Source organism: Aethalodelphis obliquidens, unplaced genomic scaffold (genome assembly GCF_003676395.1).
Source record: "Aethalodelphis obliquidens isolate GAN/ISIS:26980383/991018 unplaced genomic scaffold, ASM367639v1 scaffold9, whole genome shotgun sequence".
NCBI lineage: Eukaryota > Metazoa > Chordata > Mammalia > Artiodactyla > Delphinidae > Aethalodelphis > Aethalodelphis obliquidens.
In genome coordinates, this window is record NW_020837953.1 from 34768090 (window position 1) to 34840178 (window position 72089).

The window sequence follows — 72089 nt, forward strand, 5'->3', positions numbered from 1 at the left end:
TTTGCTAACTTTCTTTTTCACTTTTTTCCCCCACTTTTTCTATATTCCCTCAACAGAACCCAAGGAGAGCAGAGAATTCATTTAAAAAAGAAGGACAAAAATAATTTCAAAGTCAGAGACTACCAACTTCAGGTTTGGAAATATGAAGGCTTAAAAAGACAAAGGTTTAACTTTATTGGGTTTCATTCATCTCTTCTGGCTGTGTACCGTAATGATTATGAGACTGGAATTTGGAGTTACGTCAGAGTCTGAGTCTCAACTCTGACCTGGGAATTAGTTTCTTCACCGGCAAAAGGGAGATGATACCTTTTGGTACTTGCCTCATATATTGTGAGAATTAAATGAGATAGCATGGCAAATGCTTTAAAATGCTAACTAGTATCATGAAGTCTATGTAGGTATAATCTCCATGGGATGTTTTCTTTTCTAGCAAAGCTACCCAAACGGTTGTTGCTCCTCAATATTGAGACGTTGTGAGTCCACAGTTTTGTTCTTAGATACTGTCATTTCTCAGAACATGTTCAAACTGCATTGCAGAGCCAATTTGCAAAGCACATAAGGAAAATGTTCTCATTATCTTATATCACAGTTTGCTTTGGGCTCTAAATAGTATTTTCTAACTTATTCATCAGATTGACAATGATGGGTTTTTGACTGATAAAAATGTCTACCTCTACAAATGAAGAATCTGCCAACAATAAGACTTTAATTGAAAAGGAGCTTGATGAAGTAGCTCAAAACTCGGTTTGAGGGCTTCCCTGGTGGCGCAGTGGTTGAGAGTCAGCCTGCCGATGCAGGGGACAGGGGTTAGTGTCCCGGTCCGGGAAGATCCCACATGCCACGGAGCGTCTGGGCCCGTGAGCCATGGCCGCTGAGCCTGCGCGTCCGGAGCCTGGGCTCCGCGACAGGAGAGGCCACAACAGTGAGAGGCCCTAGTAATGCAAAACAAAAAAAAAACAACTCGGTTTGAGTCTTTGTTCAGCTGTGTGGCTTTGAGCAAATGTTTTAACCTCCCTGAGCCTTGTTTCTTCAATAAAATGGGGTAATATTACTAGCCTTTAAGATTTCATGAGAGGATCAGGAACAGCATTTGTAAAACATTGGAACATGGTAAGAGCTCCATAAATGGTAGTGATTATTGTTTAAAACGTTGTGTCACTAAGATGAAGAAACACTCTTTCCACTTTAAAACAGCTTGATGAATTTGAGAATTAGAAGGGAACTCATTGGGCCAGCTAGGATAATCTTCAAAAGAACAAATGCAAAAATGATGATAAAGCAGGCACACAAAAATGATGATAAAGCAGGCCTTGGGGTAAGTTGACTACAAGCTATTGCAAGCCACCCATACGGCAATTTATTTTTTAAAAGAAGCATAATCCTAGGAGGTAAAAATGAGAGACAGTGTTCAGCTCTGGCCAGTCTTGGTTGGAGCACTATCATTTTGGAAAATGGTAAATAAAGACATTTATTATTTATTTTATTTTTGGCTGCGTTGGGTCTTAGGTGCAGCATGTGGGATCTTCGCTGAGGCATGCAGGATCTTTCCTTGCAGCATGGGCTTCTACTTGTGGCGTGCAGGTTTCCTCTTCTCTAGTTGTGGCGCATGGGTTCCAGAGCACGTGGGCTCTGTAGTTTACCTCACGCGGGCTCTAGTTGAGGCGTGTGAGCTCAGTAGTTGTCGCATGTGGGCTTAATTGGCCCACAGCATGTGGAATCTTAGTCCCCTGACCAGGGATCGAACCCACGTCCCCTGCATTGTAAGGCGGATCCTTTACCACTGTACCACCAGGTAAGTCCCTCTATATTATCTCTTTTTTCCTTTCCCCTGTGTGTGACTTCAAACTGTGTCTTGGATGGCTTAACCTTGTTAGTAGCAAGTGAAGGCATTTTGAAGAGGCTGAATTGATGTAATCTTGTTTGGAGTCTGAGGAACAGACTGTTTCTTTTAGAATCATGAAAGGGACAAGCAAGATGAAGATTAATCTAAGGATCCAATAAAAAGGTTTGGTAATTTTAAACATTCTTTGTTATTTCAGGTTGTAAGTGGTAAAAGTCAAAGCTTCAGTTTGAATATTCTGGTGCCCTGTAATTGTTTTAAGAAGCAAAAGCATGTTGTTCATTGACATACCAGTCAGACCACAGATTTGGTCTGTCACGGGGCAGGGCTGTGGACTCGTCTCGGCCGTGCTGTGTTACCTCATCTTAAAAGGTTAGAGATAGCTACCCACCAACAGTCCCTCCCATCAGGAAACCTGCACAAGTCTCTTAGATAGCCTCATCCACCAGAGGGCAGACAGCAGAAGCAAGAAGAACTACAATCCTGCTGGCTGTGGAACAAAAACCACATTCAAAGAAAGATAGACAAGATGAAAAGGCAGAGAGCTATGTACCAGATGAAGGAACAAGATAAAACCCCAGAAAAACAACTAAATGAAGTGGAGATAGGCAACCTTCCAGAAAAAGAATTCAGAATAATGATAATGAAGATGACCCAGGACCTCGGGAAAAGAATGGAGACAAAGATCAAGAAGATGCAAGAAACGTTTAACAAACACCTAGAAGAATTAAAGAACAAACAAACAGAGATGAACAATACAATAACTGAAATGAAAACGACACTAGAAGGAATCAATAGCAGAATAACTGAGGCAGAAGAACGGATAAGTGACCTGGAAGACAGAATGGTGGAATTCACTGCTGCAGAACAGAATAAAGAAAAAAAATGAAAAGAAATGAAGACAGCCTAAGAGATCTCTGGGATAGCATTAAACAGAACAACATTCGCATTATAGGGGTCCCAGAAGGAGAAGAGAGAGAGAAAGGACCCGAGAAAATATTTGAAGAGATTATAGTTGACAACTTCCCTAACATGGGAAAGGAAATAGCCACCCAAGTCCAGGAAGTGCAGCAAGTCCCATACAGGATAAACCCAAGGAGAAACACACCGAGACACATAGTAATCAAGTCGGCAAAAATTAAAGACAAAGAAAAATTATTGAAAGCAGCAAGGGAAAAATGACAAATAACATACAAGGGAACTCCCATAAGGTTAACAGCTGATTTCTCAGCAGAAATTCTACAAACCAGAAGGGAGTGGCATGACATATTTAAAGTGATGAAAGGGAAGAACCTACAACCAAGATTACTCTACCCGGCAAGGATCTCATTCAGATTCGATGGAGAAATCAGAAGCTTTACAGACAAGCAAAAGCTAAGAGAATTCAGCACCACCAAACCTGCTCTACAACAAATGCTAAAGGAACTTCTCTAAGTGGAAACACAAGAGAAGAAAAGGACCTACAACAACAAACCCAAAACAATTAAGAAAATAATCATAGGAACATACACATCGATAACTATCTTAAACGTGAATGGATTAAATGCTCGAACAAAAAGACACAGGCTTGCTGAATGGATACAAAAACAAAACCCATATATATACTGTCTACAAGAGACCCACTTCAGACCTAGGGACACATAGAGACTGAAAGTGAGGGGATGGAAAAAGATATTCCATGCAAATGGAAATCAAAAGAAAGCTGGAGTAGCAATACTCATATCAGATAAAATAGACTTTAAAATAAAGAATGTTACAAGAGACAAGGAAGGACAGTACATAATGATCAAGGGATCAATCCAAGAAGAAGATATAACAATTATAAATATACATGCACCCAACATAGGAGCACCTCAATACGTAAGGCAACCGCTAACAGCTGTAAAAGTGGAAATCGACAGTAACACAATAATAGTGGGGGACTTTAACACCTCACTTACACCAATGGACAGATCATCCAAAATGAAAATAAATAAGGAAACAGAAGCTTTAAATGACACAATAGACCAGATAGATTTAATTGATATTTATAGGACATTCCATCCAAAAACAGCAGATTACACTTTCTTCTCACGTGAACATGGAACATTCTCCAGGATAGATCACATCTTGGGTCACAAATCAAGCCTCAGTAAATTTAAGAAAAGTGAAATCATATCAAGCATCTTTTCTGACCACAACACTATGAAATTAGAAATCAATTACAGGGAAAAAACGTAAAAAACACAAACACATGGAGGCTAAACACTACGTTGCTAAATAACCAAGAGATCACTGAAGAAATCAAAGAGGGAATCAAAAAATACCTAGAGACAAATGACAATGACAACTATAAGACACTGATGAAAGAAATTAAAGATGATACCAACAGATGGAGAGATATACCATGTTCTTGGATTGGAAGAATCAATATTGTGAAAATGACTATACTACTGAAAGCAATCTACAGATTCAATGCAATCCCTATCAAATTACCAATGGCACTTTTTACGGATCTAGAACAAAAAATCTTAAAATTTGTATGGAGACACAAAAGACCCTGAATAGCCAAAGCAGTCTTGAGGGAAAAAAAACGGAGCTGGAGGAATCAGACTCCCTGACTTCAGACTATACTACAAAGCTACAGTAATCAAGACAATATGGTACTGGCACAAAAACAGAAACATAGATCAATGGAACAAGATAGAAAGCCCAGAAGTAAACCCACGTACCTATTGTCAACTAATCTATGACAAAGGAGGCAAGGATATACAATGGAGAAAAGACAGTCTCTTCAATAAGTGGTGCTGGGAAAACTGGACAGCTACATGTAAAAGAATGAAATTAGAACACTCCCTAACACCATACACAAAAATGAACTCAAAATGGATTAGAGACCTAAATGTAAGACTGTACACTATAAAACTCTTAGAGGAAAACATAGGAAGAATGCTCTTTGACATAAATCACAGCAAGATCTTTTTTGATCCACCTCCTACAGTAGTGGAAATAAAAACAAAAATAAACAAATGGGACCTAATGAAACTTAAAACCTTTTGCACAGCAAAGGAAACCATAAACAAGACGAAAAGACAACCCTCAGAACGGGAGAAAATATTTGCAAACAAATCAACGGACAAAGGATTAATCTCCAAAATATATAAACAGCTCATGCAGCTCAATATTAAAAGAACAAACAACCCAATCCAAAAATGGGCAGAAGACCTAAATAGACATTTCTCCAAAGAAGACATACAGATGGCCAAGAAGCACATGAAAGGCTACTCAACATCACTAATTATTAGAGAACTGCAAATCAAAACTACAATGAGGTATCACCTCACACCAGTTAGAATGGGCTTCATCAGAAAATCTACAAACAACAAATGCTGGAGAGGGTGTGGAGAAAAGGGAACCCTCTTGCACTGTTGGTGGGAATGTAAACTGATACAGCCACCATGGAGAACAGTATGGAGGTTCCTTAAAAAACTAAGAATAGAATTACCAGATGATCCATCAGTCCCACTACTGGGCATATACCCAGAGAAAACCACAATTCAAAAAGACACGTGCACCCTAATGTTCACTGCAGCACTATTTACAATAGCCAGGTCATGGAAGCAACCTAAATGCCCATTGACAGACGAATGGATACAGAAGATGTGGTACATATATACAATGGAATATTACTCAGCCATAAAAAGGAATGAAATTGGGTCATTTGTTGAGACGTGGATGGATCTAGAGACTGTCATACAGAGTGAAGTAAGTCAGAAGGAGAAAAACAAATATCGTATATTAATGCATATATGTGGAACCTAGAAAAATGGTACAGATGAACCGGTTTGCAGGGCAGAAATTGAGACACAGATGTAGAGAACAAATATATGGACACCAAGGGGGGAAAGCTGCGGGGGGGTGGGGGTGGGGGTGTGATGAATTGGGCAATTGGGATTTACATGTATACACTTATGTGTATAAAATTGATGACTAATAAGAACCTGCTGTATAAAAAAAAAGAAGAAATAAGGAAAGAAAGAATGGCCAAAAAAATCCCCAAATTAATAGAAAACACTAATCTACACATCTGAGAAGCTCAAAAACAAATTGGATACAAGATTTGTTTAAAATCCAAAATCATTTACTGTACTGATAAAGGACAAAAACCACATGATCAATAGAGAAAAAACATTTGGGAAAATCCAACATCCATTCTAAAAAACTCTCAACAAATTAGGAATAAAACGAAACTTCTTCAAAGTAATAAAGAACATCTACTGGGACTTCCCTGGTGGTCCAGTGGCTAGAACTGCGCTCCCAATGCAGGGGGCCTGGGTTCAATCCCTGGTCAGGGAACTAGATCCCACATGTTGCAACTAAGACCCAGCACAGACAAATAAAATAAAATAAAAGAACATCTACTAAAAAAATACAGCTAGTTTTAAAAAGAAAAAGGTTAAAAGGTTAAAAGGTTAAAAAAAGGTTAGCTGGAGCTCTCCCTAGCAACTCATTTTTATTATATCTATTTGTATACTTGTCCTGACTTGTCAGCTAGAATGTAAGCTCTCAGAGGACAGATTGTTTTATTCATTTTATATTTCCTACTTTCAGCACAGTGATTTATATGTAGAGGGCGTACAACAAATATCTGTATAATACTGCATTCACGAATGCACACACACACACAGTTGTTTTTGAAATGCAAAGCTCAGATGACCATACTTTCCAATTCAAAAAAATCAAGATATATGGTCTGAAAAGGTGGAGTATACTTGTAAGGCCAACTGGCCCGAGGCAGGGGAACGCAATTAGACTCACAGGTTGCATCAGACCGAAACTTTCCGGACCACCCAGTTCCAGAAACTGACCTGGAGACTTTCCGGACCACCCAGTTCCAGGAACTGACCTGGGGGCTTTCCACCCGGCCCAGCCTTCCCGCCTTTCGAGGGGCGGGACTAACGGTCCCAAGACTGATGCGACCGGCACCAGATATTGCCACGATACCCGAAAAGACCACCAAATAAGGAATACCCTGCGCCCTCCCAGATTCACCACACCCCTTTCCCTTCTTCCCCTATAAATTCTGCCCAAACCCTCGCCCGGGCGCGACTTCTCTGGCCCCTTTCACTCGGACCAGTGAACCTCGCCCGGGAGCGTTCCCAAATAAAGCTTGTTTAAGCTCTCCTCCATTTATTTCTTGGTGCCGTTCCTTACAATACTTAGGAGGACCATATGGGTGAATATTTGAAATATTATCTCAGAAAATATTGGATGATAGAATCACTTTAATTACAGTATCCAGTCCAGCGGTTCTTATCCTGTGTTAAATGGACTTAAAAGAATCTCTGAATGGAATTCACTGGCCCTTCAACTTGGAAGGGAATGAAATAACAACTTTATTCTCACTAATATGCTGCCAAAATTAAGCATTTTTCCCCATTGTGAATGTAGGCAACAAACCAGAGAATTAGCAGTACTTTTCACTCAGTCACCAATAGGAATCACAGATATTTTCATACACATTATAGTTGTGGGATTTCTTGAAATACCTCCTCATTGCTTACATTTCAGTAGTTGTTTGACCTGCTTCACGATCTTGATATTTAATATTTAAAGAAAAAGATTACTATGTCACAAGAGTTTTAAAAATGTATTACCGGGCTTTCCTGGTGGCGCAGTGGTTGAGAGTCCGCCTAACGAGGCAGGGGACACGGGTTCGTGCCCCAGTCCAGGAAGATCCCTCCATGCCGCGGAGCGGCTGGGCCTGTGAGCCATGGCCGCTGAGCCTGCGCGTCCGGAGCCTGTGCTCCGCAACGGGAGAGGCCACAACAGTGAGAAGCCCGCGTACCACCAAAAAAAAAAAAAAGTATTTCCTGATTGTATTTCAACATTTGTAATGCTATGTATTTTACTTTATTTTACGCATTTAAAAACCTAAAAGATCCATAGCTTTTACCAGACTGTCGAATGGCACAAAATAGGTTAAGAACCCTCGAGCTAGACGCAGACTTATGTGAAGCTAATAAGGGTTAAGCTTCAAAGTCCCTTTACCATGCCCTTCCAAGACTCTTCCTAAATTTGCACTCATCATTTTATATTATTTTTCTAAAGGATCCCAGCATTTGTATAAGTTTCACACCCCATAATACAAAAGTTGGATTCACCGTGACGTTTAGCCCAGTACCGGGCACATAGGTTTTCCATAATTAATTTTTGGTTGATAGCTTCTGGGAAATTTAAACGATCCTCGAAGTTATCTGGAAATCTTGCAGACCACCGCTTGGCTTCCTCCACTTCCCGAGAGGGATGGGGCAGTGGAGATGGGGTCGGGAAGGGAGGGCCGTGGGATGAGATAGGTTTGGACTAAGGCAAGACAGGGAACAAACCAGTAGGGGGTGGAAGGTGAGAAATGTTTAGGAATAACGGGATTAGTCTCCTTTGGGAATGAGCCCTTTTCCTTGCACGATTCCTTTGGTTTCGTAGATGCATACATCTGCCCTATCTACCTTGTGAATATTCATTAGCTCCAAACCCCGTGAAGAAAGGTCTCTGCTCTGTCATTTGTAGGTAACATTGCTCTTGAGAAACGCCCACTTTAGCGATTTCCCTCACATTCTGAGCTGCTCCCAACGATGTGTGGAAGGGAGCCCGGGAGTCAGCTTTCCGAGCGTTCCATGGAATGATTTTCTACACGAAGAAATTCTCCAACAAAACAGACGAGCCAAAACCTTACACCGTGTTCTAACTAGCGCCCAAAAGACGACCAAGAGGGAGGCCGGACCGCGTGGCGGTGGGCGTGTCTGGGGCGAACGCCGGCGGCGGCGGCTCCCGGGGGGATTACAGGCGCTGTGGCGCCAGCCAAGGGGCGGGAGGGCCGCGGCCGAACAAGCCGGTGCGGACGGTAGGGGGCGGGGCTCCAGAGGCGGCCTACTTTTTCGGCCTCGCGCCGGCTGCAGACGAAGAGGGAGGAGCCTCGGCACCCTGGGCCTGGAGCACCGCTGCTTCGCCTCCACCCGGGGCTTCGCCACAGACCCCTTTGTGTTCCTGCCCCCGCCCCGGAGGCTCCCCAGCCGGCGGCGCTGAGTTCCCTCATTGGCTCAGCCGACGGCTTCATCGATTGGCTCCCAAGTCGTCCGGCGTGGTGCGCCTCTTCTCGCTACTATTGGTCTTCTGAGCTGCTCCTCAGGCCGCCGCGCGCGGTGATTGCCCGGCCTCTCGGAGTCCCTGGAAGCAGTTCCGGGAAACCCCGCGTGCTGCCGGGATCGCGTCTCTGTCCATGAGGGGGGGAGGGGGTGGCGCGCGCGCCATTTCTAGTCGTTTTCAAAGCGCCTCGCGCTGATTCTCACGGGCCCGGCCGTCGGCCCCAGCTCTGCCCCGGTGAGTCTCGCGCCGGCCCGCGGGGGGAGGGGCCGGGAGCCCCGATCTGACCCTACTGGGCCCGGCCGGGGCACGGCGCCTTGTCCCCAGTTTCGTTTTCGCTCCGAGGCCCCGGGGTGGGGGTGGGGATGGGCTGGTGGCGGTTTCAGCCTCGTCCGGCCGCTCAGTTGAGGGCCTGACCCAGCCGAGGCGTCTCCTCGCCCTCGCTCATCCTCCCCCCGCCCCTCCAACTCCCGGCTCGCGGTCCGGCCGGCCCGGCGCCCTCCGCGCAGGCTGCCGGGCCGGGCGCGCTTTTCCCGCCTCCGCCCGCTGCTCCACGCGGCCGGGCCGGGCCGGCGGCCTGGGGCGCCCGCGGCCCCATTGCTTCTCCCCGCCGGAGCCGTCTCGCTCCCGTCTCTTCCGGCCTAGCCACGAGTGGGATGTGTTGGTGATCCGGACCGGCATGGGGAGCGGGTGGGCAGAGGGCGGGATGCAAACCCCGGGTGACCTGAGCCGGGAGAAAACTTTTGTGTGAAGCAGAGGCCAAAAGGCTGGTTTGTGTAGGAAGCCTCCCTCCCCTCCTCCATTCTGCATGCTTCGAGTCGAGATTTGAAGGAAAAAATGACTACTAGAGGCCATGAAACTTAGCCTTCGAGCGGCGCCTGAGATACCTAATTCTAAGACTGTCGTAGGCGCACTAAATTGGAAAGGCGATTCTTTTTCTTCTGCGGTAAAAACCGTAATTGCCAAAATTTAAAACTTGAAGCCACGGGGCTCTTGAAGGGTTCAGTCCTTTCACACTACCTGTTTCAGATTTTTGCTGTCCTCCGGAGGCTGAATTTATGTCTCATGAGTCAGTCGTAGGTTGAGGGCTTGACACTTCCTAAGCCATGAGATAACCGTTAGTCTTCATTTCGTTGGTTCTTTTAAAGCCGGTCTCTTAAATGTGAAGAATTTTCACGAGATGTTCAGAAAAAATCAGGGAGGGGCTAGTGCCAGACTTCCCAAATCTCCCAGGAGTCCTTATTTAAATTTCTACTTTTCGCAAAAAAGTTTAGATCAAATGACTTAAGTCACATTAGTGTATTTGCTGCATCCAGAAATATGGTTTGGCTGTGTGGCATCGTATTGAATACACACAAGAGTTTTAAATGGTCTCATATGACATGAAAGTCTTTTTTAAAATGAGCACATTGTATTTGGCTTGAAGAGAGCTTTTTCCTTGATCCGAAAGGTTTTATTTTCTGGACTCTAATAGTTGTACGTTTTTGTTGTTGTTAAAGTTTACAGACTTTTTTTGTAAATTTCAAACAATTTCAGAATCAACTTGTAGAGAGCCTTTGCAATGGATGGTAGTCATAAATATTTCTGTCTTGTGCTTGATATGCAACTTGTCTTTTTGCTTTACACATACTTAAAAAATACCACCTTAACAGATGTTCGTTGAACTTTTCTGTTAAAATTTGCTTTCTTTCCGTAACTAATAGTATTCCAAGGTGCAATACTGCAAGGGTCTTGTGATACGGAGAACTTCTGAGTTCTGATGATCTTATGGTCGTATTTGGGGGTGGGGGAGCATGGAAAACTCAATGTTCACAAAGATGTTTTGGACTTTAGGATGCATCTTTATAGAAGTAGGTGTATTAATCAGTAAACTATTCATCTTAAACTGTAAGTAGTTTCTTGATCAAAAGTGCCAGTTTTGAATGTTTTTGTTTTTGCCAGTTCATCAGAATTTGAGGCTTGCCTTGAGAAACATTTATCCACCCAGCGATTAACCATGGAGTCTGCGTCTGTGTAGACATTAGAGGGTTACTAAGTCTTAATAATGTTTTGTAATCATAAGAAGTCATGATATTGTTTATCCCATTTTCAAAGTAACCCTTTCTGCATTTTCCTCTCTTCCTACCCTGTATTACCTCCTTCTCAGTCTTCCTCCCGTTTTCATTAACTTCAACTAAGTATCGGTGGACTTTGAAATGAAGTTGTTTTAAGTCGGAAAACTGCACCTGGTGCATTTGCACAGTGTTTTGATAAGCAGTCTGGAGGTGTGGTTATCTTACGTATGGGTTTTAGTGCTTTTTAGGAAACTTGTATTTTCTTTATAGCTGACTAGGTATCTTGAGTTTCATCAAGAAAAGTAGGCTTTTCCTTGAAATCCATCTTCATGTCTATTTCAGTATTCGTTGCAATGTCTTTATTCTGGTGCTTATTACCTTCATCACATTATAATTTCACCACAGACAAATGCACTTTAACTTTAATTCCGTCTTTTGAGGAGGTAGTATAGAGACTGGCCTTGTATGGTTTTATTATTTAATCTCTTTCTTCAGGGAGTTGATCCACTTCAGCATTACGTACAGGTTGAACACCCAAAATGATTTGGGTAGGTTAATCTGAGACATCTGACCTAAGTTTATCCTAATTAGGTAATGTTTGTTGAAACTATTTGGAAGAAATTAGTTATCCGTTCTAAAATATGTTTTTTAGGTTTATTTTACTGATATGAAAAATTCAGTATACACTCATGATTTTTTTTTTTTGAGAAGCAACCTTAACTGTAGCTCACTTTTTATTTTATGTGGACTTAAAACAATCATTTAGCTTTTAAACCTGGTCATTTTTTCTTTTAAATCTGTGAATGGGAATAGCAAATTAATTTTAGAACAAAAATTAATGTCAAGTTGTGTTTTTTGTTTTGTTTTAAGTGAGGCGGAGAAAACCCAAATCACCAGAATGTTGAACTAGAGACAACAGGGCATTTATTTCACACCTATCTTGGATTTGAAGCAGAGCTAGGAAAATTTGAAAGTCCTTGAACCTTAAGTTGTCTGTGGGTGTTCATTCTGTTTTTAAACGAAACTTTTTAAAACTGTGTAAGAATTGAGAGCTTGAGGGGCTTTTTAGGATTTTGTGGTGATTTGTTGATAAGCTCATCAGGACACAACAGCTGCTTTTGTTAATCAGTGATTCTACCTTAAGTAAATTCAAGCCTTTATTTAACCTAGTGTACATGAAGTTCCTTAAATAACACTTCCATGTACATTTTCCATGGTTTTACAGAATTATTATGCAAATTTAGGTCAGATACATCAGAAAAGGCATCATAAAATAATATTTTGATAGAAGTTATTAGCAGCATGTATACAAATTAGTTTAGATAAATCATGCATTGTCCTACAAACTAGTTATTTCTGGCTTAATGTAATATAGCTCCTGAATTTTTTCCAGCAGCATAATAAAATGGCTAATCAGGTGAATGGTAATGCGGTACAGTTAAAAGAAGAGGAAGAACCAATGGATACTTCCAGTGTAACTCACACAGAACACTACAAGACACTGATAGAGGCAGGCCTCCCACAGAAGGTGGCAGAAAGACTTGATGAAATATTTCAGACAGGTATAATATACATTTCTTGTTTCTGACTGGTTATGAAAGTGAGGGCAAACCACTTTGAATTTTATAGACTTTTTTTAAGGTTAAATATTATTGTTTCTGATCTATATAGAGCTGAATGTTACTTTCCCTTCATTGAGGGCATATTGGGTTTGACTTTGATATTCTTATTTCATTATTTCAAAGCCTTCTTAGTGTTGAATATGCAGTCTTAGTTGTTTCAGAACAGTACATCAATTTGTCTTAGATTTACCATCAATTAATATATATGTTTCAGCATATCAAATTTTACATTTTTTCTTAATCTAAATCAGTCATCATTTTGCTTTTACTTTTCTACTTTAGCTTCTTAAAGTGATTGTTAAAACAGCTTAGGTCTGATTAGGTGGCATAATAAGAGGACTAGTTAGACTGTATTGTCTGAAATGATAATAAATGTCCGACTCCTTGAGAGTTTGTGGCCTGTCTAGTTTCTAACGGACAGAAATCCACAACTCTCAGTAATTTGGAAGTGTTTGGTTTGTAACAGCTGCTTTTTTTTTCTTTCTTTGTTTTTTTTTAAATCTAGGAGTCCCATGGTTAAGTGCTTAAGGAAATTTGAACATTTTAATATGGTGGTTGTAAGTGGTTTGAAGTTCTAAAGAGGGAGAGAAATGTATCCCCTTAGGAAGTGTTGTTCATAAATAAATGTGTCCTCCCCCTTTGGGGCCATAGATGGAAACTTTCTTCCTCTGTGTTTTGTGTGCCTATCCAGATTCTGGGAGAGAGAATTGAACTGTCTCACAAACATGTCTTAAGTACCGTAGTAACAAATATCTGGGGGTTTTTTGTCCTTAAAACATTTTCTTTTTTTTTTAATCTGAGAAGCTCAGGATAATTTTAGACATTAAAATGACTTCTCAAAATGACTCCTGGGTGATGGTCCCATTTGAAAATCAGTCCTCAGGAACTTTCTGTGACATTCTGCCATAGAGAATTGGCAGTGATCTGCTTCGAGATACTCTCTTGTAGAGTGTTCTGTTACTGATAAGAGGCTGATGGTTTGGGTGTAGGGTTGGATTGACAGAACGGACTGATGGGTATCCTGAGTTGTGTCTTTGGGTGGTGATATGGAATATTCAAGTAAGGAAACTCCAGTTATTTAGGCATGCTCATTTTGAGCTCTTAAAACAAATCATGGCAACAGTTTTTTAAAAGTAACCTCGCAAGTGACAGTATTTATTATGGAGTAAAGTTCTTTTTGGCTTTACCAAAATGGAGTCACTTTTGATGTTAGTTCATATGGATTTGGGGGTTTTAATCTGCCAAATATTTCCATTTTACTTTGGATCAATTCTGAAATATATTGAGAAATATAAAATTTAACAGACTTAAGAAATTAAACTTAGTAAATGTTCTGTGTGCAGTTAAATATACTGTATATATATAGAATGCAGTGCATATATTTTCTGTATAGTTTGCTCGTTAAGTCTACAGTAAAGTCCTTTTAATGCCATTTGCAAAAATTGTCATTGACAGTGTTGTGAATGCCACAGCATCTTTTAAAATCTCATTGTGACACTTATGAAGAACAAAAATGCCTTAAAATATGACTTTCAGAATTGATTAATCAAGCTGCACTGGCATTTATAGAAAAGTTTAAAATTATGCCTTTCCACATTCTGACTGCAGCAAAGTAGATGTTCAGATAAATAGATGAATTTCATTTTATCTTAGGTGTTAAGGAGGGAAAGCCTGTGACACTTTTTGGAGAGTGGAAAGAATTATTTAGTAAAAAAGGTTCTCTTATTTTTTTCCCCACTTCTTGTGTGGTTAGCAATAACTCCAACAGTGCATGTAATTTGAAGGTTGCTCCTTGGGAAATACAGTGTGTTCTTATCACCCTAACATGTTATATTAATGCTTAATCTGTAGTACAATGTGTACATCAGATTTAACTTCCGGAACTTAAACGTTTTGGGGAGTGGGAAATGGGGTTAGGATTTTTTTGGTTTTTGTGGGGATATGGGGATTGAAATTTATGTTTATAGGTGTTGACATTTTATCTTTTGTTTTCATATTTGTACTCTTGACCTTTCTGTATAGTATTTGTATAGCTGCCTATATGCATATAGTTAAATGAAAATGTAGTTAGTGATAGTATTAAATATAACAATTCTTGATTAAACACTGATAGCACAGTTTAGATTATCCCCTTTGTTGCAATAATGTTACCCCTTTTCAATTTAATTTTTAGGCTTGGTAGCTTATGTCGATCTTGATGAAAGAGCCATTGATGCTCTCAGGGAATTTAATGAAGAAGGAGCTCTGTCTGTACTACAGCAGTTCAAGGAAAGTGACTTATCACATGTTCAGGTAAGGTCATTATTCAGAAATGTCTTTGAACAACTAATGATCTGAAATTATTTTACTGTGACTTTTTTTCCTGTGGAGGAGTGGTATTTTTGTTTCTGACTACCTCTGCTTCTTTTAAAAAATAAGCTTAAAGAAAAAATGATCTACATGGCAGAGAGTTTTCAGAAACACAAGCATAAAGTAAAAGTCTCCCACTCCTTTGTAATATTTTTGGATTATGTGGTCCTGTTTTATTATCTTGGAGGGAAATAATGTTGGTGGGAGGAATAAATTCAGGACACCTGGCAAAATAGCCCAGATACATTTAAATATCAACCAATGGAAGACTGTTTTGCCAGTGTAGCAGGTAAGCTCCCCGGAGGTCTTGTGTGTCTTAACTGCTGTCTGTTCCAGTCTGGCATGTAACAACCACTCTGCAAATATTTGTTGAGTGAATAAATGAGTAAATATTTTGTTAAAATTCTGGTCTTCTGAAATTTAAATATGTATTTGACCCTTCATCAATTCCTGGTGATTCTTTTTCATTGAATTACTTGGCTGTTCTAGAACAAAAGTGCATTTTTATGTGGAGTTATGAAGACCTACAGGCAAAGGGAGAAACAGGGGAGCAAGGTGCAAGAGTCTACAAAGGGACCCGATGAAGCAAAGATCAAGGTAAAGCTTGACTTGGATAGTTGCAATGAAATTAAATTTAATTGTGAGATCAAATGCTTCTTTTCATGTTTCCTAGAAGCAGTTTTTTTTCTTTTGCGGTACGCGAGCCTCTCACTGTTGTGGCCTCTCCCCTTGCGGAGCACAGGCTCCGGACGCGGAGGCTCAGTGGCCATGGCTCACAGGCCTAGCCGCTCCGTGGCATGTGGGATCTTCCCGGACCGGGACACGAACCCGTGTCCCCTGCATCGGCAGGCGGACTCTCAACCACTGCGCCACCAGGGAAGCCCTAGAAACAGTTTTTACTGCACGTAAAAAAAAAAAAGAAAAAGAAAAACTAGCGTTTGGAAATGAGATGATTTAGGGAAAATTACATAAGAAGAATTTTAGGGGCAGACATTTAATTGTATGTTTGGTGAAAATTCCTAAACATACTCTCCCTTATTCCTTGTTCTTTTGGCTATGAATGACATATTTATTGATACTTCCAATAATAGTTTTCTAGATTGATTCAATCATGTCTCTTCAGTTTCTTTCCAAGTATTTTGTCTTTTCTCTTGCTGAAGAGGTGGTTTTTTGGTTTTTTTTTTACCGGTACGCGGGCCTCTCCCTGCTGTGGCCTCTCCCGTTGCGGAGTACAGGCTCCGGATGCGCAGGCCCAGCAGCCATGGCTCACGGGCCCAGCCGCTCTGCGGCATGTGGGGTCTTCCCGGACTGGGGCACCAACCCGTGTCCCCTGCATTGGCAGGCGGACTCTCAACCACTGCGCCATCAGGGAAGCCCTGAAGAGGTGTTTTAATAACTGCTTTCCTCCTTCTCAGTTTTTATTTACTTCAGTTTCTTTGTTTGTAAACTGGGAACAGTAATAGTACCTACCTCATGAAGTGTGAAGGTTAAAGGAATTAAGATACTCAAAGTGCTTAGAGTAATGCCTGGAATGTAGCGAGAACAGTGTAACTATGAGCCATTATTATTATTACTATTAGTCTTTTGATAAACTGAAAGGTGAATATAGGGCTTTTAGTAAAAGAATTAAATGGCTATTGATGTTTTGCTGCAGTGATAGACTTTTGAGTTTGAAATAGTTAATTTATTTAATGTTGAAGTTTGTCCAATTTTACGTTTTAGACAAGAAATATAGTTTTTATCATGTAACTAGCTTATATAAAGCTCCTTTGTACCTTTTTTCCCTCATCTGTAAAATGGCACAATCCCATTCTTTTTTTTTTTGCGGTATGTGGGCCTCTCACTGTTGTGGCCTCTCCCGTTGCGGAGCACAGGCTCCGGATGCGCAGGCTTAGTGGCCATGGCTCACGGGCCCAGCCGCTCCGCGGCATGTGGGATCTTCCCGGACCGGGTCACGAACCCGTGTCCCCTGCATCGGCAGGCGGACTCTCAATCACTGCGCCACCAGGGAAGCCCCACAATCCCATTCTTATATCTTTTAACTAATAGATGAAAACTCTATTTGCTGTAATGGTTGTTTTTTAAAAACTTATTGCTGTTCACTGGATAGATCTGTATGATTTCCCTAAAGCTGGCTATTTGCTCTTGAGAAGGTGCATATTATATATGTAATATGTGTATATTACATATTATACAAGTAATGTATAATATGTAATATGTTTTGTGTGTATTCTATATTACATGTATTTCTGTGGTTAAAATAGTCAAAGGTAGAAGAATGGAGAGTCTAAGGTAACTGGAATCCCGGGGTTCCTCCAGAGATATTTTTGAAAACTATTGAACTTGGTGATGTCTGAAGTCTCTTGCTGCTCTGACATGCTGTGATTTTAAAAACCTGAAGTGTAAAATTCTCCTTTCTAGGTAGATTCCATTTCTTTTTTTCCATGTGTCTTTGTTCTGTAGGCCTTTCATATGAACACAAACCCTTAAGGGCAAGGACATTATCTTCTTTTCTATGATTCCTCTTAATACCTAATATAATGTTGTGAGGAAGGTTGGAAATCAGGAAACATAGTTTGTTTTTTGAAACCTGAGAGTATATTCATTTGGTAATTGCCAGATGTTTTGAGTCTGTGCTGTATGAGAAATGGTCTGGTTTTTATGGAGCTTATGGTATAGTAGGAGTACAAAACAACAGGATTAAACAAAATAAAGGTTAAATTATTTGAGTACAGTAGAAAGAGTAGGATGATGTGAGAAATAGTAAATTAGAGAAGTTGCATAAAAGAGCTAGGACTTCTGCTTTTTTTAAGGATAGAGAACTTTGTTAGTTGTATTATGAATTTATTATTGTCAGTATGATACGGACTCTCAAATCACTTTGATATCCTTTAATGCCAGCATCCTCACTGGAATTAATACAACCTTTCCACAATGTTCTTGAAAGGGGATAGAGAACATTTCATTTGAAAAGAGTCACTGGATGTAAGTATGCTACGTAAAGGGAGCAAATAAGGAAAAATTCTGGTTGACATAGAGGGGGTGCAAAATGAGGAATACTGTGGTACATAAGTATGAATAGGTAGCCTGGGGTCAGCTTATGTCGAAGTTTTAGTAATCCTTTCCCCTTTTTTCTGTTCTCATAACAAAAAAGTGATGTGTGCTTGGCGACTTAACTTGCCTGCAACTCTTTCCATTAAATGTATGGAAAGGAGAAGTAAAGGTCAACACGTGTGAGAGGAACCAGTGTGAACTTCGTGATTTTTTTCCCCTAACTGAAATACATAACCTAAGATGTTAGGGTACCTTTTGGAAAAGATTTATATTTTGATTTGTGTGTGTATGATATTTAATATTCAACTATAAATAATTATGTATAATTATCTTTAGGCCTTGCTTGAGAGGACTGGTTATACCCTGGATGTAACCACAGGACAGAGGAAGTATGGTGGTCCTCCACCAGACAGTGTGTACTCTGGCATGCAACCTGGAATTGGAACAGAAGTAAGTGTTCTTCAGCTGTTCGCTGAAATCTTTCCAGTTTGTAAATAATTCTACCTATTGTATGATGGGGGAAAAATTGATTTTTTTCAAAGAGCTATTATTATTTTTTTGGATATCCATCTGTATTTTGCTGCCATCATAAGTAGGGATAATCATGTGACTGGTATATACCCAAACACTTTGTAAAGGAATGTAGAGTTTTTGGAACTGGCTACTAAAACTATGCAACTAACAACACACCATTTTAGGTCCTTGGGGTGAGGTTATTAAGGAGAAACAGTTGCTTTATTCTGCTTTATGTCAGGAATTTTGAATGGTGCTTGTCCTCCCTCCTTGACCCTCCCCTTCATCACATAGAAGATACGCAGTGTTCACAGAGAGATTTATTGAAGGGAGTGGGTTGCACAAGGGAAGGGATGTAGAATCAGATAAAAGGTTGAGCACATTGGTCTATACTTGAACAAAGAAGGAATCCGTCCTCCATCTGTGTTTTCATGAAGGTCTCTTCATATACCTTTGTGCTATAGCCTATTCTAATCCTTTAAAGGGAAAAAACTGTGTGCCAGAAGGTAAGCCCTGTTACTGCACGGACCTTTTCTGTTTGGTGCCTAGCGTAGTGCCAGGAGTATAGTAGGCACACAGTATTTGACAAATAATTGGTTATGCTTTTTTTCTTTGAGTACTGTAATCCAGACTTCGTAACTTAAAATTTAAACTAGGTTAAATGATAATCTTACAGGATTTTCTTTAAAACAAAGTGATGGCAGTAGCTTCCTTAGGTGACGATGTCAGTTAAAATATTTAGGTGGTATTGTTATGTATCTCCTACTTATATTAGAATTCTAAGAAATCTTAAAACTTTACTTAAACGTTGTCAATGGCACCCTTCTAAAAGCTGAAACTTAACTTTTCAGGTAGCCAGAAGCAAAGATTATTATTTCTGGTTTGTGAATCGATAAATAAAGACATCACCATTTAACATAACACTTTAGATGTATATCAGAGCTAATTCTAATTATGTTCTCTGTATGTAGGATGTTCTCTGTATGTAAATGTTTACAGTTATTGGTCTTTGTTCCCTGAACTTCTTTTATACGTTATTACAATTAATGTTCTGTTTCTTAATATTTAACATTATTAAAAGGGCTCTAAGCATTTTTGTTTTTTGTGATACCTGTATCAGCTACATATGTTTGTTTTGAGTCTCAAAAAATTACTTAATGCTATATAATTATTGATAGAGTTGGGATTGGGACTCTAAACCATCTACATTCCTTACAGAAGAAAGTGTCATTGAAACAATATACAAGTGAATGATATCTTTAGCCTTTCACTCACTCTTGTCCTCTCATGAATTCCCCTCCACCATCCTTTATCTTTAATGTTCTATTTATGTTGTGACCCTTTAAAATCTACATTTATATTTTATTTTTAAGCAGTATGGAAATATAGTTCAGCTTTCTTACAGGGACTCCTACACCATATGTATTTTTTTCTAATGGTTTTAAATTTTGTTCCTGGCATCAGGATTTTTTTTTCCCTTACCTTAAGCCCTCATACAAAATGAATAAAAATGGAATTGATGCTTTGCCCTTTTTCTTGTTCTTGAGGCAGCTTGAAACACTTCCAAGAGGAGAATACATTTTGAAAAAGTTATCTGTAGTATACCATGTGATATCCTTATCAATTATTGCTACATTTTCTTAGTTTTGTTTCTTTGACTAATTATAAAATCCTTAGGAGTAAAAATTGTATCATATGGTTCTGTTCTTCACAATGTCGAATATAGCCTGGTGTAAAATTAGTTGGTTGTATCTATCTCATAATTATAGAAATAAACTTTTTTTATTAGATTGGTTTCATTAATGAGCTCTTTAATGGAAACTTGTTTTATCTTTGCTTTATGTAGATAAAGAAAGAGTTTGCTAGTACTTTAAGATTTCACTGGAAGTATTTGAACAATTTAATAGAGTAAACTTTTGAGTATCCAATTAGAAACAAATAGTATGCTAATTGTAAAATATGTATACATTCTCTTATATTGCACTCTCTCTTTAGCAGAAAGGTGCGTTTTTCTCTATGTTAGATATCATTACATACAGCAGATATGGTTGCAGCAAAAATCCCTATATGAGATCACCAGCCTAAGCCACTCTTGTCAAGCAGTTTGTTGCAATAAGAGTGCAGTGTAAAAGTTTGGATTTCTCCCTTAAGTTTAGATTTCATGAGATTTGGCCTATATGTTTTGAAAATTAAATTTTTTAACATACTGGGTTGATGATAGGTTTGGTACATAATTGGTTTTAATTGGTGTCATATTGATGCTCTAAGGTTTGGGGTTTTGTTCTTTTATGGTTCATTACAGTTACTAAAAATTATTATTAGCTCTTTCTTTTAATGTTTTATTTTATTTATTTATTTTTATTTTTGGCTGCGTCGGGTCTTCGTTGTGGCACTCGGGCTCTTCGTTGCAGTGTGCGGGCTTCTCTCTAGTTGTGGCATGTGGGTTTTCTGTCTCTAGTTGTGGTGAGAGGGCTCCAGAGTGTGTGGACTCTGTAGTTTGCGGCACTTGGGCTCTCTAGTTGACGTGTGCGGGCTTAGTTGCTCCACAGCATGTGAGATCTTAGTTTCCCGACCAGGTATCTAACCCACGTCCCCTGCATTGGAAGGTGGATTCTTAACTACCGGACCACCAGGGAAGTCTCCCAAAATTATTATTAGCTCTTGACTGAGGAAGTTGAAATTAGGGTCAGTACATGAGACTGACATTATTGAAATTAAGCTATGAGAAGACTACGAGGTTTTATCTTTGGATAAAATCTACTGTAAAGGGCTTCCCTGGTGGTTCATTGGTTAAGAATCTGCCTGCTAGTGCAGGGGACACAGGTTCAAGCCCTGGTCCGGGAAGATTCCACATGCCGTGGAGCAACTCTAGAGCCCAAGAGCCACAACTACGGAAGCCCGCGTGCCTAGAGCCCGTGTTCCGCAACAAGAGAAGCCACCACAATAAGCCCGCACACTGCAATGAAGAGTAGCCCCTGCTCACCACAACTAAAGAAAGCCCAAGCACAGCAACGAAGACCCAATGCAGCCATAAATAAATAAATAAAAATCTACTGTAAATTAACCCTATAAGTGAGTACTCATTAATGGACATAGTTGCTAAGCATTGACCTTGAGATGAGAAATACACAAGAATGTTAAGTATCAATTTTTTTTTTTTTGATAAGTATCAATTTTGAAATGCGTTTTTTTGTGTGTGTGTGCCTTGGCTCTCAGACTTAGTCTGGTTATAGTATCTTTGTATCCTTTTTTTTCCCTTTTTCTTCCAGTTTTATTGAGAAATACTTGACATACAGCCCTATATAAACTTAAGGTGTACAGCATAATGGTTTCACTTACATACATCATGAAATGATGACCACACTAAGTTTAGTGGGTGTCCATCATTTCATAAAATTAAAGAAATAGAAAAAAATAATGATTTTTCCTTGTGATGAGAAGTCTTAGGATTTACTCTCTTAGCAACTTTCTTATATAACATACAGCCGTGCTAATTATATTATGTTGTACATTGTACACCTAGTACTTTTGTACCTTTTGACTACCTTCATCTAGTTCATCCTCTCCTCAACCCTGCCTCTGGTAGCCACAGATTAATCTCTTTTTCTATGAGTTTGTTTTTGAAGTACAGTTGACTTTCAACACTATGTTAGTTCCAGGTGCACAACACAGTAATTTGATATTTCTGTAGTTTCAAAATGGTTACCATGATAAGTCTAGTTACCATGTGTCACAGTATCTTTGTATTCTTCAGCTGGTATTGTAAAACTGTTTTAATTTGTTTCCATTGACAAATGTAATCTCTGTGGAGATCATATCTATGTAATAAACTCTTGTTTAAAGAGCATAGCACTGATGATCTGTGGAGGAATTCAAAGGAAATGGTAGATTGGGATCTAACTCTTTGGTGTATTAGCTAGTTGAAGTGTTAAAGAACCAGTGTATTTAACAGACCTGTAAGTATATGACTTTGTAGCATCTGACTTGAATTACATATAAAGAAAAGCTGCTGTGTTTGCAAAATAGTGAATAGGAGCTGGATAAGGGAACAACCCTAGTAGATAATCAAAAGACACTGTTGAGGGACTTCTCTGGTGGTCCAGTTATAAAGAATCCGCCTTCCAATGCAGGGGACGCGGGTTCGATCCCTTTTTGGGGAACTAAGATCCCACATTCAGTGGGGCAGCTAAGCCCGCACGCCTCAGCTACAGAGCACGAGTGCCGCAAACTACAGAGTCCACGTACCCTGGAGCCTGTGTGCCACAACAAAGAGCCCGCGCTGCAACGAAAGATCCCATACCCCTCAACGAAGACTCCCCGCGTGCTACAACTAGGACCCTACGCAGCTCCCCGCCCCCCAAAAAAAAAAGACACTGTTGAGCTGTCTGGTTACTTCTGTTGATTCCTTCTAGAGTCTCAGAGGGCTTCCTCTATTACTGTTGAAGTAATGAGTGGATAGATAATAGACAGCCAAAACTTTCAAAGCCTTAATGCCTAGTGAGTAAAGGAAGAACTGTTGTTAGGGTATTCGCTAGATTCTGTTGGTCCTGGAGGGGGAGGATTAACCTGCACATGATTGAGTGGTTACTCTGAACAGCTCATATGGAGCCAGAATGGCTCAACAAGTTAATAAAAGGAAAACATTTATGTTACATTTTAGTTAATTAAAAATTGAGCTTAAAAACTTTAAAAAGAGTGATCTTAGTTTTTGAATACTATTTATTTTCAGCCTTTTTAAGTTCTTTTAATGTCCTAAGTTAAATTGATCTTGAAATGAGACCATCTCCTATTTCTCAAACAAATCAGTATTTTTGGCATGTTTCTTCATGGACCTCAGTGATTATAATATTGGGCACTTAGTTAACCATAGGTTTGTGGATGTTTCTTTTATTTACTTATATTTTTAATTTTAATTTTTTGTTTTGTTTTGGCCGTGCCACGGGGCATGTGGGATCTTAGTTCCCCAACCAGGGATCAAACCCATGCCCCCTGCAGTAAAAGCATGGAGTCCTAACCACTGGACCACCAGGGGATTCCCTGATGTTTCTTTTAAAATAGAGCAGTATTCTTATGGAAAAGCTATAAGTTGGACTTCTAACATTCAAATGATAATTTAGAGTATGAGGAGCTTGCTGTTACGAATTCTTTCTGTAAGGTAATCATTAAATTGCTTTTCCTGAAAATACAGATTTTTTTCATTTTAGATATGCTTAATGAAGCAAACCTGAATGGTTCTAAAAATATAGACGTGTTATGAAAGAAGTATAACAATCTGACACTTAGCTTCCTCACTTAGGTGTGTTCAACTATTTTTTTTTTTAATTTATTTTTGGCTGCGTTGGGTCTTTGTTGCTGCCCACAGGCTTTCCCTAGTTGGGGTGAGCGGGGGCTAATCTTTGTTGCGGTGTGTGGGCTTCTTATTGCGGTGGCTTCTCTTGTTGCGGAGCGTGGACTCTAGGCACGCGGGCTTCAGTAGTTGTGGCTCACGGGATCTAGAGCGCAGGCTCAGTAGTTGTGGCGCACTGGCTTAGTTGCTCCGCGGCACGTGGGATCTTCCTGGACCAGGGCTCGAACCCATGTCTCCTGCATCGGGAGGTGGATTCTTAACCACTGCGCCACCAGGGAAGCCCCTCAACTGTATTTTCATAGTGCCACTGCATGTGCTTTCTTTGCTTTTGCCTGTATTTGTAATGGGTAGGGAGAAAATATGGATGGTGGATGATGTAATAATGAGGCACAACTGCATTATGTTAATAGAAACAATATAAAGCAAAATTTTCTTCCCAGAACAGTTTTAAAATACTCAAATACAGATATTCTCAAATTTAAAAATATTCAAACCAGGCTAGGCCTAGTGTGGCCAGAGAACCTAGCCACACCAAAAAATACATTTCAGAATTAATACCAATTACTCTTGTGTATTTTTTGTTTCAGGATACCTTTTATCAGTAGCTTTCTTTTTTTTTTTAAAGTGCTGTGCCCTGTTAATGCTGATTTATAGAGTTGATAATGTTGTAGGGTGATATGGCTGAAGCTAGTGAGAAGTGGTCAGATTCTGGATAATTTGAAAGCATATCTAACAGGATTTATTGATGAGTTGGATATGGAGATATGAGAGAAAGGAACCAAAGATGACTTTAAGACTCATGACCTGAGCGGCTGGAAGGATGGAATTGCCATTTGTTGAAATGAGGAAGGCTATAGAGAAGAGCAAATTAGCGGGATTGAAAGATAGTAGTTCAGTTCTGGACATGTTATGAGTTAGATGTCTCTTAGACATCCAGATGGAGCTGTTGAGTGAGCAGTTGCTTATATCATGGAGTTCATAGGAGAATTTTGGCTGGAGATTATAAATGTGGGAGGCATAAGCATCTAGATGGGTTTTTAAATATATATATATTTATTTATTTATTTATTTTTGGCTGCCTTGGGTCTTAGTTGTGGCGTGCAGGCTTCTCTCTAGTTGTGGCGTGCAGGCGCCAGACTGTGTGGGCTCTGTAATTCTGGCACGCAGGCTCTCTAGTTATGGCACACAGGCTCTAGAGCGTGCGGGCTCAGTAGTTGCAGCATGGGCTTAGTTGCCCTGCGGCATGTGGAATCTTAGTTCCCCAACCAGGGATCGAGCCTGCATCCCCTGCATTGGAAGGCGGATTCTTAACCACTGGACCACCAGGGAAGTCTCTAGATGGTATTTTAAAACCGTGAGTTTGGGTGTGTCACCAAGGAAGTGTGTGTAGCTAGAGAAAAGGTCTAAGATCTGATTCCTGCAGTCCTTCAACATTTAGAGTTTGGGGAGACAAGGAGGAACTAGCAAAGGGGACTGAGAAGAAAGAGCCAATGAGGTAAGAAAAACCAGGAGTGGGGTGTCCCAGAAGTCAAGTGAAGAAAGTTTTCACAGAAGAAAGAATGGTTAATTATATCAAACTTCCCAAGTAAGATGAAGACTAAGAATTGACATTTGATTGTGACAGCATTGATGGCATTAATGACTTTGACTGGAATGGTGGTAAAAGCCAGATTTGCAGAAGATTCAAGAGACTAAGGAGATGAGAAATTTGAGGCAGCAAGTATATATGGCTCTTTTGAGCAATTTTGCTACAAAGGGTAGCAGAGAAACGGGGCAATAGCTAGAAGGTGTTATAATCAAGGTATATTCTTTATTTTTTATTTATTTATTTTTTTTGCGGTACGCGGGCCTCTCACTGTTGTGGCCTCTCCTGTTGCGGAGCACAGGCTCCGGACGCATAGGCTCAGCGGCCATGGCTCACAGGCCCAGCCACTCCGCGGCATGTGGGAACTTCCCGGACCGGGGCACGAACCCGTGTCCCCTGCATCGGCAGGCGGACTCTCAACCACTGCACCACCAGGGAAGCCCCTATTTTTTATTTTAATTTAAATTTTAAGGGAGAAATTATAACATACTATGTGCTGATAGGAATGATCCATGTATAAAGGGAGAAATTGATGATAAAATTGTTGCCGGACCAAGTGTCCTTGAGTAAGAAAGAAAGGATGGGATCTAGTGCGTAAGTTACAGTATGAGGTAGATGTTCATTTGTATATTCATTCAAAGATGAGCAGCTGTTATGTCCCTGGCAGTGTTCAGTGCTGGGAATAAAATGAGGATCAAGATGTGGGCTCTCTGCTCACATGGAAATTGAACCCTCTTGCTGATGTTATGCCCAGATAAGGATCTTGAGACTCGCTGATTGAGAAACTTGCTCAAGGTAAATAAAATGTAGATTTGAATCCCACATAACTAAAAACTCACTGTTTCTCAAATTCTCCCTACCTTTAAGCTATCACCCTACTACACCAAGCCACCATCATCCCTTGCCGTATTAAGCTGACTGGTCAGCCTGTTTTTCCATACAGTCCACTTTCTATCCAGCTGCCAGAATATTCCTTTTCTTTCTTTTTCTTTTTTTAAAATTAATTAATTTTATTTTTGGCTGCGTTGGGTCTTGGTTGCTGTGCGTGGGCTTTTCTCTGGTTGTGGCGAACGGGGGCTACTCTTCGTTGCAGTGCGTGGGCTTCTCATTGCGGTGGCTTCTCTTGCTGTGGAGCACGGGCTCTAGGTGTGCGGGCTTCAGTAGTTGTGGCTCGTGGGCTCTAGAGCGCAGGCTCAGTAGTTGTGGTGCACAGGCTTTGTTGCTCCTCGGCATGTGGGATCTTCCCCGATCAGGGCTCGAACCCATGTCCCCTGCATTAGCAGGCGAGTTCTTAACCACTGCGCCACCAGGGAGGCCCCAGAATATTCCTTTTAGAACATAAGTAATACCTAGTTATTTGTCTGCTCAAATCCTCTGTCTTCCTAAGAAATAAAACTCAAACGTCTAACCATGGTTTAACTTAATCTGGCTCCTGTTCTCTCTTTCCCATCACTGTCTCCTGTGTGGACATTTTATTTTAATTTTTTAAAATAAATATTTATTTATTTGGTTGCACCAGGTCTTAGTTGCAGCTGGTGGGCTCCGTAGGTGTGGCATGCAAACTCTTAGTTGTGGCATGCATGTGGGATCTAGTTCCCTGACCAGGGGTCAAACCTGGACCCCCTGCATTGGGAGCGCAGAGTCTTACCCAGTGCGCCACCAGGGAAGTCCCAGATCTTTTATTTTAATCACTGACCTATTTGTTGTTCTTCAGATAATATCAGTTGTACTCCCCATCTTTTTGTACTTGTTCCATCACCTTGGAATGCTCTTTCCTCAGATTTTTACTTAATTTTCTCTCTTAGGTCTCAGTTCAAATTCACCTTTTCAGGGAGGCCCTTCTATTAAAATACAGCCTCTTCTTCCTTTATCCCTTTTCTTTGCTTTTTAAAAAAAATATTTATTTGTTTATTTGGCTGCGCCAGGTCTTAGTTGGGGCTCGCAGGACTTTTTTTTTTTTTTAGTTGCGGCATGTGGGATCTTTTAGTTGTGGCATGCAAACTCTTAGTTGCTACATGCATGTGAGATCTAGTTCCCTGACCAGGGATTGAACCCGGGCCCCCTGCATTGGGAATATGGAGTCTTAGCCACTGGGCCATCAGGGAAGTCCCCCTTTTCTTTGCTTTTATTTTTTTAATTTTTTAAAAATAAATTTATTTTATTTATTTTTGGCTGCGTTGGGCCTTCATTGCTGTGTGTGGGCTTTCTCTAGTTTTGGCGGGTGGGGGCTACTCTTCATTGCGGTGTGCAGGCTTCTCATTGCGGTGGCTTCTCTTGTAGTGGAGCGTGGGCCCAAGGCGCGTGGGCTTCAATAGTTGTGGCATGCGGGCTCAGTAGTTGTGGTGCACGGGCTTAGTTGCTCTGTGGCATATGGGATCTTCCCAGACCAGGGCTCGAGCCCATGTCCCCTGCATTGGCAGGCAGATTCTTAACCACTGCACCACCAGGGAAGTCCCTTTGCTTTTATTTTACTTAGCCTTTAACATCTCCTGAAATCATATTGTTTATCTTTAAAAATTTTTCTTGTCAGTAGCATATAAGCTTCATTAATGCCTAGACCTGTCTGGTGTTCACTCTTATCTCTAGAATGTAGAAAAATGCATGACTTATGAGTCCATGTCTCGTGAAAGGTCTGGACAAGTTCTCTGAATAAGAAGGGAGCCAGTTATCTGTATAGGGTAGCATTATACATTGGAGCAACTTCAGCTTATATTTAAAAAATAAATTGGATATGGATGGGAATGGGAGGGATTAAAAATATCTGAGGTTTTTATGAGAGTATTATTTCCTCAGTCATCTTGGGGTGGAGGGGGAGAGCAGAAATTACGTTCTCCCAAGAGAAATGTGGGGAAAATCAGAGGAGCCAACTGACAAGGGTGGGTTTTAGTCATTTTGATTTTCGGATAAAGGAAACGTTTGTTATAAATATATTATACCTTTATTGTAAAATATTTAGAAAATATAATAAGGAGAATAAAATTAGAGTAGTTTTTTTCATACATTGATAACAACTTTTAATATTCTGATACATAGTCATTCTTATCTATACATACATTTATAATCGAAAACCAGAAATTGGCGTTGCTGAACTTACTGATGATTTGGGGTAAAATCAGGACTATCAGAGGAAATGTTTAATAGGTAGTTGGAGATATAGAATTAGGTCTCAGGATGTATGGGATGTATTGGGAGATGACTGTAGAGTTGTAGCCTTTGGGAATGGATATGATCCTTATGAGTGAAGAAAATACAGTGAATTATGGGAAATAGGGCCATAACTTTGGGAAACATGCAGATTATTATTAGATGGATAGACAAATCACCATGGAAAGGATAGAGGAGTAGTTAAAGATTAAGACCAGGTTAGTGGAGGATTCTGAAAGCTTAAGGGAAGAGAATTTTCAGAAGATAACATCACCAGTGTTAATGCTTGTTGAGAAGGCAAGGATGATGAGACTGAGGAAGGAAAGACTTCTGAATTTGGTCCTTAGAAGTCAATTAGTGACGTTAGGGCATACAGTTTAGTGATAGAAGAAGCAGCCAATTTTTAGAGAGTTAAAGAGAGCGTAGATGCAAGTACTTTTCAGAGTGAGCTTTTATTAGAAAGATGGTTCTGTAGGGATGTCACTCAGATGATGCCTGATGTCTTATTTATACTTCTCGTAGCTGCACAGTACTAAGCATACAGTAGATGTGTTGAAAAGAATAACTGCATGAGTGAAATAAAACAGATAGGGGCCATGTGTTCAAAGCATTTAAAAGTGAAAGGAAAGATACAGGCTAAAAAAGGGTTTTTTTGTTTGTATTTTGTTTTGTTATGGGAGATTTGGCATGTTTGAAGACGGAGGAACCACTGGGAAGGAGAGAATGCACTGAGCAAAATAGGACAGTTGAAGAGATGAAGATTTGCGATTATTTCCAGAAGAAGGTAGTGAGAAGAAATGGGCTTATTTATTAGGGTTAAGGAGCTAACCTTTTTTTGGAAAGGAGGTAAATTTCTGAGGTATAAAGGAAAGAAGTGAAAATAGATGTTGAGAAAGGTTTTTAAGACTGAGAGGAAAGAATGTTAGGAAACCAATGGCTTTTCAGGTGATCTCCTTAGAATGAGGTTTAGTGAACGGGGATTGGAGACTTCAAGGAAGTAGACAAATGAGAATAGCTGTCGTGTGAGAATTGTGCTAGAGATTTAGAAGAAGACGTCAAGTTTTACCAGGTAGCAGTGAAGGTGAATCTGATTATTTTGAAAAGGATTGTCTTAAGATAGCACAACTGTAGTAGAGCTTAATACTAGAAACTTAATCTCCAGTAATAATATTGGCATCTTTTGGATTGCTGTTATTATTACTTCATTCATCAGGTCATTTCAGAATATGAAATGCTGATGTCGATGAGTTTCACTAAAAAATTCGTCTCATGCAAACACTAATATACTCTTTAAGACTTTGTGTGTGGATTGCAAATGTTTTAACATAAAAGATTATTTTCAATGTTGCTGACATGGTGGAAATTTGAAGAAAATTGTAGTCTGATATTAAATACTGAGAGGGTTTCTGATTGTTTGATTCTAATTTATCATTCTTATATAACTTAATCCTACTTACTATTTAATTCTAACTGAGCACACAAAATCTTCAAATGTTGAAAATTTTTTTCATACTTACTTAAAATGTAATATCCTGATAGAGAAAGGGATAGATTGAAGCACTGGAGTTTTTTTTTTTAAGCCACACAGCATGTGGGATCTTAGTTCCCTGACCAGGGATTGAACCCGCGCCCCCTGCATTGGAAGGGCCGAGTCTTAACCACTGGACCACCAGGGAAGTACCAGCACTGGAGTTCTAAGTAGTAAAGAATTTGGAGTTGAGGAGAAAATATGAGGAAGACCTCATCAATCTTTTTGTTCAATTATTGTTTTTATAAAAATGCAGAGGTATTTCCATGAAGATTTACACATGCCTTTCTGTTTTTTGTGAGAAAAAAACAAATTATAAAAATTCAGAATTTAGAGTTACTACAAATTTTGCACACTTTTATTAATCATTTTCCATTTTTCAATATAGAATATTGTTCTTTGTTGATGCCCTGAAAGTCATTATAATAAAAACTAAGGTTAGCTTTGCAAGATTCAAATTGTCCCCATTTTTCCTTAACCATCTTTCTGTCCCCACCCCTTAAAAAAAAGGCAGCTGGGCTTTGTGGCTCTAAAATCAAATGCTTACATTGGGATTCTAACACAGAGGTTTTATTTCAGGTCTTTGTAGGTAAAATACCAAGAGATTTATATGAGGATGAGTTGGTGCCCCTTTTTGAAAAGGCTGGTCCCATTTGGGATCTACGTCTTATGATGGATCCACTGTCTGGTCAGAACAGAGGGTATGCATTTATCACCTTCTGTGGAAAGGAAGCTGCACAGGAAGCTGTTAAACTGGTATGTGATAAGCAAATGCCCACTGTCTAGCAAGTCATTTGAGAGAAATACCTCAATTAAAAACATTTGCAGTTAACATTGTTTCACTTTCTTTAGTTTTTGCTTTGAAAGTTTTTATATTGACTGAGTTGGTATGTGACCGTTGGCTATTTTTTTCTGATTATAAAAGTAAAAAAGAAATGAAAGTACCCAAGAAATAAGGTGTTAGAGAAAGTCTCCCGTAATTCTAAGAAGTTATTTATTAGAGTGATTAGTATCTAAAGTTTCATTGAATATTTGGCTTCTGCAGGTCTCTCTTTTGATCTTAGACAAAAATGTCAGTTCTTGCTGTTAAACTTTAGGGTAGGATTCTTAAAGTGTGATGAAGTCTGGGATGGGTTCTCGGGAACATAACTGGGCAACAGTGACTTTTAGGACACAATTCAGGAAATGGCTATGAATCTCTTTTGTTTTTGTCATAGCCTAATCATACAGTTTATTTTCTAAGTATATTCTTGTTCTTTCCTATCTCTTTGTTTCCAAGCCCTCCAGTTCTCTCTGTCTTTAATCTTTCTCTCTTTTTCCACTGTTTTATAACCAATCTAGTAATTTCCTTTGTGTAGGGCCTTTTACCCTTTGTACTTATTCCAGAGTAGTAGTAGTAGTATTAACAGTTATGCCAATTAAGTATATCTTTACTCCTATTCTGTTAAGATACAACCCTCTCAGTAACCCAAAATAGCAATATCGTTGTTCCTTGGCATATTCTTTTGCCAGACAGCTAAAGGCCTCACTTAGTCTAGTTCTAGTTCTTCTAGAATAGTAACTTCTTTCACCAAGGCTTTTGGTTTTATTAGTTGCCTCAAAATTAGTTTTACTTGTAGCTTGACCCAGATTTTCGTTTTTATTACGGACTTTTCCTTCCAGTTTGTTTATTCAGTACCGAGAAGTTTCAAAGCTTTATTTCCTTGTTTCTGACAACATATGGATGATTTTTTTAAAAAATTACATATCTTTTAGTAAACTAATAGGTAAGTAATGTTAAGCCATTAAAAAGCTAAAGTTTATCAAGGAAATCATCACCATAGCCATTTAAATGAAACATTTTTTATTCCTATCATTTCATATAATTTTATAAGTATTGTGTTCGACATGTAGTTTCAGATGTTGGAATTCTATGTTTTATGTAAAATGTGAAATTCTTCTAAATTTCTTTACATTGATTAAACATAGCTGGTATTCCTTATATATTGTTATTTTGCCTGTGGCTTATCTATATCTGATTTCATCTCCAAGGGCAGATGAATGATCAGTCTCAGGTATTTTTTCTGAAATTCTCTGGGAGAAAATCTTCAGATAGATAATACTGAAATATGAGATCAGATCTTTTTAAAGATAAAGTGAATAGCAGTGAAGGTTAAAACTAAAACGAGAGGCTGTAACAGGTTTAAAAATACACATTTTATGTTACGGCAAGCATGAGGGAACTCCGTGAGTTCATGAGGCAGGGAGTATTTGACCTTAAATTGTTCAGTTTTTTAGCTTGAGATCAGTTGTTCTGAGTTTGGGGTGGTTGTGGGGTGTCTGGTTCTTTTCTTCCTTTCAGTGTGACAGCTATGAAATTCGCCCTGGTAAACACCTTGGAGTGTGCATTTCTGTGGCAAACAACAGGCTTTTTGTTGGATCAATTCCGAAGAATAAGACTAAAGAAAACATTCTGGAAGAATTCAGTAAAGTCACAGGTAAAACAAAAATGTATTTAGAAATTAGTTTTGGGAAATCTGTGGTACTATTTATAGCTGCAGAAAAACGAGGTGTATCTTAATCTAAGAATTCACATGTCTATTCAGTGTCTAAATTGCCTCCTTCTTCTTTTTAGTGGTTTGGACTAAGCAGCTTCCCTCGTAGCCTCAATTTCTTGGAATGTCCTCTTTACTTTGCCTTAATTGAACCCTAGCTTTTGACACAGTCTTTGCCCTATAGCTCAAGTGAAGGAAGGCTTTTTTCCCCCTTGACATTCAATGTGCTTTAGGGCTAAGGGGATGAGAGTTCTTAATCCTCCTTCTTCCTCTTACGTTGTCTAGATCAGATTTTTCCAAATTTCCAATTTTAAATCCATGGAAGTGATTGAAAAGAACATTTTATATCACAGATTTATATACACTTATATATAACTGAAACAAAATTTAACAAAATTATATTTTTGCTTACTGCATATGATTTAGTCTGACATTTCCTATTCCATTTCATTGTTTTAAATGCTAATGGAGATCCACTAATGCTAGCTGCATTTAAAAAAACACTTTTAGACGATTACTTCTCCATCTCTCATAAAAACCATTATTTCTTCACATTTTTGTCATCCAGACATATACTACAGATAAACAATCCTTTCTCCCTCCTTCAAACTGTCACCTGTTGCTCTTCTGGTTTCAGTCTTGCATTAATTGAAGATTTTTTCTGGTTCACAGTCTTTCTTTTCTGCCCGAAATTGACTTATTGTTAGTACTTTTAACATCTATGTGGATGAACCATCCAGTGCTGTAACCTCCTAGTTTTATGACTGCTTCATCTCTGGTCCTTCACTTCAGCTCTCCCACATCCAAGTCACATTCTGGATCTTGCTGCTGGGAGTAAAATCTAAGCACTCTTAAGGATATTTAAAAGTAGGGACCACCTAGAAAGAACATATATGGAAAGATGAGGGTACAGGACTAAGACCAGAGGTACACTGGTTTTAAGCAATTACTTTTATTCTTGGTAAAAATAGTAACTTTTAAAAAGTTAGATTCAAGGATGATTTTTGGTCATGATTAGTTGTTGAATGTTCTCTTGGATTTATATTATAATTTTGTTTTTAATTTCCTTGGTAGTATTTTCATAAATTTTAAGCTCACGTTATGTCAAACACTCTAAAACATTCTTGTATGTCAGAATACAGTAGTTGGACTTGTTTATGGCTGTACCTTCAGGATCCCTAAAATTAAAAGGGAACATAAAATACTGTCCCTAGCTCCATATCTAATAACGCTGATTTAATTGTCTACTAGGTAATTAGCAAATCATTTTGAGGCTTCTTCAGTTATGTTTTGCTCTTCGGCAAGTGGATTTAGGTCTGCCTAATCGCTAAATGTGTGGTGGATGCTTTTGGCTTATATATCTGGCTGTTGGTTTAACAGAGGGTTTGGTGGACGTTATTCTCTATCATCAACCCGATGACAAAAAGAAGAATCGGGGGTTCTGCTTCCTTGAGTATGAGGATCACAAGTCAGCAGCACAAGCCAGACGCCGGCTGATGAGTGGAAAAGTAAAAGTATGGGGAAATGTAGTTACGGTTGAATGGGCTGACCCTGTGGAAGAACCAGATCCAGAAGTCATGGCTAAGGTAAATGCAATTGCTTGGGTTGGGGGTGCGGTTGTCATTTAAATTTTGTACTCAGAATAATGCTTGAATATTTCAAATTTTACAGTAAATACAAATTGTAGCCCTTGATCTTAACTATTTAGACACCAAATTTAACAGTCTGTCTTGGTATCCAGCAATTTCCATTAACCATTCCTTTTTCTGCTGATTAAATGTGTAAAAGGAACTGAAATGAAATCCCTTCAATTAAGTGTTTAGTGCTAGGCACTATGAGAGATACAAAGGTAAAAAAGTTAAGAAAAGAAAAAAGACAAGGTCTTACTGAATAAAGAGAGAAGTAATGTTCTGGTGATTATGAGTTATAATCTTCATTGACCATACTGTGACTTTTATTACGTGGCCATGAATTATATTTTATTGAGATTTATAGTTTACTTTCCTTTTTCTTTTTAAACTGCCTTCATTTTTAATTTTTTTATTTATTATTTATTTATTTATGGCTGTGTTGGGTGTTCATTTCTGTGCGAGGGCTTTCTCCAGTTGTGGCAAGCGGGGGCCACTCTTCATCGTGGTGCGCGGGTCTCTCACTATCGCAGCCTCTCTTGTTGTGGAGCACAGACTCCAGACGCACAGGCTCAGTAGTTGTGGCTCACGGGCCTAGTTGCTCTGCGGCACGTGGGATCCTCCCAGACCAGGGCTCGAACCCATGTCCCTCGCATTAGCAGGCAGATTCTCAACCACTGCGCTACCAGGGAAGCCCCATGTTTCTTTTTTTAAAGCTTTTCTTCTCTTTTTTCTTTCTTTTTTTTTTTTTTTGCGGTACGCGGGCCTCTCATTGTTGTGGCCTTTCCCGTTGCGGAGCACAGGCTCCGGATGCGCAGGCTCTGCGGCCATGGCTCACGGGCCCAGCCGCTCCGCAGCATGTGGGATCTTCCCGGACCGGGGCACGAACCCGTGTCCCCTGCATCGGCAGGCGGACTCTCAAACACTGCGCCACCAGGGAAGCCCCGTTTTTCTTTTTTTAAAGCTTTTCTTTTTTAATGATCAAGCTCCCTTAGAGTATTGTCTCCATGAAGACAGGCAAAGGGTTATCACGTTTGCTGTTATACCGTAGTGGCAAAATATGCATGACAAGTCCTGTAGCGGGCCCTCACTTTCCTCCTAAGTCCTGTACTTGAATTGCCAGGATCTCTGCCTGGTAAAGGATGGTTCCAAGGGTTCTGGTTCTTAGACTTTCCTCTGGGAGACTCCTGGGGTTGAAGGGACACATCTGAAGTTGCATCTCTGCTGCTTTTAGTGAGTTTTCGAGTATTTTGGTGTATGTCTCTTTCCTTTTCGGAGGCAGCAACTCTATGGATGGTGATAAATGAGTGGTTGGATTATTCTGGACTGAGAAGTCTTTTCCTCAAGCTTTTTATTCCAGATTCTGAGGAGACAGTCCTCACTCTTGATTAGTTTGGAGGAGAGCCCTGGTTTATACTAGCATGGTAAAAGTTTTTGTAAGCAAAAGCATTTTTGGATTAAGCAAGGAAGATTCATTGAGAATGAACTGGAGAGACTCAGATGTGTCACTCACTCTTTTTCTCGTATTCTGTGAGTAGATAGGTGTCAAGGAAAGGAACTGGGAATCTAAAGAGCCCTGATTTTTTATTTTTATTTATTACTAGCTTGATTTTAGTTCCACTTGTTTCTTCACAAAGTCACAATTGTGACTTTGAGCAAACTTACTGAATTTGGATGTTATCTATTTTATTGGAGTTGGATAAATCTCTTTACAAGATCTCTTACAACTTTGAATCTACCTTGTGGAAACTGTAGCCTGTATTGCATTTCGTATAAAAACATTTTAAAAATAACTTACAGATTGAGAGGGGAATAACATCCCCCAGAATATCTAAAGTGTAGCTAGTAATTTGCTTATTCGACCCCTTTTCACATACCTCTGGTAACCTTTCAGATTGAAATTCATCTTAAATCTTTTTATAAGATTAGAAAAACCTCATGATTTTATTCTAGTAACTATTCTTCCTGGATCAAAAACAAGTTTCAGAATGAAAAGGAAGCCTCTATAAACTTGAACAATACCGATTTGAATAAACTTGATTGAATAATGCTCCTTTATTGTTTTCTGTTCCAGGGTTGGGCAAGGGGGAGTATACCCAATAGTGTAAAGCTTCTGCTGTTGATTCACTGTATCAGTGTTATCATTCATTGAAGATTTTTTTGCCAAGTTGGGTCATTTTTATAATCAACCAGAACCAAAGAGCCTAAATGTATCTTTCTTTTTTTTTAATTTTAATATTGGATTATAGTTTGATTTACAGTGTTATGTTAGTTTCAGGTGTACATAAATATATCTTTCTTAAAGGGACCTTTTTCCTACTGAATGTTTTAAACACAGTTTTAACTAGTAATTTTTATATGGGATGCTTTGGTTTCATCTCAGAAAAGAATAAAAGGTCCATGTTGAGTTTTAAAAAAAAAGGTAAATAAACCAATTGGAGGCCTGTCTAATGTAGAAATCAGACTTCAGTATGACAACATTGAGAAAGACAAAGGGTGTAATGATAGAGGTGGAAAACTTTCCTCCCTTGAATTAATGTCTTCTCCCAAAATCCTTTTTACTCAGATAGCCGTTTATCTGAGGCGACTTGTTCGGTAGGTGTGTTAATTATTTTTTTTTTTGAATGAGTAATGTATTTCCTTAGTTCACAAATCAAAATTATACACAGAAATTCATCCTAAATCCTAAGTAGGAAGTCCTACTTCCACCTCTAGCCCCATCTACCATGTCCTCCTTGTCCCTTGTAGACATCCAGTGTTAATGGTCTCTGGTTTGTCCTTTTAGTGCTTCCTTGGACAAACACAGGCAAATATTAGTATATATTCTTTCTTTCCCTACTTTTTACACAAATGGTTACTGGTAGCTGTATTAATGATCTATGTTTGCTTTATTCACTGTCATATTTCATCTCATCTCATATATTTCAGCTCTAAGGAAATATACCGTTATTTTATGTACCACTAAGAAATTATAAAATGCTGCCAATTAAACTATGACAAGTGCTTATCTGTCACATTGACTGTAAATTGGATCCGTATTTGGAGGTATAAAAATGGGGAAAAAAATCTTAGCAACAGTGTATCCTCGCATTTTTTTCAAAGTAGCTCTTAGAGCTCTTCTTAATTTTTTGACTACACAATTTTCCGTTTTGTAGATGTACCATATACCATAGTATATTCAACCAGCTGGGCATTGGATGTTTCTAATCTTTTGTTATTATAGTACTCCAGTGAGTAAGCTTATATTGTTTCAGTTAATTCAAGTGCAAATATGTCTGTAGGATAGATTCTTGAGGGTAGAATTGTGGGCCAAAGGGTAAATGCATCTGTAATTATTAAGATACTGACCATATTCTCTGTAGGAGGTGTACTTGTATTCTGCTCCCCACCAGCAGAATATAACAGGCTGATGTTCCTCATCCTTGTCAAAAGAGGATAGGACCAAACTTCTGGGTTTTGCCAAATCTCATAACAAATGGTACCTCAAAGCTGTTATGATTTGCTTCTCTTTACTATGCATGCGTGAGTTTACGTTTTTTATACATTTAAGGACCATTTGTGTTTCTTTGTATGAACCATGTATTCATGAATTTTGCCTATCTTTCCATTCATTTTGTTTTTCTGTTGATCTTTTTCTTATTTTCTGGAGCTCTGATATGAAAGAGATTAACTCTATGATATAAGTTGTTTTTTGACTTTGCTTATGGTATTTTTCTACTGTGTAGAAGTCATTTCTTTTCAGTAGTTGAATTTTTCAGTCCTTCGTAGTTTATAGATTTTAAGTCACAAAGCCTTCTCCAAGGTCAGTGTTACATAAAGGAATTGCCTTTATTTTCTTCTAATGCTTTCAACATCCCCCCCCTTTAAAATTTTTTATCTATTTGGACTTTATCCTGGTGTATAGTGTGAGGTATGGATCCAATTTTCATCTTTATTCAGATTAACACTACACTGATTAAATGATTTAAGCATTGAATTGATAGAATTTGTTATGTCTAGTAGGGCTAGTCTCTAAATTTTATTCTTATTTTTTTCCTGGCTCTTCCTGCTTGTTTATTTTTTCATATGAACTTTAGAATCAACACATCCAGTTCTGGGGGGTAAAAACAAAAATTTGTTGTTTTAGGGGGTCTTAGGGACCATATTAAATTTGTAAATTAACGTAGTAATAAATATATTTTGGTTCCTTGAAGGTCCTGTTCACAGTATTAGTTACTTTTAACGACATGGCAGGAGAAGGAACTGATAATTTATATAAATTGGTAACTAACAGAATCATTTTCTTGGTACTTTTCATACTTTCTATCATAGCACTTTTTTTTTTAATTGAAGTATAGTTGATTTACAATGTTTTGCCAGTCTGCTGTACAGCAGAGTGACTTGGTTATACACATATATACAATTTTTTGAATATTCTTTTGTATTATGGTTTATCACAGGGTATTGAATATAGTTCCCTGTGCTATACAGTAGGACCTTGTTTATCCATTCTAAATATAATAGTTTGCATCCACCGACCCCAAACTCCCAGTCCATCCCTCCCCCCGCCCCGCCCCCCGTCCCCAGCCCTTGGCAACCACAAGTCTGTTCTTCACGTCTGTATCACAGCACTTTTTTTTTTAACACTTCCATAAATTGCCATTTATTTTCTTTATAATCTTAACATTTTAGTAGATTTACAATACCATATTTAGTAGATTTACAATACCATATTTTGGTATTTACAATACCATATTTACAATACCATATTTACAATACCATATACTTTTTTTTAGCATTAATCTGTATACCATTTATCTTACTAAAAATAGTGTACAGAAATACAGTAGCACAGTATCATTAGCATCCAAGTTACAATATACTTCTTTTTTTTTTTTTTACACACACACACTGTATTTTATTTTTACAAGAGATAAATAAACTGACACCAAGCATTGTAAATGGATGACCACAACAAAAGCAGCAATGATTGCAATCACCAAACATGAAACACACTCATACTATGTCATAATATTGACATTCAGTCCAGGAATCCTCCACTGTAACAGCTCCTTTACTTTGCAGTGAAAATTGATTTGTGTATTTTCTGCCTCTGAGTCCTTGTGGGATTTTTTTTTTTTATTCAAACAGAAAGTCACAGAAATTATAATCATTGCTCATCAGTTTGCTCAGTCCCATGTAATTAATTTTTTTATCTTGATCTTTTGTTAGCACTTTTATGAATTCATCAGTTTTCCATTAGAGTTCTGAAAATGCTTATTTATTCAGTTCAGCAGTATAGTCAGTTACCAGATCACAGCACTTTTAATACTTAATGTTTTAGAGAAGAAAAGCCTATGCCATGAAGATAAGAAGAAATACTTTAATATAGGACTTCAGCTAAAATTAAGTAGCCAATGCCAATTTGTATATTTGTTATATTAGGTGAAAGTTTTATTTGTGAGAAACTTGGCTACTACAGTGACAGAAGAAATACTGGAAAAGTCGTTTTCTGAATTCGGAAAACTTGAAAGAGTGAAGAAGTTGAAAGATTATGCATTTGTTCATTTCGAAGACAGAGGAGCAGCTGTTAAGGTAGAAAATTTTTAATTTTGTTTTTTGATACTTGAATTTTGTTGAAACTTGCTAAACACATAAAGTGACTTTAAAAGCAAATAAAATTGTTTTCAGCTTTTACCGAACTCTGGAACTTTCTTTTAATAATCTCTGTGAAGTGGTAGTAGTATAACAGGTAAGACTCCATATTTCAAAGCCTAATTATTACTAACTGGGTTTGTGATCTCAGGCAAGTTATTTTTAATCTCTCTGTTATTTTTATAAGCCTAAGGTTTGATAGCATGATACCTTGAAAATGTTACAAGGAATAGTAATTAGCCGGTATAAATACTAAAATGGTAATGAGTGTATCGTAACTACTTTGTTTACCTTGGTTTGTGGACCTGTGAATGGAACTGAGCAGTGTACATGGCTTTATACCTAGTACAACACATTTAATTCAGTAGCTGTGCTCTGAGGGAATGGTTAGTTCTTCATAGTTTTGCCTTTCTTTAGTCATTTTAGAATCCTCATAGTATTGACTGTGTTTTGCCAGTTTCAGTAGTTGTTAGAAATATTTCTTGCATGGAATAGTTAATTTATTTGTTGATGATAGTATTGGAAAGTGTGAAACAAGTCTTTTCATAAGGTGTCTAGAACATATAACCCGAATACTCTGCTGCTTTCTGATGATAATGGATCAGTACCATCCTTAGTGGGTGAAATTTCAGGTTTCTTCTTCCTCTTGTTCCTCTCTCCTTTTTGGCGGAAGGCGGGGGAGGGGTGGAGGGGAGGGGGGTGACAAGACAAAATAAAAGCTTTTTTATGTAATTGGGGAGATAGATCCGAAGTCCTTGATGACTCAGGCCTGGTTCTTTTTCTACATGTTCTGTCGGTTAAAGTGATGCCACCTCTAATATGAGCAGTTTTTGTTTCCTGCTCAGGGTACTGCTTTAAAATGTGCCTTGTAGAATCTTTGACTAGTTAGAATTTATTGGTTTGCTTTTTGATGGAAGCTAATTAGTGAGACAATATTGCTTATAAAATTCACAGCTTAATACAGAATTTAATGTGTGGCTTTTGAATTGCCAGTGGTACGAAGGACAGATAACTAATACATGTATACCTTCTAAATACTCCTTTTGAATCAGTTGGTATTAAATAACTGGTTGTTCGTAATTTAAAATAATTTTCAAGGGTGGTTTGCCAAAGAAGTCTCTGAAATTACAAGATTTCTAGCTCAGTAACTGGAAATCAGGATGGCCAGAGGGGAGAGTAGACAGATGCTCCATTCTTTTGTTTATACCAGGAAGCTTTTATAGACTCATTTAGTTGCTTTAGTTGAAGCAGCCAAAAGCTAAGGTGGTAAAGGGGAAAAACTAGTTAGAGGAAGATACTGATTTAATCTTTGTCTAGATACTTGTAAAGCACTAAATATTCTTTATGGATAGAGCATTTTATTATGTATATCCAGAGAGGAAAAGGTTGTATAGGGAACAGAAAAGCTGTGGTGAGGAGGTGATACTTTGTTACTGAGTTACCTGAACCCTGAACCCTATGGCAGAGCCTATTAGGTGGAACTACATAAATAAAAAACTAGAGCCTAGAATACTTTTGATTACTGCTTTCCAGGTGAGTACTTGAATCTTCATTAGTTCAGGCCTTTGCTAGGCTTTGTGCTTTTAACTATTCAGGCAAAGTGTGTTCCAGGTTAAGCATTGTGGGGGGGACCTAGGCTTTTTTTGGTCAGTATCTTATTGAATTTCACTGATAGCCTCATTTATGTTTCAAATCCTTAAAATTTTTATAGATCAACAGTTTAAGACTTACATGTTGAATGCCACATGTTTAAAAATTTGAATTCTGAAAAGTTTGTTACTACTGGCAGTTTTTCCAGTTGTGAATTTACTGCTTTGGTTTGGCTAAGCTTGGAAGTTATTTAGAATTAAGTTTTTGGATTTAAGTAGCAGCAACAGGCAGCTCTCTGGCAATCTTTTATCTTTTTTTATTTTTATTTATTTTTATTATTTATTTATTCATTTATTTAATTTTTGGCTGCATTGGGTCTTCACTGCATGCGGGTTTTCTCTGGTTGCTGAGAGTGGGGGCTACTCTTCGTTGTGGTGCACAGGCTTCTCATTGCGGTGGCTTCTCGTTGCGGAGCACAGGCTCTAGGCGCGTGGGCTTCAGTAGTTGTGGCACACAGGCTTCAGTAGTTGTGGCTCGCGGGCTCTAGAGTGCAGGCTCAGTAGTTGTGGCGCCCGGGCTTAGTTGCTCCGCGGCATGTGGGATCTTCCCTGACCAGGGCTCGAACATGTGTCCCCTGCATTGGCAGGCGGATTATTAACCACTGTGCCACCAGGGAATCCCCAATCTTTTTATCGGTTTTTTTTTGCGGTATGTGGGCCTCTTACTGTTGTGGCCTCTCCTGTTGCGGAGCGCAGGCTCCGGATGCACAGGCTCAGCGGCCATGGCTTACGGGCCCAACCGCTCCACGGCATGTGGGATCTTCCCAGACCGGAGCACGAACCCGTGTCCCCTGCATCGGCAGGTGGACTCTCAACCACTGTGCCACCAGGGAAGCCCTATCTTTTTAAATATAATGGTAGGACATCAGTTTTGTTCTCAACATAATTTACACATAAGAAAGTAAGATTGAGGGGAACAAGTACTTTCTTTGTGTATTTTTTTTAACTTGGTGGGTATATTCATTTTGCAAATTAAAATAGTTGTGAAGTAAATTGCTTATCAAGTGTGTTAATGGCACAGATATGTTTGTTATGTTTAAAGTACTGTTATGTGTAAAGTAAATTTATTTCCTAATTTTGTATAGGCCATGGATGAAATGAATGGCAAAGAAATAGAAGGGGAAGAAATTGAAATAGTCTTAGCCAAGCCACCAGACAAGAAAAGGAAAGAGCGCCAAGCTGCTAGACAGGCCTCCAGAAGCACTGCGTGAGTCTACATTTTAGTAAATACATCTTTGAACAGAGAATAACTTGGTAACAGAGATCAGGTAATTTAAAAAGTCAGGAAGAGTCTTGAAGCAAACTAATTTGTTTTTTCTTTTCTCCCTTCCCTCCATTGCTAGGTATGAAGATTATTACTATCACCCTCCTCCTCGTATGCCACCTCCAATTAGAGGTCGGGGTCGTGGTGGGGGGAGAGGTGGATATGGCTACCCTCCAGATTACTATGGCTATGAAGATTACTATGATGATTACTATGGTTATGATTATCATGACTATCGTGGAGGCTATGAAGATCCCTACTACGGCTATGATGATGGCTATGCAGTAAGAGGAAGAGGAGGAGGAAGGGGAGGGCGAGGTGCTCCACCACCACCAAGGGGGCGGGGAGCACCACCTCCAAGAGGTAGAGCTGGCTATTCACAAAGGGGGGCACCTTTGGGACCACCAAGAGGCTCTAGGGGTGGCAGAGGGGGTCCTGCACAACAGCAGAGAGGCCGTGGTTCCCGTGGATCTCGGGGCAACCGTGGGGGCAATGTAGGAGGCAAGAGAAAGGCAGATGGGTACAACCAACCTGATTCCAAGCGCCGTCAGACCAACAACCAACAGAACTGGGGTTCCCAGCCCATCGCTCAACAGCCGCTTCAGCAAGGTGGTGACTATTCTGGTAACTATGGTTACAATAATGACAACCAGGAATTTTATCAGGATACTTATGGGCAACAGTGGAAATAGACAAGTGAGGGCTTGAAAATGATACTGGCAAGATACGATTGGCTCTAGATCTACATCCTTCAAAAAAAAAATTGGCTTATCTGTTTCATCTTTAAGTAGCAATTTGCTGCCATTTGTATTGGGCTGAAGAAATCACTATTGTGTATATACTCAAGTCTTTTTATTTTTTCCTCTTTTCATAAATGCTCTTGGACATTATTGGGCTTGCAGAGTTCCCTTATTCTGGGAGTTACAATGCTTTTATCCTTTCAGGCTTCATTTTAGCTTCAAAACAAGCTGAGCACACTGTTAAATCATGATTTTGCAGAACCTTTGGTTTTGGACAGCTTCATTTTTTGGATTTGGGATAGATTACCTAGCAGTATGGAGTATGCTGTAAATAAAAATACAAGCTAGTGCTTTGTCTTAGTAGTTTTAAGAAATTAAAGCAAACAAATTTAAGTTTTCTTGTATTGAAAATAACCTATGATTGTATGTTTTGCATTCCTAGAAGTAGGTCAACTGTGTTTTTAAATTGTTATAACTTCACACCTTTTTGAAATCTGCCCTACAAAATTTGTTTGGCTTAAACGTCAAAGCCGTGACAATTTGTTCTTTGATGTGATTGTATTTCCAATTTCTTGTTCATGTAAGATTTCAATAAAACTCAAAAATCTATTCAAAACATTACCTATTTCAAATTCAATTGTGTCCTAAAACATTATTTTATTCGTAATCCTTGCAAGGAATATTGTTTTCCAACTATAACTGCCTATGTGAGTGATCAAATTCATGCAAAATTTGTCTATTCCAGTATGTATCGTGGATATCAGACTGAGAATTAGACTAAATTCTAGTATTTATTCCAAATAGCACTGCACTGATTGATGTTCTCTCATAGTCTTTCCTAATTTGGCAATTTTATCCTTTATTTTTATTAAAAACAGGTTCAAAGGCTTTTGAACATTCTTGCAGGCATTGGATAATTTGCGTTAAATAAAATGGGGTTGGGGAAGCAGACTGCAATTTATTTTGACCCACATTCTTTCTATAAAGGATAATTTGTTGTCTGAAGACCTTATTTGCTGGAGTGAATGTACATAACAGGAAAAAATGTTAGTACTGTGGCGTCAATTGCTCTGCGGACTAAACTTCATGTAAACTTTTAGTATACATGATTGTGACTACCACTTCAGTTACTGGTTTAGGAATATAATTTCCTATTGCTATGTAAATTTACTCTGAGAAGCACTCATGCCTTATTAAGAGAGGCTTAAAAATATCCAGTAGTCCTACTTCTGACTTTCTGTTAATACCTCTTTATTTCAATTTTTTTTACTACTCGAATGGCTAAAGTTTTGTTGGCCAAGTCATAGCATCTATTTCCATTTCCTTGAGAAATTCTGATTTAACTACTTTTTTTTGCTTGAGAATAAAAGGAACAAAAGAATCTGACCCTAACAGTGCAGAAAACTCTATCATTTTCAAATTACCAATAAAATTTTCCCTTCTATTCTTAGGTGAATCTAAAATGTTTTTAAATTATAAAAATAAGCCATTGGAGAATAATTAAAATGGGCACACCTTTATTTTGTGTTTTGTTCTTGTTTGGTGTCTTTTATGACAGGAGTGGAGTATTAGATTTCAAAATTATAAGCCACTTAATTCCTTGTGAGCTCAGGTAGATATTTTGGGTTTCATGGCTTCTTTTTTGACTTTGAGGAGGAAAATGAATATTTGCTGATGAAAGTCAATATATCTGATTTCTCTTTAAAAGTACACTTATTACATAGTATAGTAAGTTAACAGACCTTGTTAATATTCCTTTTATGTTGGAAGCTAATAAAGGAATTATAGATAATTGCTGTGTATAATAGGGTCAAGTTAACATGGGTATCTATTTGATGAAGCTTAGATCTGGTGGTTTTTCTCATGCCCATGTATGCAAGTAAAGACACCAAACATTCTTTAAATTCTGCCTTTAAACTTTGAAAATACAATTTGAAGCTATAACTATAAATCTAAATTAGACTTAAGTAAAACCTTGATTTTTCTTGGAAAGAAGAGAAGATCTAGAAATAAAATTTGAATTGTTTGTATTTCTTACAACTTAGATGTTACCAGCTACAAAGTTCTTAGGAACAAAATTAGGAATGGGAATAGAAGTGATTCTGAAAAAGTAATTTATGTGCTTTCCCCGCCCATCCTAAAATATAAACCCTAGTAAGAACATAAGAATCAAACCTAGGTTCCATGTCAAAATCCTTTTCTTTAATTACAAATTACATTTCGCTCTCACCAATTAAAAATATATCTATAGAGGTGTCCCTCTAATATTGCCTTACAGGTTTTTTAACAGACAGACAAAACTTTATAAGCATTAAATCTCACTCTAGAGCTTTTCCCTTGTTGATGTCTTATTATAAGCTATTCCGAGAAAATAGCTTCAGAGCTTAAATTTTCACAGAAGTAATAAATTTAACAATCTAAATAATATACAAACCTGAAAAATGTCAGTTGAGGAGATTTTTATTCTAGATTTGCATGAGATTTTTTCTTAAATAGGCACAAATTATGAGTTCTGGGAAATCTGATTTCTGACTCTCCTGCCATCTTTTTTGTTCCCCAACCTAATTCATTTGGTTTTACTTCTGAGCCTGCTACAGTAACGTTTGTGTTGGGAAAGATTTTTACTTTATATTGAGGATGACCTCTTCTTTGTAGGTACCCTCCTGAGATTGACATATATATGCCCCCTCCCCATAATGAAATACTAATTTTTATTTGATCACTCATTTATAGCAGTTGCTTAAATGTATGTATTTATATGATGGTGTTTTAATTTTTTTAAAGCAAAAAAGTTCTAATAAGTAGCCAGATTTTTAATAATTCCAAGTTTATTTGATCAATTGATGTGGAAATTGAGTTACTATGGTTCTGTAGGTAGTTTTTTTAAACAAAAGAGTTCAGCATAATTGTTTTTCAGTTATTCTAGTTACTGGGGTTATTCTGCATAAGAAAGCCCAATGCTTTCTGTTAGTAGATAATTTTTCTCTCATTTGACTTTGAAATGTGATTTAGGAGTTGAACCCTCTTTTTAAAAAGGTCAGCATGCATCGAAATAAATTATATATATTAAATTCCAGAAGAGAAGGGACGTAAAATTCCATTCCTAGCATAAAGCCATATAATATTCTTGAAACTCATTGCATCATTTGCCTCCTGCCCATTTGGATAATCATACCTACGTTTTATTAATTGTGTATTATTTGTAAAACCAAACCCTTCCAGTAAATACTTGCTATAAGGCTATCACTTGTCAATTAAAAAGACTTCTGAAGATGTTAAAATTTACCATTTTGATTTTTCCAAAGAGAAGTTTATTATATTGAACTATCCAGTATTCTTAAAGCCAACCAAAGTATATAGAAGAATTGTTATTGTTGTTCTTTATTATGTGAAGCCACTTAAGTGAGCAGCTAAGAAAAAGCCTTATAGAAAGAGTGCACTGGATTTATAAGTGTGTTTATGTTTCTCTGAGAATGGGAGCTTCTGTTAACTTAGTTGTTCTAAGACAGTGGATTGGGTGACTGACTAGAGAATCCAGAATGACAAATCCATTGACAAGGCATGTTTACTTTTGCATTAGAAGTTTGTTGATTAGTTTTTATTTTTGAAATGCAAACACTAAACTTTAAAAATATTGCATATTTAATGTATTGGTCAGTAATTTAATATAAATATTTAATTGGAAGTGATCATTATTAATCTTTCTAGGAAAGTTTTTTTCCTTTTAAATATATATACATATATACTTTTTATTTAGAGGTTACCAGAAGCTCTGGGTTTTTTGTTTTGTTTCTGTTTTTTAATCATTTTCAGATGTTATCCAGAAATCTGCAAGTGTACTTTTCCTGTTTTAACTCCTTCCTTTTATCACCTGACTATCAGGGAAGCGAGGTTGAGGCTGCCCTGACCTGACATGTCATGATGTCGACTTGCTAGGTGGGGTTCGCTGGGGACGATAACCAGTGGAATTATTGGTAAGAACTTTTTTTTTCCTATTTTTTTTTTTTTTGTCAGTAGTGGGTCATTAAGTTTGGGAGAATGCCCATATTCTGTAAGTGGGCATTTATGGCAGACTTGTAGAAAAATAAGACTTTAATATTAGGTAATACGGTTCTTAATAGGAACATATAATAAGTACTTCATACTCTTTATTCTCAAATTCGTATATAAGCAGGAAAGGCCTGCAAGTATGAAGTAATGAAATATGCAGGGTATATTTTAAGTGGTCAAGATAGACTCTAAATCTCTTGGAGAAACAGTAAATTTACTTTATTTTATGTGATTTCAATCCCTCTAATATTTTCCTTATATTTACATTTTTATGGGGTAGATGAGCTTATAATGCATCTTTAAAAATATTTATTGCACACGAATGTTAGTAAAAAAAAAAAAAGGAAGGTGGGGCTTCCCTGGTGGTGCAGTGGTTGAGAGTCCGCCTGCCGATGCAGGGGACGCGGGTTCGTGCCCCGGTCCGGGAGGATCCCACGTGCCACGGAGCGGCTGGGCCCGTGAGCCATGGCCGCTGGGCCTGCACGTCCGGAGCCTGTGCTCCGCAATGGGAGAGGCCACGATAGTGAGAGGCCCGCATACCGCAAAAAAAAATAAAAAATAAAATAGGAAGGTGTTAATAGAATGGAAGGTTTAAACACTAGGATAAATTATTTTTTAAAGTCCTCCAAAAGAGATACTAACGTTATAAAATGAAACTTAAAAGTTTTAGCAATTTGACAAACAAGAGTGGGCTCAGTTTAAAAGTACATTTGATATGATGACTTTAGGTCAAGAGGAAATTACATAACTGAAATATTAGGACCTTGAATATAGCAGTACCACAAATCTATCAACTTGTGTTTCGTCTGAAACCCATGACAGCTGATGGGATTAGTAGATATTGATAGAATTAGAGTACATTTTTAGGTCATTACTGAAGAGCAAAAGCTCATACTCAGGGGATTCTATGATGATAAAGTATAAATTGAGGAAATTAAATGTAATAATTAGGCATTTCTGACTATTTACCACATAAAAAGTAATTGTAGTATAACATAAGCACTGGTTAAAAGTAATTATGAATTTTCATGCCTAGAACCTCCTCAATATTCTTATGCCTTCTTTGTTGGTTGGGCGTATCAGTCTAGGGAGAATCTCCTAGGTATTAATGGGCTAGTCAGTGTCATGAATGTAAACCTTTATCTGTAAGCTTGCTATAGAGTAGCTGTATATTACTACAGTGAAATTATACTTTAAGAACTGCAGTGATTGTATCATTGTGTTAAAGTACTTGTTTCTCTTCTGACACGTTTTATGCATGTATCAGTGATAGAAATGATTGGGGTGTCGAACTTTTAGATTGCACTTAATACCGTGTTATCCTAGGGAAGTTTTATAATTAGCAATAGGATCACTCAAGTAGTGCTGAGGGGTTCATATAACTTAAGGAAAATGCAGTGCAAACTTACTGGCTTTTATACACTAACAATAAAATACATTTCATGGGACCAAAAAAGAAGGAAGCATTATGGGGGAAAACTTGAATTCCTCAAATATAAAAAAGGGCTTTCATTTTCTGTAGTAACTTTGTCAGGATCCCATGAACATTGCGTATCTTGATGTCTCATTTATGATGGTTGGACAAAGGGGACTTCTCTAGCCTGTTGAGTAACACAGATAGAATTGTACTTTAATGAGTCTTATTATGATGTCTAGTACTGTTATAAGGCTATTTCTATAATTGAGCTGAAAGCTCCTGCAAACATTACATTGCTGATACGCATACAGTAACATGAGAATATTAAAATAGGAACATTTGCAAGACCATTTAATCAGCAGTTTAATAAAAATTAATGCTTTTGGTACAGTGTTCAGGTACCATAACTGTGTTGGAATATTTGTACAATGTTAAATATTTTTAATAAAATCTAACATGTTCAAAGTGTTGTGTTGGTGATTTTGGGTGGGGTGTGATGGGTTCAACTGTGCAAAAAAGATTCAATAGTACTATAATTGAGACTTTTGTAGTCAAATGGAGTTCTGTTCCTCAAATTTAGTACTAGATATTGGGCACCTGTTCAAGTGAAGGTAGTGAAGGAGTGGGATAGTGAAAATAAAAGTACCGAATGAACTCTAGTGGGTTTATTAGAGTATCAGGAAGTAGCTTTACTGGGGTTAGAATTGGGTCTACAGGTGTCAGATGGGATTGTTGTCTTTGGCATAATAGGCTACTTATAAAGCTTCTCTGGTGAAATTGTGGCATATCCACATTGGAAATGATCCTAGAAAACATAGAGTTGGGCAAAGGGAAACACTTGTACAGTGCTTTTAGTAGGCATTTTATTCTCCCAGTGTCCTTTACCCCTTGACATGACATTTCAGCAAGTGAAAGAGAAGTGAGGGAATATTTGAGAAAGGCTATGTTGGAGGATTTAGGTGCATCACTGGGAAATATCTCCAGTGTGTAAGAAATACCATATAGAAGGCTCTCTGTTTCATACTGATCCCATTGTCTTAAAGATAGCCCTAATCTAGTAGTATTTCTTGTGACTTCTTTTCCTTGAAGGTGTACTTAGTTCCTTACCAGTCAAAAAGGTAGAAGCTCTGCAACTCAGAATGGAAATTTACTGGAAGTACTGTGCTCATTCCTCTGAATACTGTACCATTAATAACAATAAGGATTTAGGAGGAAGGTGACCTAATGATTTGTAAATAAATCGAGTAAGAAACCATTCAGAAGGAGTAGTAATACATTCTGTCTTGTCTCTTTTAAATGAAGACTGTTAAGAAAACATGAGCTATGGGGAAGAAAAAGTGTACCCTATTGTTTAAGAAAGAGTAGACAAAATTCTTTGGTCAATATTTTCCAGAAAGAGTTTACTGTTTTTATTTTCCTTTTCTCCCAAATCAAGAGGTCACTCACTGAGACAGTAAGGAATGTTCTGACAGCAAAAATATCTAAAGTTGGACACCTTTAGGAGTTGGCAGAGCTGGGGATCGGGGCGGATTGGGGCAGGGGTGGTGCAGCTCACTGCTTTATGGTGTATGTTTTCCAAAAATAGAAGGAGGTTGATTTTTGATGATCATTTTAGGCTTAGGCTCTATTGGTGTCTTTTGGCTCTACCTAAAGCCCTAAATTTATTTATTTTTAGAAATAAGATTTTATTAAGTATTTTCCCTACGGAGTATATTTTATTCACATAGGGGAATATCTTCCTATTGCTATGAAAGAAATCACATTTCTGTTTATTTAGACTTGAAATCTGTGACTGAAATCACAATCATGTATAGACATTTCCTCAAAAAACTAATAAGCAAGAGTAGTGTTTTATTCACCTATTTACTTAAAATTCCCTAAGGGTGACTTTAGGCCTAGCTGTCCATTTATTAAGAGGACAGGAGGTTAAATTAGTCATAAAATTGTACAACTTAGTCATACCTTTTAAAATAATGTGAGGTTTGGTCACTTAAAAGTTTTTTCCCACAGGGTTAAAGGTGAGGACCAATATTGTTAAGTACAGTAACATTGGTGAAAAAGGAGCTCAGCCTCAGTTTTCAAACATGTAAAGGGGAAGATATTTCCTTAAATATGAAAATATTGCATAATTAGAGATCTCATGTACTATATTGAGCACTTTTTAATAGAATCTGGAGACAGAGACATCTACACAGGTGGTTCTCGGGGTGTTAATTTCAAGCTTCCGCCAGGAATCCTTTAAATCTGCAAATTTCAGTTGCCTAGGTTTTTAAGTAGATTAAGCAGAGGTTAATATATTCTAAAAGGCCATTACTGTTTATCAGCTAAATCACTATTTTGAAATTTTGTGGGAAAAAAAGTGAAAAATATCATCAAGACAAATCTTGTTTTTATTTGAACCCATTGATTATAATGGTATGTGTTTATATATTTCGTTATTGTTCAAGTACCTCAATTGCTTTGGTCAGAACGACTTGGGCATACTTCTGGCAAGTTAGGTATAACTAAATATTTTGGTTAGATGGTACATGTTTAGCATTGGCTTATCATATTGAAACTTTCTTTCCACGCTTCCTGTTAAGAAGTATAACCTTATCAGATTAATAATATTTAAATATCATCTATGTAGAGTTGGTGTGGAAAACAATTTGATCTATTTAAATATAACCAACAATAAATATTGTTATTGAAATGTCTTTTTAAATCCTGAAGAGTAATGTAAGTATGCTTGTTAGTTGTAATGTCATTTTTATTTGACTTTTCAAAGGTGGGAAAAAGATAAATGAGACCGTTTGTTGCATTTATCAAAATAATTTTGCAAGAACGTCTGGTGATTATTTTAACTTTTTAGTTAAACTGTTTAGGTCACAGTTCACCATTCAACAGTGTTTCTCAAACTTTAATGTGGATGGGAATCCCTGGGGATTTTTTAAAAATGCAGATTCTGATTCAATAATTTGAGATGGAGCAAGAATCTTCACTTCTAACGTACTCATAGGTGATGTCAATGTCCCTAATTACACTTTGAATAAATAGCATGGTCATAGATTATATCACATTTGGGGGGTTTTTAGAGAGTAGACCTTAGTAGAAAAGATACCAACAACAGATGTTCACAGTGGTTTGTAGGATGGTTGGTCTAGGTGGATCTAGTCGGAGATTAAAAACTTTAGTAATGGCCACCACAAATGTTTATTGTGTTTAGATCCCAAGGAAAGGTTAAGAGCATAATCTGCAAGAAAATGAAATGAGTTTTGAAAATCAGGCATTAATAGTTTTAGGGAACTGATGGAAAATAAGAAGGAAAAAGCAAAAAAGACTAGGTGGCTGAGGAAGTGTCATGGCATGTTTATTTAGGAATTACATCAGAAAACAGATACAAAAAGTCATGGAAGATAAAATAAAAATAACTTCTGACAGCTCAGAAAGGGAAGGCTAATAGGTAACAAAAAATAGCCATGTGGTATTATTTTTCTTGAAATCTCTGACTTAAAAAAAAAAAAGTTAACATTCATTAATCAGGTCAAAGTAAGCCTTTGGTGGTGAAAAATTGAAGCAGATTAAGGAAGAAAATCATTAAAGATGACTTTAAAAATAATTTATATGGATTAAGGTCAACAGATGGGAAATGTAAAGAATAGAAATGGCAGGTATCCATACCAAAAACGGTATCCATTTTTATATAAAGAAGGACTAGGATGTAGTCCCTGGGAACTGATAAAATATCTTACTTTCAACTCTAAAACTTTATTTTGAAAAATAAAAAAATATTATAGATGAAGTATGGAAAAGAAATATTCTGCTGTTTCCTTATGCCAAGCATTTTTTTAATGGTAGGTTAATAATACTAACTATTGTGTGAGTATTGTGTTACCAGGCACTGTGCTAAAGGAATCACTTTATATTTTGTGTATCATGTAATCAACAACCCTTTAAGGTAGGTGGTATTGTCCCTACTTTAAATATGAGGAACTCAGAGATTGAGATTTAAGTAATATTTTTTGCATAGCTAGTGGTTCTATAAAGTGGCGAAGCCAGGATTCAAACCCTGTTCTGCCTGAGTATACACTCATAACTACTAGTTTAGGAATAGGCCTAATAAGTCAGGTTAGACTTAAATGTTTAATTTTATGTTTACTTTAACTTATGCCTAAAATAAAGTAAAACTAATTTGAATTTAGAGTAGCTTTGATCCTTGAACAATACAGGGTTTACAGGGACCAGCCCTCCTTGTAGTGGGAAATTCACATGTAGCTTACAGTTGGCCCTCCTTATGCACGGTTCCTCTGTGTATGCCATTCCACGTTCTCGGATTCAACCAACCACAGATCATATAGTACTATATAGTATTTACTATTGAAAAAAATTCACATGTAAGTGGACCAATACAGTTCAAACCTGTGTCGTTCAAGGGTCAACTGTAAAGTCCTAGATTAAAATGGATTGCTAAAAGGAATGTGTGTGTGTGTGTGTGTGTGTGTGTGTGGTGATGATAGTTCAGTTGCCATTTGTTTTGTTTTTCTTCCGTTATTCATTTATAAAAGTTTAGGCCAAAATATACTGGATTTTGGTCTCCAGAAAAGCCATTTTTAACTAAGCAAACTAAAGTTGATTTGGAAAGGGAATGCCACTTTCTGATTGACTTTAAAAAAAATATTTTTTTACTTAAAATTTTAAAATTTCACTTATTCACAAAATCCAAATTAATCTTCATCCCTGAGTTTGGTCTATACTAGCGTTTAAAGTATTGGGGTTTTTTTAATTGAATTTTTTTAATTTAAAAAAATTTTTTGGCTGTGTTGGGTCTTCATTGCTGTGCATGTGGGCTTTTTTTCTCTAGTTGCGGCGAGCGGGGGCTACTCTTTGTTGTGGTGCGTGGGCTTCTCATTGTGGTGGCTCTCTTGTTGCAGAGCACGGGCTCTAGGCGCAGGCTTCAGTAGTTGTGGCTCAGGGGCTCAGTAGTTGTGGCTCGTGGGCTCTGGAGCGCAGGCTCAGTAGTTGTGGCACACGGGCGTAGTTGCTCCAGCGGCATGTGGGATCTTCCCGGACCAGGGCTTGAACCCATGTCCCCTGCATTGGCAGGCGGATTCTTAACCACTGCTCCAGGAGGGAAGTCCTGAGTATTTTTTAAAATGTTGTTGTATTAAGCCATCCCCATCTATCTAACATTTGGTTTCAGTTCTTCTACATTTTTCAAGGACATGGTAGAAAAGTTTGTTAAAGGCCTTCACTTAAACGAAACCTCAGTGTGTGTGTGCGCGCGTGCACAAGATACAGAATTAACACATAAAAGGAGCCAGTATAGTCAGCCGTAAAATTGGTCATGTAGAGAACCTATTTTCCTTCCCTGATGCAGAAAGAAAGGTGGTCTGTAAAAAAAATTTTTTTAATAAAAAAAATTATGGCTTTAGATCATTCAGGGTTTTCTCTACTGTTCTATTTCATGAAAATCTGAGCTATATAAAAATGGTATATAGGTAACCAGATATCAATATTTTTGTTAAAAGCCTATTAATTCTTAAGGACTGTAATGTCTTGCTTCTAGAATTCTATGTAATTTGGTCCATTGCTTAAAATAATTGAGTATTTCAGAATAGATTCAGGGATTCCCAGTACTCAGCAGTCCTGAATTTAAGTCACCATGATGGTAACGTGATGCTATAAGGGATTAGCTGAAGACTTTTTATTTATGATACCTGAACTTAAGTCATTTCTTTGAGTTTATAACTGATCAGTTGATCTGGCTCTAAGAAAACTAGCTCTCTCCTTAACGGAACTTTTACATGATTAGTTTTGTTTGGTGTAGACTAAATGTTTCCCAGAAGGAGATTATTAATGATTTGAAATATTACATTAATAAAGGATCTGACCAATATTTTCTGAAAAGTCACTATCATTGCTGTTTTAAAAGTAATATTTTTATATCAGCTTTAGTGTTGCTTTATATTTAAATCTGCAAAGTAGGTCAACGCAATGATGACTGCTTCTTAAAATTTACCCAAAGATTCTGTCTGGGGCAGAATATTTAAGTCTATAGATGTATAGTATAGTAGTCTTGAAGAAAGAAGTTTGACTAACTGTATTCCAGCAGCTGAACACTGACATGAATTCTCAGCATATAATTTATGTGATCTTGCTTACCAATAAATATTTGGGAAAAATGTTTAAATAGTTGTAATAAATAGCAAAGTCAAATTGAGGCTTCATCATGACATGTGGTGTTGAAAATTATTAACTTTACTCTTATTTTTATTAATGTAACATGTTTTTCACCTTAACAAGATTGCAAAATATACAGCTGCTTTCTCCATAGTGTGGGCTTTCAGTATGACAGTAAGAACTACCAAAAGTTCCCCATACTGGATTTTGTCCTTGAGAAGTATTATAACAGTAATTAACTTTTCTTTTTCTTTTCAGAAAGTACAGTAACATCTTGATCAACCTGTTAATGTGTAGGAAGGGATATAATCAAATAGATTCATCTTGTACATTATCAACCAAATCTAGATAATCAACTAAAAGTCAGTTATTTATTGAAAAGGTTAATAAGTCTAGTCTGTACCTAACGTTGATAATTGATATGTTGTCCTTCATTTTACAATCATTGAGTGTTTTACATTTCAGGAGTTAGAAATACAAATAGTAAGTCATCATTATCCTCAAAGAATTTAGAAAAGATTCCAGGAGGCAGTAATAGATTTATAAATAGTAGGGATCATCAAACCAAATCTTCCAGAAAAAACACCATTGGAAATTTGAAAGGGGTTCTGTGCTCATAATAAAATATTCAGCTTATAATTGGAATACATGAATAATGTGTATGATTTGGATTACTCCTAGAGAGAAGAGCTTGTAAAATGTATATATCATGAATTTTTTAACTAAAATTGTTTAGTATCCACTGGATATGATCAGAGTAACTTGATTTTAGGAATTTTCACTGTACAGTTCAAATTTTAAAATGTAAAGATGGAGTGACCATATGAATTTGAAAGAACAAATGTGAAGGTAGGTTTCCTTATATTTGTATCTATTTTTCCCTTACTGAAAACTGAGCCTTTAAGTGAGAAATCCCTGGTCAGGGTTGAAATAATGGGCAGTTCTTTGAAATATTTCTTACCTCCCTGAAGATAAACAGACATACAGATGTTGCTTTGTTCAAATGGAGTAGATTTACTAAAAATATTTTTTTTCTCCATTCCCTGTAATTCATAAGGCCCCTCATGAGGTCAAGCTGTTTCAAACTCCATGATGTCGTAACAAAACTGGTTAGTGTCTAATAATACACACTGTTATTTCTGTTTTTCACCTATGAACATTTTCTCTTTTAAGAAGTTTTAAGACCTATAATTGCTAGCCGGAACTTTTAATCACTAAGAGAGAACTGAGGTTAACACGTTGAAGTGGTTATAATTTCAGTCAAAAACAAACTTGGCAGAAGAACTAATACTGAATGCTTCCAATGGGCTGTCATTGTCTTAAGTAAGTGTAAATGTGAAAACTGAGACAGAGACATTTTGGTCCAAGGTCCTCCTGACTAGAAGTGGCCAATCCTGAATTGACCCCGGTTGGTCTGATACCAGAGCTCACATTTTAACCACCACTCTGTACTGCCTTCTGGGTTTTACTTGCTGTGTGCAGTCTTATCTGGTAAATGTCATTAGGCTTCTTTGAAATATTGAATAACTGGGGTATTACTAACTAGTTGGTTAGACTATTAGTTTCCCCAGCTCAGAACTATAGGTGGGGCCAAAGACTAGTTTCATAGAAATGACAGCATAAGAATTATTTTGTGTTGTGATGGTAAGACTAATGGTAGCCTCTGAATAGCTGAGAAGCTTCCGTTTTGTAAATAAATATTGCTATCAGTGTAGCCTTCATTAATTGAACCTTCTTAAACCTATTTATGGTTAACTACTCTCTTTTTAAAAATTTTTTTGTATTTGTGGCTTTTGTCACAAGTTTACTAATCATCTTGTGATTTGAGATTTCTTTTTACCAATTTTAAAACATTTCCTAGTTAGTGTTTCAGGATTTGTTTTAAATTACTTGGAATAAAATGGAGCCAGACTGTGGTATCTTATCTGCAACCACTATGATTTTACATGGAATTCAATTTTATCATCTTAATTTTCTTTCCAGATCGGAGTTCTTACTCTTTGAAGGTAAAAGCTACTTTATTTTTGTAAACACTTCTTAGCTGCCCTGTTTTGTATGTTCCCTGGCTTTCTTTCTTGTCTTTGAAGTGGCTGCTGGAAGGTCATGAAGTATGGGTGCATATATAACCCGGCTTTGTGTAGTGTTGATTAGCTTTTTTTTTTTTTAACATCTTTCTGATTACCTGCAATCGTTATCTTTCTGTTTGTTTGTGTGTGTTTTAGAAGTAGGGCATTATTGTTTAACTCATGGTTTGCCTAGGCTAGGGTCATAGACTAAAGATAGAGCAGAACCAGAACTTATTGCCTTATTGTTTTCCACTCACTTTGATTCCTGGAGAAAGAAGCCTATATGTAGTATGCATAAGCAAAGTTGAATGGCATCCTGATTGCCTGTGAACTTAAGGAAAATCAGTTCTCAGTAGCTGATATGTATATGTATATACATATATGTATATGTGGCTGGTGAATAAACAGTTTTGCAATATCAGAGTTGGGACTTGTGACCTGGAAGGTATTAATCAAAGTCAGGCTGGCTCTAGTTATACTTAGCACCAAGACCAGGTTCAGAATTCCAAATAGGTATCTGACAAACCAAGGTGCCCTGGGTTGCTCTGAGGTTCCATCCAGCTGTGTCCTGTCTAGGAGATTCATAATTACAGATCATTTTAATTGCTGCTCAGTTAAAGCCAGCATTGCTAATGACAGCAGTGATCTTCAGGCCATTTCAGTTGCCCTTTTTCCCAGTCATTATCCTTGATCGTCTTGTTATTTTTGACACAATTGAGTAAACCTTCAAAGCTTTTCTGGCTTTTGCTGGCTGTGGTCCACAATATGTGTATTTTCTTGTCCCTTGTAATGCCCTCTTCCTGTGTCTTTTGTCCCTCTTTAGGGACTTCAGCCACTATTAAGGCTACTGAATTTTTCAGTCTCTAATCTCATATGTACCTCCAGATCACATGAGACTTGATAATGCGGAAAAATAGTTACCAGTCATTTAACAAACGTTTAGTGAGTACATGTGTTCCTGGCACTGGGGATACAAGGAGCAGCATGTAGCAAAGGGAACAAAACCTCACAGACATAGGCATGAAAGAATTACGTGTTTTGGGAGCACATTTTGATCCTGTGGGTTGCAATCTTAATAATTCTCCTGTTGGATTTTCTGCTAAGTCATACTGATTCTTCTACGTCTTTTCCTTACTTTCTCTAGTTAATCTACTATCCTAGGGTGGGAGTTCTTAACCTTGCAGGAAAATGACTTGGAACCAGTGTAGGAAAAAATATCAGACCAACCATAAGAACTGACAGTTGTGGGACTTCCCTGGCTGTCCAGTGGTTAAGACTCCACGCTTCCAGTGCAGGGTGCGCGGGTTGGATCCCTGGTTGGGAAACTAAGATCTCACATGCTGCACTCCACACGATGCGGCTGAAAAAAGAACTAACAGTTGTACTTCACTACTTCTGTTGATTGGAAATTTTGTATTAAAAGATTCTAGGAATTCAGCAATACTTTTTAAGTGAATTATTTTATTAATTACAACAACATTTACATTCAGATTTAGACTATACTTTTAGAGAGCCACTTTTATGCTAAATAATGTACTAGGGTCTGAAAATACACTGTGGGTATAAGGCAGTCTTCTCCCATTATGGAGCTAATGTTCTATTAAGGGAGAAAATTCACATTAAGTTGGCTTGATGTACCCCCAAATCTAAGACTTACAGGTTAGGAGGCATTGCTGTGTGTCTTACAAGTCAATTTCTAAATTATTACAACTCTTCTCCTTATTTTCCTACGTGATGTCTCTCACTATTCTGTTTGTTCTATACAGTTGCCATAATGATTGTCACACAAATACCAATATTCCCATCACATCATGGTGTCAGATCTGAATTCTTGAAATTTCAGACCTTTTATGTACTTCCCAGGTATCCTTCCTTTCCAACCTTTTATTCCTTTCCCATTCTGATATTCTAGTTAAACCTTTACTGTTAACCTTAGGGAAGTTAGACTGCCTTTGTCCACCTTGCTTTAACTCATTACTTCCTAGCAATTACTTTGGCGATTATTCCGTTTTCTAAAGAGACATGGATTGGAATGTGATATCATTCATGAAATAACAGGAATATATGGTTGTACTATGAAAATTGCTATATACAAAATGATTTCTAGACTCCAACTAGTGGCCCACTTCCGGGAGCTCTTGGAATCAAGTGGCAATTTGACAACAAAATTGTACTGAAACTTATCTAGATGCAGTGGGTAACAAAATCTAAGTAGAAAATGCAGAAGGGTTAGATTTAGTCAATATGGATATGAGAGTTTGCATCAGGTTTTGAGGATGAACCTAGTGACTCACAGAGAACTTAAAATTCTCTTGACAGTTAAAGAGTAATCTTTTACTTTACAGTTTTCAGAATTCCACTTCTTAAAAGTACACAGACCAGGGCTTCTCTGGTGGCGCAGTGGTTGAGAGTCCGCCTGCCGATGCAGGGGACACGGGTTCGTGCCCCGGTCCAGGAAGATCCCACATGCCGCAGAGCGGCTGGGCCCGTGAGCCATGGCCGCAGAGCCTGCGCATCCGGAGCCTGCTCTCCGCAACGGGAGAGGCCACAACAGTGAGAGGCCCACGTACCGCAAAAAAAAAAAAAAAAAGTACACAGACCAAACAGAGAAAAGGCCTAGTTGGCCATTCCTGGCCTAAAAATTACATAGGTGGGTACATAGAATTTCACATGCTGTTGTATTTTCTGAAAGCAAAGGTTCTGTTATATTATTGCAGTACACGTCCATATTGCGGTAGTCATCCATACTGTGAGTGAGACTGTTTAAATCTGTACTTTAATCATGGTGATAGACTCCCTTAGACGAAGCCTGTTAGACCTGCTTCCTATGTTCGATGCTCTAGCTGTTTCTTCCTGGGGAAATTAAAGTACAAAAAGAAAGGCTTCTTGATATTTTTGACTTGATATCCACCCCTTCTCACAGTAGTCAAGCAATAGCTCCCATTCATTGAATTCCTAATGTGTGCCAGTCACATGCAGCTAGGCGCTTTATAGTATCTATAGTATTCACAGTAACTCCCGTGTTAGGCACTAGTATCCCTATTTCCAGTGGGAGAACAGGCCCAGAGGGATTGAATGACATCGCCAGGGTTGTACAGCTAATTTGTAATAAAGCAAGTATTAGAACTAAAAACTTTCACTTTTATCTTTCTCTGGAAATATATTTTGCTTTTTAGAGCTAGAGACAAAGCAGTTCCTTAGGTTAGATTTATTGTGGCGAGTTTTGAATTACAAGCTAAAAACAGAAGGTTTATTCTAGAATATAAGGTTTAAATTTGTAAAATTGAATTTGCTATTGTATGCTTCTATTGCCCTGCTCTTAGACTCATAGAATATTTTCTTTTCCACATTTTGTGATTGATATATGTTTGCTGCTTTATATATATATATACACAAAAGCTTTAGTTTTGTAGGGGAAAGGGATAAAAGAGGTTAAGTTGGTTTTATACTTGCAAGTAGAGTCTGACCACTTTGATTATCCTCACAGCAAACTTGAACATTTAATTCACCACATTTAACATACATATAACACTATATATATATAAGGGCATACTGCCTTCCATCTCCTACTATCAATAATGCCAGGCAAGAAGAGTGTTACCTCATATTTGGATCAGCTATTTCTATGTAAAGAACGTTTGAAAGAATTTGCCTGAAGCTGTTCTGAAAGTTAAGTATCATGAGATACATTGGCAAGACCTGGACTCAAATTCCAGCCATTAAGGGAGCCCATCAGGGAGATCCCTGCTTTTGCCCTTGGAAAAATAAAAATAATAGTTGATAAGGAAATAAAATTTAGGTGAATCTGTGCTCTGTTTAATGCTGATGGCTAGCATTTGTTAAGTGCTTACTATGTGTCACGTACTGTTCAAAGTGCTTTTCAGGTGTTCTCTTCACAGCTTCACTTTTACAGACGAGGACATTAAGAGGCAGGAATGTTTGTAGTAGAGCCATGGTTCAAATACTAAATAACTGATCTGATCAGAAATAGAGCCCTGCGTCTCAGTAAACTAGAAGAAAAAAAGAAAATAGAGCTCCATCATGTTGTAGAGAAAGGTTTTTATTTTATTTTTAATTTTGGTGTTTTCTCTCTTCCTTTCCTCCCTGCACTTAACTCTACCCCCATGTTCTGTGTAAATTCCCCCCCCCCCCACATTTAAGTTTTACTTGTTTTTCCCTCCCTTTTCAACCTATTTCAGCATCATCAGGAGCAGTAAACTGGAAGTTTATTCATAAGTTTAGAAATTTTATAAAAGACATCAAAATAATTATACTTCATTGACCTATGTCTTGTCTTGAAATTTTTCATTTTGAACTATGTTGTTTAGGGGGAGAGCTATTAAAGTGTTTTCTCTGCATGTTTATGATACATTTTAGATCTCCCACATTTTTTCCCTGGATATTTATCAGGAGATGGTGTAGAGGTTTGGTAAGTAATACAGTTTGATTTTGTATGTCTCAAGAGTTTCTCATTAAGTCACATAATTGAGTTTTCTTTATTCTGACTTTTTTCTCCTGGTGATTCTGTTTGTAGTATTGACTGAAAATCCTTACACTAATGCTAATTTTGATCTTTTTTTTCACTAGCATGTATTGGAGCCCTCAGACTTGAAGAAGGACATAGGTAAAAAGTATAATATGGAACATTTTCTACATTAGGGTTATGAAGTCTTTTTCCTTTAGTTGCATACTTGTGTTCAATCTGAAAAATATTTACATAACAATTTAAGTGGTATAGGGTCTGCCAAAACAATTACGGGTATTTTGATTCTCTTTTATTTTTATAAACATATATCAGTTCTCAATCCTTCAGGTCAAAACAGGTGGTCTAATGTTATATTAGGAAGTACTTAGAAATTTATTTCCCCTCTGTGTGAAATTTTATGCAGTACTTGAGTTACTTAATTGTAAAGTGAATAGCAAATACTAATCTAAAACTAACATTTTAGATTTATCGGAATCAGGCCTTACTGCTGCTCTGTCCGAAATGCTTTCTTCCCCAGAAGCCTCAGTGGATATAAACCCCATATCATATCTCTCACATATCTGAGCCAGGTGTGCCAAAGTGAACCCTGCAAGTTCTTTTCTATGACTAGAAGTTGTAGAAGAGCAAAAAACCTTGGAAGTGTCATATTCATTTATCTACTCATAAAGTTGTTTTAAAACATCCTTTATTTTAATTTAGAAACAAGGTATGCTACACATTTAAAATTTTTCATTTAGTGACACCAAAAATTTTAACACATTTTTCTGTCAAACAAGTGTTCTTTGAAAACTAAATGTCTGCAGTTATTTTTTTACTTGGAATTACTTGAAGTTTGCTTAAACTCCATTTACTTGAAGTAGAACTTCACAGTGAATGAACAGGACTAGGTTCTTCCGCAAAGTCAGTGAGAACATGAGTTTCTACGTATGGATAATACACATTCTCTCTTTTTCTTCTTTGTCTTGATAATCAAATCTCTGAGAAAAAGGCTCTGATGGCAGTCTTTTAAAAAGCTATAGAAAAAGAATACTTTTTTTTTTTTTGGCTGCACGGCTTGAGGGATCTCAGTTCCCCGACCAGAGACTGAACATGGGCCACGGCAGTGAAAGCCCGGAATCCTAACCACTAGGCTACCAGGGAACTCCCAATAATACATTTTTTAAAATTCCACATTTTCCATCTTATTTATAGTAACCTAATTTAGCAAGATCAAATTGGGAATTTCACCCAAGGTATCGGGTAGAACCATTAGTTTGTTGGAGAATTTACTTGGGGAAAAAAAATGATGGAAGGAGAAGGTGCTGGTTGATAGCAATCAGAAATAAATGTTGTAAAGCATCTTTGGAATTCGTTGTAAGTGGGAAATTTATCTGGTATATAAAAATTTTATGTTTGTTTATTTTTGGCCATGCCACGTGGCTTGTGGGATCCTAGTTCGCCCGAACAGGGATTGAACCCAGGCCCTTGGCAGTGAAAGCGGGGAGTCCTAACCACTGGACCGCCAGGGAATTCCCCAAAATATTATGTTTATAAATATTCATATTATGTTTATGTTTAATCCCTAATATGTTTATTAGGGATTTTTTAGAAATTGACCTATTTCATAAAGCAAGGAGAAACTTAATACAAGTGTGGCTGTTGACACTTAGAAATATTATGTCCATTTATTTTTAAAAGTGACACTCCAGGTTACATCACAGTCACTGGCAAAGTTCATTCAAATACAGATTTTCTAGTTTTCTTCTTTGCTTTAGCATTTTTTAAAAAGTGACCTGAAAGTTTAATTTAGATAGGAAAATAAGGGCTTGATTAATGGAGTTGTGTATGATGGTAATAGAGTGCCCATGTTAGTATTTTCATGAAAGGGGGACAGTGTAATAACTGATTGGCCAATGATTAAAAGATAGTGACACATTTAGGATTTCTTATTCTTTGTAGTTTGAGTTAGAAGTTTATAACTTTTGCCTCATGAACCTTGCGGCAGCTCCAGTCACTCCTCCACATCTCTGCCTAAGAGGAAGGTGGAGTCAGAGTCTCCATACTTACATTCACTTTGTCCTTGACAGTCTGTCAGTGACCATGATTTCTAAGGCTCACTCTTGGAACCAGAGGCAAGAAGAAAGGGGAGAGGGTGCTAATCAGGTTAACTGCCACCTTTTAAATTTGACCCTTGTTAATAATTTACATGAAAAGTAGTATTTACTCTTTACTCTGCCTCTAGTTTTAACACTGATTTTTTTCCTGAAATTTCCAAGAGCTTAGCTCAATGTCTTTTTCAAAGAAAGGGGGCTGGGCGAAGCCCACATATGTTGGGAGAATAGAATTACACGGGGAAAATGTTTTTCTTAAATTAAAAAAAAAATGAAAATAGAGAAGAGGTTGCAGGAAATGGAGTAGTGGGGTCAGCATTAGGAAGGGAGGAGATGACATAAATATTAAGTAATTTGATTTGCTTCCTATGTGGTTTACTTATAACTAACATGAAATGAGTGTTTCATTCCTTAAGTATGCACTTTGGGAAAAATGGGAAGCCAGGCTGGAGACACAGATCTATAGCAGATGCTCTGTATCCAGGTAGCAATGGCTCTGATGGCATTCAGTCCAAGAGCAACAGCATCTCCAAAGGAAAAATCTGTAAATATTCATGAATGGGATCACCTTCACCATCATCAGCCAACTGATCCTGTCATCAGCCAGGATAGGATAAGGCTTCTTGAAAGGCACTTTGATGGCTTTTGATTATCAGGAAATTTTATGTAGAAAAAAAGTTGAAATTACGCTCAAGACTTCTTTTTCTGGTTTCTTATTCTCTTGATATTTCACATTTCACAACTAAAATAATCGTAACACCTTGTTATCTTTTAAAATGAATTTTCAGGAGCTGAGGCTACAGAAATCTCCATTTCGTGGGCATAATTGACACTTGACCCTTTGTTTATAGTTATGTACAGAGCATCCCCAAATTGGGAGAGATTGCCTCTTTAAAGTTGGTGGCCACCTTGGCTCAGCGTTAACAAGGCCTAGTCTACAGGTTCAGTTTTGCTTTTGGCTTTGTCCTTGAGTTGAGAACCAAGTTGAGAGAACCAAGTGGAAGTGTTGGGACCAAGCTAGCAACTATACTTAAAATATATATGAATCAAGTGTACTGTTTCTGAAAGACCAGTTATTGAGCCCCCCTCAGTCAGGGATACTGAATATTGGGTTTAAATGAAACAAGAATGTTACTCATTTTATATGTTCGAAATTAGTATTTTAAAGAAGCATGTAAACACTTAAAAGTGTAGTTGCATTTGTTGTAGGCCAAAAAAGTATGGCTGTTATCACTAGGGTGTGACTCATGTGGTTCTTGATTATTTACACTATTACAGAAGAACACAAATATGCATAGCTCCAGGTAATTTAACTTTGAAGTGAGAGATTATAAGCACCTTTCTATGTGAAAGAAAGGTGTTTACTTCAAATGAGTGATGAAAACTTGGTGCTAGGACCTCCGCTTTTTCTTAGGTCCAGTGGTCAACTTCTTATAAACCAGGCATAAAGAGAAATAAAAAATAATTAATTCTCCATATCTTGAGCTTTATTTTCTTCAACTGATATAATGAAACAGGTATAATGATTACATTTCTCAGTTTCCCCCCCACCCCTCCCCTCTTCAGTCTGTAGGAGCAGTTGTGATGTCAGTGGAGCAGTTGTGATGTCAGTGAAGCTGTGGTTAAGTATATTAGGTTATATTAGAGGACCTGAAATATAAACAGAAGTGTTTTGTAGTATAGATGTCAGAATAACCAGCTTCAAAATACAAACCCTGAAACTTAATTGTTGACTGTTAACAAGAACAAAATACTACAAACTAGGATGTCTTTAAGAGCAGAGGTCTGCTCTTGCCAACTCCTGGCTCTTAGTTTAACAAATCTGATCCAGGATGCATCTCAACCCTGCAACAAACTGTATTTTATTTTTGCCTAATTTCCAGATACCACTTTAACACAAGTGCTCTGCCCCATTGCTTAGCTTTGAGCAGTGTCCTACTTTGAAAAGAAACTTATATGTACATTTTGTCTTCCCTTTGAATACTGTTTAACTGCAAACTAAGAAGCATTGAGCCTAGCATTCACACAGCTTGTTCTCAAACTCTGTTTTATGAAAATTTCTCAGCTTTTTTCAGATCATTCTAAATGGTCATTTCTTTTTTTTATTAACATCTTTATTGGCGTATAATTGCTTTACAATGGTGTGTTTCTGCTTTATATCAAAGCCTTTTCTTTTTTAAACTGAATTTTGCTTTTTCTTTGTGAAGTTAAGAGTAGGTAACATGAGTCCCTCTTGCCCTTTGCAATTAGAATCTGGCATCAGAAGCAGTTGTTGCTGTGTCTGATTTTCATCCATGAACTTTTCTGGGATGGAAGGCATATTGATTCCAGTGTTTATTATTTAATTGGGCAGTATAAATAAATTCACTGGCTCGCCTTCCTGTTTAGCGAACACCTAATCATGATATTTTATAGTTCTTACACTTCTGGAATGCCACTTCAAAAATAGAAGTTGTGGGGAGGAAAGAGGGTACTTGGACCATACTATGAATAAAAGACACTTTGAAAGTTTTTTGTTTCTTAAAAACAAAGCCAACTCCTTAGTACCAGATGTGTTCATTATACTTTTTGAGAAATTACTCTGGTCATTATATTTATCATTCATGAATTAGTATTCTGCCCTAGTCCCTAAAGATAGTTTTATATGCTAACTTTTGTTTTACCTTTCTAGCTGCTAAGATAGATAATGGTTATTACAAACAGCATGTTTTTAAATGGTCTCCAGTGTGGACTGCTCAGCCAGTGATGGAGTGAGTACGCTGAGGAAGAATGTGTCATTTGGAATCCAGAGCCATTCAACGAGGATAACTGCCTGATACATGGCCGGAATGCTCAAACTAATGGCATACCGATGGCTTTCTCTTCCATTCCCCTAAAAAGCAAGTTTGTGAGCCTGAGTTCCCCTAATCTAGCTACTCTCATTTATATTCCCAAAGTAGTGACCTAATTCTGTCACTTTTGGCTGTCAAGGGGAATTGAGGTTTCAGTGTGTGAGTACAGCAAACATTTAATGATTTATAGGAAGGAAAGAAAAATAGTTTTGTTTGCTAACTACTTGAAATGTAGAATGTTTTGGGTTTTAGTTTATGATTTTGCAAAGCATAAAGACATTTCTTGGTTGTTAATTCCACATGAATTATTCAATATTTTTTCTCTCTTACTAAGTTAATTTCAGTGCTAATTTCCTATGAAAGCAATTGAATGGAATAAGTCTTAATTTAAAGCTTGTACTAATGATAATCAGGTATGGTTCACTTTTTTTTTTCTGACTTAAGTGATACGTAAGTAAAATATTCATTTCAAATTTGACTGGCAAATTAGAAAATCAGAACAGTTTGCCAGTATTTTTCATTCCCTTTCTTAGACATGTTTTTCCTTTACACATTTATAGTGCAAAATAAACCAGTGGTGCAGACTCAAGTTGATCAACGTTTGTCTTGGTCTTCATGGGAATTACATCTTTTTTCACTCAACATTTATTAAAGGAACAAACAAAAATTTTAGGCTATACCAAACTAATAACTTTAGCTTGACTAAGAGCTGAATTTCATAAAGGAACAGAGTATGTAATTCATTTTCACATACTTTAAGGTATGACTCATCCCTATTAAAGTTGTGAGACCCAAAGCTACGCCCGTATCACTTAATTTTATGTCCTTCCCTGTTTACTGTGTCTAACCTTCAAGATTTCGTGACTGATGCTGAAATGGAAGCCAACCATTGCAGAAATTTGGGGGAAAATGAACCTGAAGAATGCAAGGGGAAGTAGGAATTCATTTCTAGCATTCCCAAACCTGCTTTGTCACGTCAGCTCCACTACAGTCAGAGGAAAAGAACTGAGTTCATGAAAATTACCAACTAAGCCTTACATCTGTCTTTAATGTTTTTAGGAAATATACTGAAAAGGTAAGTGAGATGTCTGTTTTGAAGAAAGACTTTATTAGGTATTTTAAAACCATTTCTGTATTAGTAAAACTGGACAGCTTCTTTATTCTGAGCTTCAAAAGTCTTGTCCCCATTTGGTATGGTTCTTAGTAATTGTGGAGAAGGTGGAGTTGTTCCAACCAACACGAAGCTTTTCCTCTACTTCTCAGCAATTAAGCTGGATCTTGCATTGAAGTGTACAGAGTGCCAGTTTTTGCTGTTTTGTGCTCAAATCCTCTCTTAAAAAATTATTTGTAGTTGAGTTTTAATTTTACCCCTTACCGTTTAGAAAAACTTTTTAAATGCTTCAAAGTTCCTACCAGAACTACATTTGTATTATATGTAGTCAAATAAGAGTAAAATTATGGAGTTGTATAGATCTCTGTTAACATCCACCTGTATGGGTTTATAGATAATTTTTAAATTACTAGGATTAAATTGTTCCAAATTTATTAAATCCCTATATAATAGGCATTGTGCCAGGCCCTGGAATAAAAAGATGGACTAGCACACAGTTCATGTCCTCAAGAAATTCATTTTTATTGATACAATACAGATTGAATTCTAGTTTAGGGAATCAGAATCAAATAAAACGAGGCTAATTCCATTTCCCAGTCAACAATCCACTGTAGCTAGCATGTTAATCTGATATATGACAAATTGTATTTGAAAGATCCAGCACTGCATGTGTGTGAGAGACATTTACTAAATACTTCCTATGTTCTAGGTACTGTTCTAGGCCATATATATATATATATATATATATATATACACACACAATCCCTATTCCTATAACTATCCTATGAGTTAGGTGCTATTGGGGTTTTTTTTTTTGCGGTACGCGGGTCTCTCACTGTTGTGGCCTCTCCTGTTGTGGAGCACAGGCTCAGCGGCCATGGCTTACGGGCCCAGCCGCTCCGCGGCATGTGGGATCTTCCCAGACCAGGTCACGAGCCCGTGTCCCCTGCATCGGCAGGCGGACTCTCAACCACTGTGCTACCAGGGAAGCCCAATAGGTGCTATTTTTAAAGCCCATTTTCTAAGTCATTAAGGCAGAAAAGTTAACTTACCCAAGTTTGCACAACTGTCATGTAGGACCAGTATTTGAACCCAGGCAGGCTGATTGCAGAGCCTGTACTCTTCAATTTGGGTGTGATATATGCAGTACCTGGCTAGGAGTACCCACCAGACTTTCCAGATTCTTAATAAAATTTGCCTAGTTTTAAAAAGGAAAGTTTCAGTAATATAGAACTACTATAGATAACAGTTGTCCAACTTTTTAGAGAACCAGAATTTCCCTTTTTTCAACTCTTGGCTCCAAGACAGTCATTTTGCATGATGATCTCCCCTCTTCCCCCTCCCCTCACTCCCCCCAACAGTGTGCGTGCACACACACAAAATTTAAAGTGCTGGCACAGAGAAGCAGAGCTTATCACCCTTATATTTTCTCTTCACTACCTGTTGTCACTTAGTCCACCCCTCTTTCTTTCTGAAATGTGGACATTTTCTTTAGCTGCTAAATGATGAGAAAATAAGACTGCTGAGACTTTCCCTAGGATTCTTTAAAAATAGATTAGGCTCTGTACAAAATAAAGAAAAACTGCTGTGAGAACTCCAGGTAGGTAATTTACTTCCTGTTGTATGTATAGTTTCTGAAGCCTCTGCATCTCTAGCCCCTGTTTTATATTTCTGTAAATCTGATTTGACCTTTAATAAACTGTTTTCTGAAGTGAGTGGTTTTTTGGTCTCATTTGGATGTGTATCTCTTTTGGTCACTTGATATTATTGCCACCGTTTCAAAACTGGTGGTTTACTTAAAGTAAGAGTACCTACTGTATACCTAGTATTGTTGAGGGTTTAAAAAAGTATATGCCAAGGCTTTGCTTTTAACTCAATGCAGGTGCCACCCAGTACTAAAACTGCAAATTTTTAAAGGAAAAACCTGGTGTTATAGAATCATTGTGAACGGTAGCTGATTGTATGACTCAGGCAATTGTGACAAGAAAAATCTGCCCTAGTGAAATCAAATTAACTGTTCCATAATGGTTAATAATGAAATTAACTGGAGAAGCAATTTTGACTGTATTTCTTAAGCATCAGTGCTTCTCAAACTTGAATTCATGTAGGAATCACCTGGTGATCTTGTTAAAATGCAGATTTTGATTCAGTAGGTCTGGGGTAAGCCTGAGAATCTGCATTTCTTTTTAAAAAAACATGTTGAAACACAATTCATGTAAAATTCACTCCTTAGAAGTGTACGGTTCAATGGGTTTTATTAGCATGCAGAGTTGTGCACCTGTCACCAATCTTAATTTCATTCAGGACAGTTTTCATCATTCCAAAAAGAAACCCTATGTCCATTAGCAGTTAACCCCATTCATCACCACTCCAAGTCTCTGGCAACCACTACTCTGCTTTCTGTCGCTGTGGATGTACCTATTCTGGACATTTCATATAAATGGATTCATACATTATGTGGATTTCTGTAACTGGCTTCTTTCATTTAGCATGTTTTCAGGGTTCATCCATGTTGTAACATGTACCAGGTACTTTATTTTATGGCCAAATAACATTCCATTGTATGGACATGCCACATTTTGTTTATACTCATCAGTTGATGGACATTTGAGTTTATACCTTTTGGCTATCATGAATAATGCTGCTGTGAACATTTGTGTGTGAGATTTTGTGGTCATGTGTTTTCATTTCTATTAATATATCTAGGGGTGGAATTGTTGGGTCATTTGGTAACTTTTTTAAAAATTGTAACAATATCTACCCTCTTAAATTTTCAAGTACACAATACAGTACTGTTAACTGTGGGCGCAACATTGTGCAGTAGATCTTAGTCATATGTTAACTTTAACATTTTGAGGAACTGCTAAACTGTTTCTAAAGTGGCTGTACCATTTGAGAGTCTGCATTTCTGATATAAGCTCCCAGGTGATGATGAGTAGCAGGCTGTAGATTACATTTGGGCACCTACAAAGTAAACAATTAGGAACATGAACTTTCACTTAATTCAACTTGCAGTGTCTGACTAGAAGCAAAGAAGGTGTTTTCCTTTCACAAGGCCTTGGTGCCTCATTTCTTTTAACATTAGTCTTACTGCATGTGGGCTTATTTAGCCTTTAAACTCTTCAAGTGTAGATTGATACATCTAAAGGGGAAGAGAATATTCATTTTTAGTTGGAAGAGGCAGCTCTAAGTTGGGAATGCTTATATAATTGGCAGAATATTAATAAAGGTCTTTGGTAGTGTTATACAAAAGTTCTGGGTGGCTCTGTATATGCTGGTGATAATATTTGAGGAAAAATAGATGAATGAATGAACGTCAGAATGAGAGGATGTGTACATTTCCTTCCAGTTGAGTTAAACGTTTTGATCCTTTCTAGATGCGTTCAGGGAATGAAGGGTATAGTGGTGGAAGTATACACATAAACAATTTAATACATTTTGGTGAACATTGGGATAGACCAAAGGTGGGTAGGTTCAAAGAAGACTCCCAGGAGACGGGAACTCCTAAACTCAATTCTTTCACCCATTCAACTAAAATTTGACTTAATTGGAGATTCGGATTCTGGGCTTGGGAAGATTATGTGGGCAAAAAGGGGAAGTTTGATGGGGAAAGATGGGGAAGATTATGTGGGCAAAAAGGGAGTATAATGCCAGAACATGAAGTAGAGCTGAAAGGTCTGTGAGGTTTCCAGTGAAACAGCAATTACTTCCATTCCGTATGAGGTTGGCTGACAGTTGGGGGTAGGAGGTGGTAAGAATCAGAAAAGATTTCTAGGAGATGATAATTGAAGTAAAGCCAGGATTTTAGAAGTAGAGGTGTACGAGAAGGGTATATTCTAAAATGATAGAGCAGAAGGCATTAAAATATTGAGGTCATAAATGGTAGCATAAATGCCAGCTGTCCTTTACTGAACAGCTACCATGTGCCCAAGTGCTGTGCTAAGCCTTGGGTATGCAAAAAGCAAAACAAGATCTCTGCTTTTATAAACAGGAATCAAATAAGAGATTTTAAGTGCAATACAGTGTGATCTGTGTGAAGAGCAGGAGTGTGGTAGAGGTGTAGAAGTAGTGTCAGGAAGGTGTAATTCTCTGGACTGGCCAGTAGTTCCATTCAGCTTGACTTGGTGGTACCTGAGGTGAAAGGAGTAGGAAATGTGAATGTAAAGATAAATTGAGATGTCCTTGTTGGCTGTTTTGACAGAAGTAGTCTAAAAACGTGAACACATGGCTAGCACTAAAGATAGGGAGACAGCAGGAGTCTGAGTTTTGAGTTCT

At 37.7% G+C, this 72089-nt stretch overlaps 1 protein-coding gene across 9 annotated transcripts; it reads left to right on the plus strand.

Moving 5' to 3' along the window:
* Positions 1–9069: 9069 nt before the first annotated feature.
* Positions 9070–44225, plus strand: HNRNPR (heterogeneous nuclear ribonucleoprotein R). 9 transcript variants are annotated; one of them, XM_027109790.1, is made up of 11 exons: positions 9070–9196; positions 12410–12575; positions 14809–14927; positions 15474–15581; positions 18375–18488; positions 30735–30911; positions 32497–32632; positions 34061–34275; positions 39742–39891; positions 42686–42807; positions 42944–44225. In XM_027109790.1, exons 2-11 carry the CDS (start codon positions 12419–12421, stop codon positions 43554–43556), a joined length of 1911 nt encoding a protein of 636 aa, XP_026965591.1. In that variant the 5' UTR covers positions 9070–9196; positions 12410–12418; the 3' UTR covers positions 43557–44225. The 9 variants fall into 9 exon arrangements, with proteins under 9 accessions (XP_026965591.1, XP_026965593.1, XP_026965599.1 ...); XM_027109792.1 differs by having other exon boundaries at positions 34070–34275; XM_027109791.1 differs by having other exon boundaries at positions 9082–9196; positions 12407–12575.
* The last annotated feature ends 27864 nt before the right edge of the window (positions 44226–72089 follow it).

What these genes read in the sequence shown, in the direction of transcription:
- HNRNPR (XM_027109790.1), top strand. Translation starts at nt 12,419, where the DNA reads ATGGCTAATCAGGTGAATGGTAATGCGGTACAGTTAAAAGAAGAGGAA. An exon ending in AGAATTCAGTAAAGTCACAG is followed by an intron (nt 32,633 to 34,060) that starts GTAAAACAAAAA and finishes ATCTGGCTGTTG; the next exon opens with GTTTAACAGAGGGTTTGGTG. An exon ending in ACAGAGGAGCAGCTGTTAAG is followed by an intron (nt 39,892 to 42,685) that starts GTAGAAAATTTT and finishes AATTTTGTATAG; the next exon opens with GCCATGGATGAAATGAATGG.